Source organism: Lissotriton helveticus, assembly GCF_964261635.1.
Source record: "Lissotriton helveticus chromosome 1_1 unlocalized genomic scaffold, aLisHel1.1 SUPER_1_unloc_28, whole genome shotgun sequence".
Lineage (NCBI taxonomy): Eukaryota > Metazoa > Chordata > Amphibia > Caudata > Salamandridae > Lissotriton > Lissotriton helveticus.
In genome coordinates, this window is record NW_027611668.1 from 260,633 (window position 1) to 332,721 (window position 72,089).

The window sequence follows — 72,089 nt, forward strand, 5'->3', positions numbered from 1 at the left end:
AGAGCCCCTCTTCAGCATCTTCAGGTCAAAACCTCAGGCGGGATACAACGTGGTTGGGAATTAAAAGATAATTCCAATTTCAAATCTGTGTACCCTTGACTAAAGTACAAGCTAAGGTTTATTCTTGAAAAAAGGTTTCAAGTCTTATCCTGCGGAAATTAAAATACATGCCCAGGATCACATCATTTGAAATCAATTTAGTGGTCAAGAGCATTATGATTAGGTTGAGTAGATTATTTGAGTCACTTGTCCTACAAGTCTTCTAACAATTTTAAGATTTTTCGAGGCCTGTGTGGGACCCGACTGTACCAACCAGGATGTGAGAGGCCCCAACACGGATAATCTCAGCTGCCTGCTAATAAATTATCATAACTACTCAAAGTAACTACAGTCTGCTAACTTGGAGCGCTGCCCAGCCCGCCGCAGCACTGGGCAAACCTCAGGAGAGTGAGAAGCTGAGGAAAACAGGATGTAAATTTTTCAAAAGGCTTCAGCTTAGCTGCTAGCTCCCTAAAATAATTTAAATCAATTTTATTGTAGGCAATATGCCAGATCTGTTTATTAAGAAAAGCTATGCAAAAACATACGGTTGGATGTATTTATTGTGAAAAGCATATGTTAAAAGTGCCTAGAGATATAACATAGGGGAATTGCTATTACATGGCACGTCCCAGATCAGCCAAATTAAAATATGCTCATGTGGACACATTTGTGTCAAATACATCATTTATAGATGTGGTCAGTTAATGGGTAAAGTCCGTGGTTGCAGTGGCCCATGAGAAAGGTAAGAATGTGCAACTTGAGATTCGGCGACAGACCTGAGGACGTGTGACTGGGAGCCCCAAGGCCACGAAGAGTCTCCAACAGCCTGGTCGCAGCGCATTGAATTTATTTAGGCATTTTTCGATAGCGCATGCTTTACCCAGAGGTGTCAGAGCGCTTTACAATAGAGCGAAGTATATAAGATTAGATATTATGGTAACATATTTACAGAGTATAAATCCGAGATTTACACAATGCAAACTAAAGTTGGCGCGATTATGGTTCCAAAAAAACACATTCCACAATTTAAGCGTAAGGACAAACTAGTTCTCCAGTGAGGAACACGAAACAGTCAGAGTTATTGGTCGCCGTGTCTTTGGAAGAGAAGAGTTTGTCCGTTTGAAAGATGCAGAAAGAGGTGGCGGTGCGGAGGAGGCGAGTTCCAAACTCTGGCCGCACAGGCGGCGTGCACGAGAATCACAGGGCCGCCCTCACCCCAACAGACCCCACCCCACAGAACCCACCCCCACAGACCCCACCCCACAGAACCCACCCCCACAGGCCCCGCCCCTTGCAGTTCCCAACCTAACCTGTGGTGGGTGGTAAGAATGCCGCCAGCGAGAACGCAGCCGGACCCGCCCCCAGCAGAGGAGGAACATTCATGCGCACACTGGAAATTATCACTCGAAGCCCCCAGGCTGGGCGGGGTTTTTTATTTGACCCCGCCCCCATTCACAGACCCCCACCCCCACCAATTTCACTAACCCCACTGACCCAGACACCGCCCCCGCAGGCCCCGCCCCCACACTCACAGGCCCCGCCCCCTTGCAGTTCCCATCCTTGAATGCTCTTCGCGGCCTCGAGGCCGTGGCTTACCTTAACTCCGCTCGTGCGTTCGCGTCGTGAGAGGCGGCCCTGAGGGGGGCAGTGGAGCCCGGCGGAGGGGGCTATGGAGAAGAGCCGCGCTGGTGGTCTGGAGATGCTCCTCGGCTCCTGGGGAATGTCTTTCCTCTGCGCAGGCGCAGTGAGGCCGAGCAACATCAACCTGCGCCTGAGATTGATTCCGAAGGATTCCCCGTGTCTGTGGGTGAACAACTACGCATGCGCTGAGGACAGACACTGCCTCCTGCACCGGCGCACGAGCTAAGAAGGGCTTTGGATGACCAACTGCGCATGCGCTGAGGACAGACACTGCATCCGGCGCTCGAGCTAAGAGGTGTAAACAACACAAAGAAGGAATCTATGGATTGTAGCAGAGGGAGTCTAACTGTTTGCTCTTTGTCTTGACGGATTATTAGCATAACATTTTAGAACAGAGAATCAGGAATTTGAATTGCAATCTGCATCCTGTGATTGGATGTTATACATGTTAGTATTACACAGGATATCAAGAAGGACTGGCAACACTTACTTTAGTTTGTTAAAAGAAGGATGTATGCTTATACATCGTGTTTTTTCTTCTTAGGCATCCGTGTGTTGTTTCATATGGGAAGGTGACATTAGTGCCAACTAAACTAATATAACGTGTGTGGAAGTGACACGATTGAATTTTAGGAGAGAAAGACTAAATTACAAATGACAACTAGACATCTCATTGAATAATCTTGAGTTATTTCTGTTTATTTTCTTAAGACATACGAGTGTTCAACAATATCCTAGGACACCCGATTTTCACTTATTGGATTAAAAGAAGTTCCGTAGCAATATTTTGCTTACTTAGTTTTTTCTGTAAGTAAATAGGTGTATGGAGATTTGTTTAAAAGGGTTTACATTGGGTTAGGATTTGTCCTTACTAATTGTATGAACCCATTTGGTTCTTTCTTCTTTTCCTTCCTCTATTCTTTTTCCTTCCTTTTTTAGGTCAAGCCTGTCAATGCGCTTGCGTATTGAGCTTGCAAGAGATATTGGGGCTTAACCAGAGCTTCACCATCGGGCGATTTGATGCTGTGCACATGAAAGTAAGCCATCTGTTGCTTCCCCAGCGTGGTGCCGCCAGCAGCTTCACTTGAAAGGGATCCGCTCCGCCCCCTGCTGCATCAAAGACTTTCATTTCGCACTTTTCATGGCCGCCAGGCCGTGTCGCATTTCTCCTCCCTCCAGCAATGCCAAGAGCCTGTCTCTCTTCTAACGTACCGGCTTGTCTTTCTTTTTATCTTGACCTCTGTATCTTTCTTCTATTTTCTCCCTATATGTTTCTGCTTCTACTTTCCTTTCTTTATCCTGGTTATTGCATTTCGCGGCCGGTTTGATTTAGCGTAAAACGCACTCAGGATTATGCATTCACAATCCCAAAGGCGGGAAACCGCTACTCAAACCTGAGACACAATGCTGGTTGTAGAAAAGCAGTACTCAGAAAATGTTAGAATTATCTGCAAGAGCAGGCGAATACACTTTAAAAGAGGGGACAGGCTTGTTATGTTTACTTTAAGAATCACACTAGTTACTTTGATTGCTGTGTTCCGCTTACAGCATTGTTTTTCAAATGGATACGGCATATGTGTTTTGTTTTTTATTTGAGAAACACACCGGTTACTTTCATTGCCGCGATCCGCTGATGGTATTATTTTTTTTTCAAACACCCATCTTTTACGTTTAAAAAAATATATATATATGCGCCAATGCCAAACCCCGCCCAGTTATCACTGCCCAATGCCCAGGCATAGCAACCAGTGCAGCCCGAGCCGTAGGAGCAGCAGTGTTCTGTATGTTATGCCACATTCACTCAAACTGCTAACTTGTTCTTTGTTTACAGGCTATGCCGGGCGCTAAAGACTGCACCATGGTTCAAAAACGGATAAGACGTTTCTCCTCAGTTGTTCATTGGCTGTGATATTAGGTGCCTCGACAGGCTTCATGCCTAGCGCCTAGCTGCTGCACACCCCGGTGGTAGGCGGCCTCTTGCACTGGAGTGCCGAGATACTGACTGGACTAAACGGGCCATCTTAATAGCCTGCCATGTCTTTAAAGCCTCTTTACTTTTTCGCCCTTCTGCATCACCGTTTTCCTATGTACACAAATTACTCGATCCACGGATTCAAGATTTGCAGACAGTTACTTTTGTAGATTAAATTGGACTGCAGAGTCCACTCGTACTGTGGACTGTGTTTAAAGTTATGGCTAGGAGTACCCAAAGGACGTGCAAAAACACCCACAAACCTAAAATCTTGCTAGTAGTCTAATCTATTGGGTGCACAGTTTCACATCATGCAAAGCACACTACTCGTTCACGAAAGTGATATGCATTGTTGGGAGTGAACACCTCCCCTGTGTCATTGGGTGTAGTGGATGGGATTTTTCCATGTTGAACAATTTGTGCACATTTGCCAAAGTTTCTCATATGGATTGTCTACAAGTCTGAAAAATATGTAGCTAACCAGCAATGGGCAAGTCACGTGCACAGGCGCTCATTCCGAGGAGAATGAATGGAAAACTGCGGTCAGAGGTGCGCTGCGTTCTCTTTGGCTGTTGTTTTTTTGTGTGAATCAAAAAATACTGGAAATCTGTACAGTTCCTATTGATAAAATGTTTAGTGTTTTTTGACATTTACAAACTTTTCATAAACGGGTCCCTCTTTGCTTTCACCTTCAGTATAAACGGCAAATGCTACACTGGATTTAGGAATGTATGTGTATGTCCATGGATTTGTTAACATGCTGTTAGAGAAAATATGGCTAATCTGTGGCGGCTGCTACTTAGTTGTGAAATCTTTACTGCTTGGAATTGCCGGTTTAGTACAAATGCATATTTGCGATGTTTTCAGCCTACTATGTTAACTTCTGAAGGGAGTGTGGGGGGCTCCAAGTGCCAGAAGCCCTCTCAGCACGGCACCCAGGCCTGAGTGCTTGAGTGCGTCCGGAGGGGGCCTCCCAAAGTACTTTGCAGGGGGGGGGTCCGCCCTCAAGTTTCATGACGCCACTGCTACAACCGCTCAATAGTGCAGATCGTGACCGTGACAATTTGTACATAGGAGATTGAAACACCAGCACCACAATCAGTGCTTCAAGGGGGTCCTGCTAAAACTGCATTTCGGATTAGCATTCGTTTCTCTTTTCTACGCTTCATTTTAATGTCCGATTTGTTTTGCTTAAACAGTTTCGTTTTTTTTTTAGTTAGCCTGTGTAACATAGCACTTGAAAGGCTGCGCCCCTAACACTGACCTGTGTGGGTACTTACAGACTTACAGACCCAAGGGGACAGCGACAGCTCTGCTGCCGGTGACATCTACCTGCCTCTCTCACACAGTCTCTGCCCCTCTCTCTCTCCCTCTCTAGCTGTTCATCTCTCTTATTCACCCTGTTTTCCGCTCGTTCTCTCGCACTCCCTCTCTTTCGGTCACTCTTTCTCTCTTTCACATACTCTTGCTCCTGCGCTACATGTGTGTCTCTCTTTCTCTCATCTTTCTTCTCTTCTGCTTTCTCTATTCCCTCTTTAACTCTTGTCTACTTTCTCGTTCTCACCCCTCTCTTCATTGCTATTTCTTATCTATATATCGCCCTCACTCTATCTATCTATCGCCCTCACTATCGCCCTCACTCTATCTATCTATCACCCTCCCTCTATCTATCTATCTATCGCCCTCCCTCTATCTATCGCCCTCACTCTATCTATCTATCGCCCTCACTCGGCACCACCACAGCATCACTCAGGGGCACCACAACATCACTATGCTCTACTACAGCATCACTGAACGCCACAGCATCACTTGTCGCCACTACATCACTCAGCGCCAACAACAGCATCAATCTGTGCAACCATTCAACAACAACTGGTTCAAATATGTTCTCTAAATGTTTCAAGCTTTATTACAAATGTCACAAAAAGATGTTAATATTTCCTTGTGCTCTAATCTTTTATAAACTGGGTTATGCATAGGTTCCGCTAATCATCTGTTGGCATCTACCATGTACAGATGTATGGTGTATGAAGTTTGTGAGAGTGTGAATGTGTATGATTGAGTTGGGGGTATATGTATTTATTGCACACAGTCCAGGGATAACAATAGTGTTGATTGTGGTTTTTGTATAGATTTGTTTAATGATATTTATTTTTTGTACTAGCTAAAAAAACTTTTGTGCTTTGAGAAAATGGAAAAAAAGATAAAAACATAAAGTAATGTAAAGAAATGAAAAGAAATAGAATAATGAAGTGATAAAATAAGAAAATAAAAAGATAATGAGGAAAATAACTTTTACTGTTGTGTGATTCCATATACGAATGATGAATAAAGATTTATGTCTAATTGTAAAGTATGTATAGACTATGAGGGAGAACAGTTAGTAGCAAAGTCACTGCTCCCCCCCCCCCCGCGCAGCTCCACCGTTAGGGCACTGCACTTGGTGCCAATGACCAACCGACTTGCTCGCAACCTCCCCCGCGCCTTGAGACCCTCATGGGTGAGTAGTGCACTCTCAAAAACCCCTGATTGATTGATTTACATACGTTATAAACGGCCCAGTGCCCAATACAGAGAATACAGAGAGATTTGAAAGGGATTCTTCAGGCACCGGTAATCAGTGCAGTGTTTTTTAATGCGGACGAGGATGATGAATCTTGAGAAATCTGTGTAAATTGCAATGGTTTTTACTGAAATCTGTGCAAATTGCACTGCTGGCTGCTGCACTGCAGGAAATCTGTGCACACTGCACTGCTGGGTGCTGCACTGCAAGATATCTGTGCACACCACACTGCTGGGTGCTGCACTGCAGGAAATCTGTGCACACTGAACTGCTGGGTGCTGCACTGCAGGAAATCTGTGCACACCGCACTGCTGGGTGCTGCACTGCAAGACATCTGTGCACACTGCACTGCTGGGTGCTGCACTGCAAGAAATCTGTGCACACTGCACTGTTGGGTGCTGCACTGCAGGAAATCTGTGCACACCGCACTGCTGGGTGCTGCACTGCAAGACATCTGTGCACACTGCACTGCTTTTTACTGCACAGATCTGTGGGAACTGCACTGCTTCTAACTACAGTGAGAAAAGTGTGCATACTGTACTGCTTTTGAGTAAACTACGAAGGGTATTTACAGCTTAAAGAACAAGCATTTACAATGCAATAGGTCTCGCAGCATTAAAATTTGAGTTATTGGCATTGTGTATGACAATGTGTTGCATAACATTTTTAGCAAACTTTGAATTGGTGAGCAGTGAGGGTGTGTGCAAGAGTTTGCTGTTGCTCACAGCAGTTATTATTCACACAGCTCTGATGATGCACCTCACGAACGGGGCTGACGCAGTTATTACTCACACAGCTCTGATGATGCACCTCACGCATGGGCTCACAGCTGTTATTATTCACACAGCTCTGATGATGCAGTCCTGGGCAACATTTCAACTATGGTAACCAAAGGCTGGACCTAGAACTATATTTTGACAACAGAGGAAAAGTAGTCTTGCTACTTTCAATGCAAGCATTAACTTTCAATGCAAGCATTAACTTTGTGCGGTCTTTTCGGATGATCTTGTAGCCTTCCGGGATGGCAATGGTGATGTCTGGGGCTGAGGAGGCATTCATCCATGTTTCTGTTAGGAAGGCGACGTCCGGAGAGATGGTGTCTAGTAGATTCCAAAGTTCGATGGCGTGTCTGTGGACTGAGCGGGTGTTGAGCAGGATGCATTTAAGGTGGTTGGTGTCAGATCTCTGTTTCGTGTTCGTGGATGTGGAGTTGGTCTTGGTGCTGTCGTACTTGCAGGAGTTGCATGTGAAGGGTCCATGGGTGTGTCCGGGGGCGGCTTGGGCGCAGTTAGGGAGGCGGCTGGGATTTAGGGCTAAGAGGGTGGAGGCGTTGTATGTACTGCGGGGGGGATGGGTGGAGCAGGGGCCAGGGGGACTGGCGCTAGGCGCGGGCCAGGCGCGGACGGGCGTAGACGGGCTTACCTTTGGCGCACCTTCGGCGCGACTGGGGCGCGAAACGCTGCGCGTGAACGCTGCGCACTGATGCATTTGTCATATATGGATAGTGGAGGGGGCGGAGCGTGGGAGGGGCAGCAGGGAGGCGGGAGCGAGGTTCAGGGAGGGTCAGGGACGATCAGCAAATCAACAAAATGGCAGTCTGGTAAACAAACGTTGCGAGCGTCTCAACCAACAAAAGCCACACTGAAAATGGAGCGCTATGCAGGGCAAGACTATCTCAGGCCAGCAGAGGAAAGCGCTATATCAGGTGAAGCCAGAAAGCGCTGTGCAGGGCTAATCACTAATCACCACACTCGAAATGTTATTCTGTTAGGCAGTAAGGCACATCAGTGTCACAAAGCGCGGCGCAGCTTTAAATTCCAAAATAAAATGAAATGCGAGGCAGAATTCAGCAGCAATAGGTACGATACCAGCCAGGAGAGGAGAGGAGGAGGGGGTGCGACCGTTTCTGGTGTTAGCAGGGCGGTCACCAGAAACGGGAACACGCGCTCAAATCAGGAACAAGCGCTGCATACGGTGGGGGTAGAGATAACTGTGATGTGTGTAATGCGTAACACCAGTGGAGAGCATAAACCACCGGAAGTGCTGCTGGCATGGGGAACAATGATGCAAGACATAATGGGGCACACCACACAATCCACACATGCAAATGAGGAGCTGGCGCCTCCCACAGGGGGGCCCCGGGTCACGGTGGGCAGACGCAAAGGGGCCCAGTACAGATGATACGAAGTACAGACCTTGAGGTACCCAGACCTGGCGGGGGGAGAGGAGGAGGGTAGGGGTGGAGTGGAGGTTTGGGGGGGAGTAGGGGTGGGGGATGGTTAGTTACAGTTATGTTTTTGGAAATGTTTATAAAAATGAGAAGGAATAAGAGTCTCCTCCACTGGCTACATCGGTGGTCTAAATCTTGATTTGTACTGATATAAAACAGTGTTCCACCTCGGCTGAGGTGACAGAGATTGATGCTGATACTTGTATGTAATCCGTTGATATGAAGGAACACCTAATAAAGAAATATATATATTTTTAAACTGTGATGTGTGTAGGTAAATTGTGTGAATTGAAATCGAGGGTTCAAGTAACCCTTTGCAACATGTTGTAGCGCCCGCATGCATGACTTGAGCGGTTGCGGGAGCACAGCATTCATCTAGCCAATGCAGTCCCTGTGTGCAGCTGGTGAACGGTTAATGGTCAGCACTAAATACACCTTCCTGTTGCCCTGTTCTTCAAACAATCATTAGAGATTGGCTGAGGTTGGGTGTTCCATGCTGTGCTATTGGAAGCCAGCGTCCTACTACCCAGTTCTTTTTCTCAAAATACTGCTGAGCTATAAATGTTTTATTTCTGTCTGATCTGGGCCTGCACCCGCTCTACCTGTCATAGAGAAGAAACTGCTGAGGAATTAGCACACATGCTGCTAGGTTCAGGCTCTTTGATCACAATGCAGTAACAATCCACTATCCCGCCGCCTCACCTATCACTCGTTGACTCTGTCCCTCGCCTGGACCCGATAGGGAGCTCGGCTACTTTTTGGTTAGTTTTGTGATGTAGAAACACCACATGCATAACACCTTTTTCAAATGAAGAACACTTTGGTGCCAGCAAGCTGTGCTGCTGTATGACGCAGCTGAGCTAGTAAAGACCCTTGGGGCCTGCAGCACACTGTCGATCATTTGCTGGTGGGTTTCACGCTGTGAATTAATGTTATTTTACATTGTTGACTTGTGTCTATGGCATTTTGTGTGTATTTGAAAAGCAGTGCTAAGCAAGTGGGCCTTTGTAAAAGCTGTGTACTTGTCGGGCATGTGAGAGAGTCGCAGAAGGCCCTTTATCTTAGTGTGCTGTGCAGCGTGCACTGTTGTTGTGCATTCTCCATCTTGTGTCAACAATGAACACACTTCAGTATTGTTCCATTAAATGTGGCCCTGCTGGTTTGTACAGGTGATGTTGCAAAGCGTGAACAGGGGGAGAGACCTATGGAAAGTCATGGGAAGTACGTGGTTCGAAAATCTTGTTCACAGGCTTAAAGCTGGAAAAGGAATGTTGAAAGCAGGAATATTCTACAGAGGTGCAGAATAATAAATGTAAGAACCGGTCCTACCTTTATGGTTAAAAGCGTGGAGAGCAGCCGAGGTATAAGAGGTCTGGACAGAGCCATTTGACTAGAATGTTTTGGGTGCTGGACATGGTCCAGGAGTGAAAGGATGCTAACAGGCTTCCGGGCACCATCAATGCACTCGCTGCACAGATGCACCACAGCTTTTAACTCGTATGCAGCCAGGCTGGTGTGCTCTCTCAAGCTCTAAAGTTAGAGGTGGACCAAGTAAACAACAGACTAGCCCAGCCTCAAAACTGGCAAGCTAAAACTAGCTAAAAAACATTTGAGAAAAGTAAAACTAGAAAGCAAATAAAATCAATAAACTGCTGCTCTACAGCATAATGTGGAAGTAATTTCTTTATTTAAAGTTTTACAAAGTGCAAACATGACTCAGGACGTTATCCGAGCACTTTACAAATTATCAGGGTGACAGAAAGAGGCAAGGGCGGCAATAATAAACAATACTAACAATCACAGTAACAATACAGGAAGTAGCAATATCCAAGCGGGGGAAGAACTCCTATTAGTCCAAAATAGCGCTACATAAACGATTAGGGTGAGAGGAATCAGTGATGGCGGGGAAATGAGTGGGGCATAAAATAAATACAGAACATTAATACATGAAATACATTTTTGGAAGAAAACAACGGCTTGCGCAGGCTGGTCCTTCTAGCACCGGTCCTCTTCTTTTCCAACGTCACAACCAGTTCCCCAGCTAACTTACCTAACCAATCGAGGCACTGCTCTCTGCCTGAGAGAAGCTCCAGCATTGGAGGGAGAGGTGTGTCTTAGGGCTGCCGAGGACAGTAAAGGCATGTGCAGGCTCTCAACCCATATGTCTAAGACGGCTGAGTTGAGAGGTTTATAATGCGTATTTCAGGCTGCCCTTCGGAAGACGGTCGGCCAAAGGGACATGCGTACTATAAACTAGTGCACAGGAAGCCCACCACATCTGCCACTCACCAGGCCCGTCCCTTTCTGAGTCAGGCCGGGTTGACGTAAAATTAAATGGTAATGAATTAATTTAATTATCATTGTATTTGTCGTCTCTGGGGCTTTTCTGGGGGCATTTAATTGGGGTGACGCTCCTTCCGTCCAATGGAGGAGCCGCCCGCAGAGACCCAGGTAAGACAGGCAATAATAAACAATAATAACCATCGCAATAACAGTATCAAGAGAACTAAAGCAAGAATTTGTTCATTAGTAGCACTTTCACTTATTTTTTAAAAGATGCAGTTGAAGAGTAAAATCGGATTTCAGATGGTAGGAAATTCCAGATTATCGGGGCAATGCCAGAGAAGGCTCGATTGTAAGTTTTCTTCTTGAATTTCTGCAGTTTCAACAGTAAAGACGTGGTGCTTCTTGAGGTTCTAGAGCCACCAGGCAGCTCCAGTTTTTTTCGATGTACCTTGGGTTGTTGGAGTGTATGGCTTTGTGTGTCATGCATGCAAATTAAAAATAATTTGTGCCTCGTAATGGAGCCAGTTAAGTGATTTCAAATAAGGTGTGATGTGGTTTTTGCATTTAGATACAGTAATGAGCCTTGCAGCTGAGTTAAGGAAGACCCTAAGGGGGCCAACTTTGATCTAGGAAGGCCGAAAAGGGTTACATTTCCATAGTCCAGCCTGGAAATCACTAGGGCTTGAGCACCTGACTTTAAGTCATTGAGGGGGAGGAAGGGTTTGATTTTCCTTAAGATGCCCATGTGTAAGTAACCTCCTCTGGTATCTGAACTGACATACTCCTGCATGTTCAAGTTCTTGTACAGTATTATTCCCAGTGATTTCGTGGAATAGATGTCAGGAGGCATGCAATTGAGGGCTGTTAAATGTTTCATTCATTCATTCATTGTTTTGTGATTGTTTGGGGATGCAATTAAAGGAGTTGGGTTTTGAGAGTATTTAGCTTGTGGTGGTTGCAGAACAATGTTGAGTTTTTTCTAGAGTTGCATTGAGAGACCTAATATCTTCAAAGGCGGAGATTCTCAGGTAATCTTGGGTGTCATTGGCGTACATGTGATCATTGATGTTTAATGATTTCAAAATTTCGGTTAACGATTCCACGAACAGGTTAAAGAGAGCGGGTGCGAGCGAGGAACGCTGCGGAGCCCCTAATGAGACTGGTGTGGAGTTGGACAGCGAATGATTAATGTTCATTCTTTGAGATCTATTGTAGAGGAAGGAGGCGAAGTGTCTAGGACGGGACCAGAAAGCCCCATCCTGCTTTGCAGTAAGTCAAGGAGGCTGTCATGTTTGACCGTATCAAATGCTGATGAGAGGTCAAGGAGGATTAAAAGACAGGATTAATTTTTATCAATCATTTGTAACACAACGCCAGTGAGACAGGGCTGCTTCAGTGCTGTGTCCTTGATGGAATCTGGATTGGAATTGGTTTAAGAGTGGAATTGCTCTGTGATTGCATAGCTGGGTATGGACACATTTCTAGAGGAACATTGAAAGAGTCGGGATGCTAGAGATCGGGCGGAAGTTATGCAAATCAGTGTGGTCCGCTGTGGTTTTTTAAGAATGGAGGTTATCTGTCCAGACTCCAGACTTGAGACAGTCTGGTATAGTGCTGTGAATTAATGAATCATTTACTATTTTGGTTCAGAGTGGGAGAAGAGGGTTTTAATCTCAATGAAGAGATTTGAAGAAAGCGGATCGCTGAAGTCGTTTGAAGGTTTAAGTGTTGACAGGATTTTTAGTATGGGCGTTTCATCAAAGGATTTGAATGAAAACCACGGGGAATATTTTTGGAGGCGTGTGTAGGACGCTCAGGCCACACGGGTGGGTGGGGACTGACATGTGAAGGCTTCGGGAGGAGATCCAATGCAGTATTTAAGTTACTTTGAATCTTTTCCGCCTTTCCCAGGAAGACGGTGGCAAGTTCTTCATGGTTAGGCTGCAGATTAGACCCAGAAAGCAGGTTGGGTTTCCTATTACACTGCAATTTAACGAGTTCAAACAGTTTTTAGGTCGATTCCTGGCATTGTTTAGATGTTTCCTAAAAAAGTTTTCTTTTGAGCTATGTATGCATTTGTTGTAAATGATTCTTAGAGATCTTAGGTACTTGAGGTGTTCGAGCAAGGAGGACAATCACCATGACCATTCAGCCAATCTTAGATTGCATCTTTCAGTGTTTAGACTCCCATTGTACCAAGTCTCGGAGTCTTTGGTGGATACTCTTTTTAGTTGGAGGGGTGCCATAGAGCCTAGAATGTTTGTTATTGAATTAGTGTAATGATCAGTAAGGTCCTGGACATCTGACATGACTTCGGGAGGGGGAAGGATAGAGTTGCGGATAGATGTTAGTTCATTCAGGTTTATGTTTCAAGGGTTCCTTTTCCAGTGTCTAATTTTTTTATTTGAACCTTTTTTAGGACAGTTATGAGCAAAGTGATGCAGTGATGGTCTGTCCAATCACATGGAATGATAGATTCAAGTTGAATGGAATTAGCTTTAGAGATAATTAGATCCAAGGTCGCTCTCAGTTTGTGGGTAGGACTTTCGCATATTTGGATCAAGTTTAGATCAGCTAGGAAGGTTTTTAGGCTAATCACTGATTGGTCATCGGGTCATTCCAGTAGAGGTTGAAGTCACCAAGGAAGATTTGGGCGCAGTATACACTGGAGTTGGTTGTGATGATTCCCATAATTTGTTCAATGGATGGGAAGTTATCTCCTGGAGGGTGGGAAAACGCATGCAGTTTGTATCGAGGCCTATCTTTACTCAGGATATTGATGCCTAGATATTCACACGAGATGAGAGTAACGGTTTGTGCTTGCTTCACAGAGAGATTATTGCAGTGAGTACAGGGGTTACCTCCACCAGGTCTGTTTGGGCGATGTAATCTGATGATGTCATAGCTGGGCGGTGCTAGAATGTTGAGCGTTGGTGTGGAGGAGTCATTTAGACAAGTTTCAGTCAGGACTATGAGGTCAAGATCATAAGTAAGGATAAGGTCAGCAATATCCACCGCGTGTTTAGATGCCGATCTGCAATTGAGCAGTGTACATTTCAGGTGGGGTTTAGTGACAGCGGAGGCAGCCTGAGTGATGGGAATTTGCTTGAGGATCTCTATGTGGATTCGACTGAAGGGGGAGGGAGTTGTCCGATAGATTTTCTTTCATCCTGATGGGTTGGAAAGAGGCGCGGGGGTAGGGAATTGTCTTCCAGGTCAAATGAGGAGATGATGCGATTGCTGAGATCCCAGTGGATGTGCGGGGTGACATCAGTCTAATGTGATTGTTATTGGATCCCCTCTGTGGTGGGATTACAAACATATTTAACTCTGGTAAGAAACACTCAGCATAGATTCTACTTAACAAGGCTAAGATTTGGCACACTACATTATATAACAGCATTCTCAAATAAGGAAAAATGGCTCTATATTTGACCAAACTGCCCGTGTGAGGGAAAGACCCCCCCAGTCCACTATGCACTTCTTACTGTTTTGTACCTTTTATAAAGATTTCTAGAGAATTGTTATAAAACCGCTTTTTTAATCAATAGGCTTTATCAATATAAACACGCTTTTAACTTTTTATGTACGATGGATAATATAAAAACTGTTTATTCTGTTATTAATTTTATACAAAGGGCGATTAGGAGAGAAAGGATTTGTCACATCTGGATGCATTAATATCTGAAAAACCTGATGACTGCCTTTAGTTGTGTCAATATTCCGTTATGTTGATATCATCTATCATCCTAATCTCAAATATGTTTATGAATCATTTTTTCTTCCCCTTGTGTTATATGTTAGGATTTTGCACAAAAATGCTCATTTTGTACATATGCGATTTTTGCACTGATAATTATCAGAGTACTATATATTGACTAAAGATGTATTGCCTGTTATGAAATACTGTTTTTTTAAAAGATGTAAATATTTGAAAACTGTTTTTATTTATGTGTATATAGTACCTTCTGTCTAGTATGCTTTATGGTTGTATATTTTACACCAAATAAAGCTGGTTTGACTTGACTTGACAATTGGATTGCTAAAGGGAGTGTCTGTTCTTAACCATCGGCCTGGTGGGACACCAACAATTAGCGAGCTCGGAGGTGAGGGATATTAGGCTTTAAACCTCAACCATAAGTTGATGAAGCTCTTGAGAGAGCTTAGTGAGTTTGGTCTCATTAGTAAGGCGGAAACAGGAGGTCGTGATGGGGCCAGCAGTCCAGTTGAAACTGCTCTGGTTTATGGTGTTAGGGAGAAGCTGAGTTGGGTGAACCAGGGGAGGGGGGAATAGAGCTGGAGTCATGATTGAGGAGTGGGGGTGAGGGACTCATAAACAGATTGATGAGTCGATAGGCGCCATGTTATTGGTCATGTTAGGGGGTTCCGAGAGAGCAAGTGTAAGGGTTTGCCAGAAAGGGTGTCACAGATGCATCAGTGCTGACAGCGGTTGCTCAGCACTTTCACCCATTCTTTTTAATCTTCTCATGGTGCCTCTGGCAAACGCATTGAACTTGGCCAACATTCTTCTGTGTTATTGCATTGTTTGCATCACATTTTCCTAGAGCCTGGCCTGTGTTATTGCATTGTTTGCATCAATCCTAGTGCCTGGCCTGTGTTATTACATTGTTTGCATAAGATTCTCCTAGTACCTGGCCCATGTTATTGCATTGTTTGCATAAGATTCCTCTAGTGCCTGACCTGTGTTATTGCATTGTATGCATCAACCCTAGTGCCTGGCTCGTGTTATTGCATTGTTTGCATCACATTTTCCTAGTGCTTGGCATGCGTTATTGCATTGTTTATATCAATCCTAGTGCCTGGCCTATGTTATTGCATTGTAAGTGGGCAGTGGCAGTGTCCCTACCGCTTTTTAACCACGCTACCGGCGTATTAGTGAGTAATACTGATATGCTGTTACAGCGCCTGTGATAATTTTACTTAACTCTTTTAAAATTTACTGAGCACTGGTGTGGAGGAGAGCGGGTCGCTGTACTCGCGCTGCTTATATCGCGATATTGCTGGATTTTACCGTAGGACTGGCCGCATTTTGAACTCTGCTCTGCTGAGGCACTCGGGAAGCAGACAGGCAGCCACAACAACCAATCAGAAAGCACTGGACTCGCCCCTCCCTCCCGCCTCGTTGTGACGCCGGTGGCTAGCGCCGTTTGTGCAGAGGGCGTGGAGGGTCCGAGCCAGCTGCTTCCTGGAGTCCACCTGCAGCGCTCTAGTTGTTGGGACGCTGGGGGGGATATAAGGCACCAGAAATTGCAGTTCCTCGTGGTAAGTGGGCAGTGGCAGTGTCCCTACCGCTTTTTAACCGCGCTACCGGCGTATTAGTGAGTAATACTGATATGCTGTTACAGCGCCTGTGATAATTTTACTTAACTCTTTTAAAATTTACTGAGCACTGGTGTGGAGGAGAGCGGGTCGCTGTACTCGCGCTGCTTATATCGCGCTATTGCTGGATTTTACCGTAGGACTGGCCGCATTTCGAACTCTGCTCTGCTGAGGCACTCGGGAAGCAGACAGGCAGCCACAACAACCAATCAGAAAGCACTGGACTCGCCCCTCCCTCCCGCCTCGTTCTGACGCCGGTGGCTAGCGCCGTTTGTGCAGAGGGCGTGGAGGGTCCGAGCCAGCTGCTTCCTGGAGTCCACCTGCAGCGCTCTAGTTGTTGGGACGCTGGGGGGATATAAGGCGGATGTTCCCTCGGCAGCGCAGCGGACGAGCGCAGCGGGCGCGACGAAGGCGCGCCGAAGTTGCGCCTAAGTTAAGCCCGTCTGCGCCCGTCCGCGGCCGGGCGCGGGCCAGGGCCATACCCCCTGTCCCTTCTTCTAGGCTTCTATGCTGGAGTCGAGAGGATTTAGTTGCCTTTCGCAGTAAGCACTTGGGATCGTGCTTACACAGTATGACGGCTGAAGACACTGTAGGCTGCAGCCATTGTAAATTTGCCTTTCACCAAGGGGGTGTCGAAACTAGAGATCAAAATGTCTTGGTCTGTGGACTGCTGAATGTTCGATCTTTACGCAGACACAGCCTTGACATACATGACCTCCTCAGCGATAAGCAATGGGACCTGGTCTTCCTCACTGAAACGTGGCTAGACCAGGACTCCATGCCGGAGATTACTGAGGCTATTCCGGAGGGCTATTCCATACTGAGGCTAGATAGACCCCTAGGTAGAGGTGGGGGAATAGCCATTGTAGCCAAACAGGGTCTCCTATGTCAACTGGAACATATTAAAATTGAGGGTAGCGAAGCTGGCTCCTTTTCCATCTCGGTCAGTGGTAACTGTACCTTGAAAGGCCTTTTAATTTACCGGCCTCCCGGCTCAACAGCGAGATTCAGTGAGAGCCTAGTTGAAGGCATCACGGAGGCTGCACTGCGAGCCAATAAATACTTGGTATTAGGGGATCTCAATCTCCATATAGATGACCCAAATGATAAGACGGCCAGGGAATTCTGTCAAGTGATGACGGGCCTTCAGTTTGAGCAAAAAGTCAAGAGGCCCACACACCAACTGGGACACCTCCTGGACCCGATTTTTGCAAACTGGGACCAAGTGGAAGCCCATGACCCCGTACCTATTCCGTGGTCAGATCACCACCTTATACCCTTTACGATCCATATGCAGGGAAAGCGCCCGGCAGAACCTTCTGCAGATAAATATCCGAGGCGCAGATGGGCGGCCTTCTCTCAAGCTAAATTTAATCAGGCGCTTACAATGAAGGACAACCCAGGGGGAGAAGGAGCAGAGGAAATTAACATCAACCTGACCCAGCGGATTACGGAGACCCTGGATCTGGTGGCCCCACTTGGCATGGTAAAGGTGGGGGGCCGTGCTCAAAAAACAGCACCGTGGTATAATGAGGAGGTGCGAGCGGCCAAAGTAGCTTGCAAACGTGCAGAGAGACAATGGAGAGCAGCACTTACTGCTCACGCCAAAACAGGGTATATAGCAAACAGGCGCATCTACCACAGATTGATTAGGAAGGCCAAGACTACATACTTCGGCAAGAGGATTGAAGGAGCAGAACACTCCACTAGAGAATTATTCTCAATTTACAAGTCCCTTTCAGTAGGAAAGCCTGCAGTGGTGCCCAAGGAGCTCTGCTCGGCGGAGGGCTGTGACCGCATAGCAGAGTTTTTTGCAAACAAGGTGGCGACGATATACGCTACCTTCCCTCAGCAGGTTGGTGACAGCCCTAAGTCTGTGGATACGACTAAGATAAAAGGAGATCAGTGGTTGACCACCTTTTCTACCCCGTCAACTGAGGAACGTATCCACATTTGCGGGACCATAAAATCCGGTTCTCCAAAAGACCCCACTACACCCAGGCGGCTGATGGGGAGTTTGCAGGTATTGGAACCTTATATTCGCCATCTATTAGATGCTTCTTTTGAGACGCAGACTGTTCCCATTGCCTGGAAACAAGCAATTGTACTTCCTCTGCAAAAAAAAGCCAATGTAAGCTTTAAAAAACTAGAAAATCTCCCCCCCATCTCTCTCCTGCCTTATATGGCGAAGGTTGCGGAAAAGATTGTTAATCGCCAACTGATGAAGTTTGTGGAGGAGGCCTCCCTGTTCCACGACTCTCAGTTTGGCTTCCGCCCCCGCCACTCGACGGAGTCAGCCCTCCTCATGGCGGTAGAAGCCTTGCGACAGGGGGTGGATGAAGGCCAAACTATGGCCTTGATCCTTCTGGACCTGAGCGCTGCATTCGACACTGTAGCACATTCCATCTTGCTACAGTGTCTGAGTGAAGGAGGGGTAACAGGTGCAGCGCTTGGTTGGATTCGATCGTTCTTGTCTGACAGGTGCTTTCGGGTCCGCCTGGGCGACTGCTACTCGAAGGAGATGGGGCTTGGACAGGGTGTACCTCAGGGCTCATCCCTGAGCCCGACCCTGTTCAATCTCTATGTCTCCCCTCTAGCGACAATTGTTGAAAAATTCGGGCTGCGCCTGGTGTCCTACGCCGACGACACGCAGCTGGTCATCTCCCTCTCACGCGCGCCCGGTCTTGCGGCGGACATCTTCAGGGACTGCATGCAAGAACTGGCTACCTGGATGTCCGCCAACTGCTTGAAATTGGATGGTAACAAGACCGAGGTGCTCGTGGTGGGGGGCAGACCAGCGGCCTGGTCGTCGGCATGGTGGCCACCCTGCCTGGGAGAAATGCCTGTTCCCTGTCAGGAGGTAAGAAATCTTGGCATGTGGCTGGATGCGGATTTAGCCCTGGGCCCTCAGATTGGCCGGGTGGCAGGGGTGTGCTTCGGTGTCCTGAGAACTCTAAGGAAGGTATTAGATCTCCTCCCTATGGCAGCTCGCAGGACGCTGGTGCATGCCCTTGTAACGTCGCGCCTGGATTACGGCAATTTGCTGTATCTAGGGGCGACGGGAAAGGGCATAAACCGCCTCCAGGTGCTGCAAAATGCAGCGGCACGCCTGGTTTTGAGGATCCCCAAGAGGTCTCCCTCTAAAGCAGCGCTTCAGGCATTACACTGGCTCCCGGTTGCGAAAAGGGTAGAGTTCAAAGCTCTCTCTACTTGTCACCGCATTCTGAGCGGTAAAGCCCCGGCTCCGCTGCAGACTCTGGTGGCCTGGTATGAGCCTACGCGCAGTCTTCGCTCCTCCCGCACTGGGCTACTGAAGGTTCCAAGAATAAGGAAAGCTCGTATGGGAGGGAGGTCCTTCAGGTACCTTGCGCCTAAGCATTGGAATGCCTTGCCTCTGGATCTACGGTTGGAACCGTCCGAGACCTTGTTCAGAAAAAGGCTAAAAACCCACTTATACAGCAGGTAGATGTTTTGTGGGTGGTTGGGGCTTCTATTTCCACTTACCATAGCGCGGGGACACGCCGGTGCGCGTAACCAGGCGCTCTACAAATGTCCAAATAGGAATAGGTTTGCATCAATCCTTGTGCTGGGCCTGTGTTATTGCATTGTTTGCATCAACCCTAGTGCCTGGCCTGTGTTATTGCGTTGTTTGCATCAGATTCTCCTCGTGCCTGTCCTGTGTTATTGCATTGTTTGCATCAGATTCTCCTCGTGCCTGTCCTGTGTTATTGCATTGTTTGCATCAGATTCTCCTCGTGCCTGTCCTGTGTTATTGCATTGTTTGGATCATATTCTCCTCATGCCTGGCCTGTGTTATTGCATTGTTTGCATCAGATTCTCCTAGTGCATGGCCTGTGTTATTGCACTGTTTGCATCAGATTCTCCTCGTGCCTGGCCTTTATTATTGCATTGTTTGCATAAGATTCTCCTAGTGCCTGGCGTGTGTTATTGCATTGTTTGCATCCGTTTATTCTAGTGCTTGGCCCATTTTATTGCATTGTTTGCGTCAGATTCTCCAAGTCCCTGGCCTATGTTATTGCATTTTTGTTTCTTTAACAGTTTTATATAGCGCAAACTTGACCCAAAGGTATCGGGTATCAGAGCGCTTTACACGAACACCAGTTGCATTACATGAGGACACATTAATTTTTGTTAGGCACGGGGAGATTAAGTGATTTGCTCAGAATCACAGGATGTTGCGCGTCCTTGCCGAGACTCGAACCTGGTTCCCCAGATTTGAGGTTGACCGCGCTAGCCATTAGGCCAACTCCTTTCTCCATTGTATTGCATTGTTGCATTGCATTGTTTGCATAAAATCCTTCTAGTGCCTGACCTGTGTTATTGCATTGTTTGCGCCAGAGTGTCCTCGTGCCTGGCCGCTGACTGCAAGGACACTGCACTCTTCCTGCAGTTTGAATCTACTTCCTATTTATGTAGCAACAGACAGCACAACATGTCTGCCAGAGATATTGTAAGGTCAGAAACAGTAAATAGGTAAGTAGGTATGGTGGAAAACAAACTGTTGAGTAAGATTTTCAACGAAGAAGCTGCTTTGATAGACGGCAAAACATCCATGTGGAAACATCATCAGTAGGACAATGGTACATGGAATGATAATGGTAGATTTATTTACACTTCTGTGCAGTGTGTGCGTGTCACTTATTGTTCTTTTCTTCCACTCTCATTGGATGGTAGTAATTTTAAATATCTTTACATCCAACAGGAAACCATCCTTGAATGTATGAAATGACCATCTATAATGAAGCTAATGTTGTAAGTCTTCAATAATAGAAGAAATAATGAGCTACAGTATTCAGCAAAACATCAGTGCAGTCAGCGACAGAGGAACCTGCACACAAACAGACAGATCCCGGATGAAGCATCAAGGGAAGTTCGGTGATTGTAAGAGGCTGAGCTGTGCACCTCCACGCCACTAGACGAAGAAATTACCTCTACAAAATTAAGGCAACAACAATAACCAACAACCTCCTGTATAAACACGTGTCCAACACCAGCTTTGATCGTGGGATCAGTATGATGTGATTACGGCAGTGCTCTGTATTCTAATATAATGACAAGCCATCATTTAGTGCTCTAGGTGAATTGTAAACTCTTTCTGGGTAACTCACAACAGCCAGAGAAAAGCACAACAGAGCGGAGCCAGACAATTGACAGGTAAAGGAAAGAGGAGTTCTTGTATCTACAATACAACAGACTGTCCTAATTTGCACCAGCCAAAAGGAAGATACATCTTTACCCGCAAGCGTGCATAGCCATAATCCAATCTAAAGGCACAATCACCTACAAAGACACCTTCTACGTATTAGGAGTGTGGCAAATGTTTGGTGGCTATTGCATTTTATTGTTAAAACAGAAATCAAATGTGTAAAATACCGCACACATATAAAGTGTGTGAGAAAAACACAAGTGCTTTATCAGCCATGTTGGCCCATTAGGAAATACAGTCAAGGGATATAGACAAATATATACCCGACCCAAAGACACTAACCAAGAAAGAAGAATCATACACATGCAGCAAGAGCTTTAGTTTGTCATCACTACTCAAGCTTCATCAGCACACGTACACAGGACAAAAACCTTTCAAGTACAGTGAATGTGTAAAGAGCTTTAGTCACTTATCAAACCTCCAAATTCATCAGCGAACACACACAGGGGAAAAACCATTCAAGTGCACTGAATGTGCAAAGTACTTTAGTAAATTATCAGAACTACAAAGACACCAGCGAACACACACAGGGGAAAAGCCATTCAAGTGCAGTGAATGTGTGAAGAGCTTTAGTCAGTTATTAAACCTCCAAATTCACCAGCGAACACACACAGGGGAAAAGCCATTTAAATGCAGTGAATGTTTAAAGAGCTTTAGTCGATTATCAGTGCTTCAAAGCCATCAGCGAACACACACGGGGGAAAAACCATTCAAGTGCACTGAATGTGCAAAGTTCTTTAGTGAGTTATCAAGCCTTCGAAGACATCAGCGAACACACACGGGGGAAAAGCCATTCAAGTGCAGTGAATGTTTAAAGAGCTTTAGTCGATTATCAGTGCTTCAAAGTCATCAGCGAACACACACAGGGGAAAAACCCTATCATTGTAGTGAATGTGACAGTAGTTTTCGAGACTCTTCAGCATTAAGGAATCATCAGCAAACTCACACAGGAGAAAAACGATTCAAGTGCAGTGAATGTGGAAAGAGCTTTAGGCGATTATCAGTGCTTCAAAGTCATCTGCGAACACACATGGGGGAAAAACCATTCAAGTGCACTGAATGTGCAAAGTACTTTAGTAAATTATCAGAACTACAAAGACACCAGCGAACACACACAGGGGAAAAGCCATTCAAGTGCAGTGAATGTGTGAAGAGCTTTACTCAGTTATTAAACCACCAAATTCATCAGCGAACACACACAGGGGAAAAGCCATTTAAATGCAGTGAATGTTTAAAGAGCTTTAGTCGATTATCAGTGCTTCAAAGCCATCAGCGAACACACACGGGGGAAAAACCATTCAAGTGCACTGAATGTGCAAAGTGCTTTAGTGAGTTATCAAGCCTTCGAAGACATCAGCGAACACACACGGGGGAAAAGCCATTCAAGTGCAGTGAATGTTTAAAGAGCTTTAGTCGATTATCAGTGCTTCAAAGTCATCAGCGAACACACACAGGGGAAAAACCCTATCATTGTAGTGAATGTGACAGTAGTTTTCGAGTCTCTTCAGCATTAAGGAATCATCAGCAAACTCACACAGGAGAAAAACGATTCAAGTGCAATGAATGTGGGAAGAGCTTTATTCGATTATCACACCTACAATGTCATCAGCAAACACACACAGGGGAAAAGCCATTCAAGTGCAGTGAATGTGTAAAGAGCTTTAGTCGGTTATCACAACTTCAGTGTCATCAGCGAACACACACAGGGGAAAAGCCATTTAAATGCAGTGAATGTTTAAAGCGCTTTAGTCGATTATCAGTGCTTCAAAGCCATCAGCGAACACACACGGGGGAAAAACCATTCAAGTGCACTGAATGTGCAAAGTGCTTTAGTCGATTATCAGTGCTTCAAAGTCATCAGCGAACACACACAGGGGAAAAACCCTATCATTGTAGTGAATGTGACAATAGTTTTCGAGACTCTTCAGCATTAAGGAATCATCAGCAAACTCACACAGGAGAAAAACGATTCAAGTGCAATGAATGTGGGAAGAGCTTTATTCGATTATCAGACCTACAATGTCATCAGCAAACACACACAGGGGAAAAGCCATTCAAGTGCAGTGAATGTGTAAAGAGCTTTAGTCGGTTATCACAACTTCAGTGTCATCAGCGAACACACACAGGGGAAAAGCCATTTAAATGCAGTGAATGTTTAAAGAGCTTTAGTCGATTATCAGTGCTTCAAAGCCATCAGCGAACACACACGGGGGAAAAACCATTCAAGTGCACTGAATGTGCAAAGTGCTTTAGTGAGTTATCATGCCTTCGAAGACATCAGCGAACACACACGGGGGAAAAGCCATTCAAGTGCAGTGAATGTTTAAAGAGCTTTAGTCGATTATCAGTGCTTCAAAGTCATCAGCGAACACACACAGGGGAAAAACCCTATCATTGTAGTGAATGTGACAGTATTTTCCACTTCTCTTCAGCATTAAGGAATCATCAGCAAACTCACACAGGAGAAAAACCATTCAAGTGCAGTGAATGTGTAAAGAGCTTTAGTCGGTTATCACAACTTCAGTGTCATCTGCGAACACACACAGGGGAAAAGCCATTTAAATGCAGTGAATGTTTAAAGAGCTTTAGTCGATTATCAGTGCTTCAAAGCCATCAGCGAACACACACGGGGGGAAAAACCATTCAAGTGCAGTGAATGTGTGAAGAGCTTTAGTCGATTATCAGACCTACAAAGACATCAGTGAACACACACAGTTGAAAAGCCATACCATTGCAATGAATGTTTGAAGAGCTTTAGTCTGTTATCAAGCCTTCAAAGACACCAGCGTAGACACACACAGGGGAAAAACCATTCAAGTGTAGTGAATATGCAAAGTGCTTTAGTCAGTTATCAAGCCTTCGAAGACATAATCGAACACACACAGGGGAAAATCAAGTTCAAGTGCACTGAATGTGCAAAGTGCTTTAGTCATTTATCAAGCCTACAAAGTGATCAGCGAGCACACACGGGGGAAAAACCATTCAAGTGCAGTGAATGTGTGAAGAGCTTTAGACAGTTATCAGACCTACAATGTCATCAGCAAATACACACGGGTAATAAACCCTATCATTGCAGCGAATGTGACTGTAGTTTTCGCAGCTCTTTAGCATGAAGGTGCCATCAGCGAACTCACACAGGAGAAAAACCATTCAAATGCAGTGAATGTGCAAAGTGCTTTAGTTGGTTATCACAACTTCAGAGTCATCAGCGAGCACACACGGGGAAAAACCCTTTTTTTTTGTTGTGAATGTGACAGTATTTTCCGCTTCTCTTCAGCATTAAGGTATCCTCAGCGAACTCACACAGGAGAAAAACCATTCAAGTGCAATGAATGTGGGAAGAGCTTTAATTGATTATCAGAGCTACAAAGTCATCAGCGAACACACAGGGAGAAAACATAGAAGGGCGCTGAAAGTGTGAAGGACTTTTGATAGACTAGCAGTAAAGAAGAAAAACAGATAACAGTATTTGCAGAGTTATAAAACTGTTTGTTTCCAGAGACTGTTCATATCACTACACAAAGCAAAGCAACATGATGCACCAGGATACACAGTTGGAGGCGAGCACAATGTGGATTAAAAGAAAAGAAACATTCTTGTTTTTTATTTGGTGAAGAAGAGATACAAAGAAAAAAATTAAATCGCACCTGATCACACTTCCTGTAAAAGCAACACTGAACAATACTGGGACTAACAATGGTATTTTCAGCTAACTCGTGGGATTAGTGTCCGCAGAGAGTAGAACGGGATGCAGCTCTATCTGTAGAGAGTAGAGTGGGATGCAGCTCTATCTGCAGAAAGTAGAGTGGTACACAGCTCGGTCCGCAGAGAGTAGAGTGGGACACAGCTCCGTCGGCAGAGAGTATTTTAAAAAAAAATGTTTTTATTGTTGTATCAATATTCCAATCATATACATACAACCAGTTTCCAATTTCGTTACAATGTTATCATCTTATGTTGTAAAGTAGAAACAATAAAGGAGTGCAATTTTCCATTTTCTCCCTGTCTCTTTCGTCTACAAAGAACGTTCATAAACTCTTCCCCCTCCCCCACAGCACTTACTGAACACACAATTCTCAATATATCTGGTAATGCCTCATGAGTGTATAACTTTATCACTGTTGTAACTGTCGACCCCCTGCCCTTGTACTGCATATGATTCGTATCATTAGATCAGGTTCCGCAACCTGGTCTGCGGGTGAACCATGAACGTGTACGGCTTGTCCAGTAACTAGGTATCCGGTGATACGGGGTGTAGACATAAAACCTTGATTCGCCGGTTCATCGCTAAAGCCTACTCAAAGTGCACCGTAGCGCGTGTGTCGAACTCTAGTAGTAGTGTGTTCCAGTCTAGTGAGATGTGTGTTTTCCTAAGACCTCTGCGTTCCTCTCTCTGCAGTTCTACCCCTTCCGCCTTCCCCCATCTCATTACCTCTCCATGCCAGCTCTCAATGTCCGGTGGCTTAGGTGATTTCCACCTCATCGCTATTGCACGTTTAGCCAACAACAGTGCCAGGTCCACAAATCTAGTAGCAACACTTCTTTTCTTTTCTTTGTATCCCAGACCCAGGACGCCGAAGAGCAGAGACGTGTAAGGTCTGTTCGGGGCCACAGCTTTTAAAATCTCATGTATTGTTACCCAATAATGCCCGAGCTTGGGACAGTCCCAGAACATATGCAGAAGGCCCGCGTCTTCCGCGGTACATCTGGGGCATGTATTCGCTGACTCCGGGAACATTGCATGCAGCCTATGTGGAGTCAGGTATGCTCTGTGGACTACCATTAACTGAATGAACTTGAACTTCGGGTTGCGTGCTCTTTACTTGGGATATTTCAGTACCGTTTCCCATTCTTTGTCCCCGAGGGCACTGCCGGCGTCCACTTCCCAGCGGGTCCGGAGGGGCTGCAGTGATATCGCTCTGCCCAAACGAATGCCGTTGGTCAGCCACTTCGTTACGTGACTACCCGCCCCCATAAGGTATTGCATTGTAAGTAGTGTGTTCGTATCTGGTTCCTGTCCGTCACTTGCCCAATGCGTGGTTATGTAATGTGAAATTTGCGCGTGAGTGAGAAACAGTGCCCCTGGAGTCTGGAGTAACCCGGTGAAATCTGCGTGTGATAATAGACTGCCATCCAAGAAAAAATCCTCGACAGTTAACACTCCCGCGTCATGCCATAATTTCAGCCTGCGTTCCGTTAGTGTACCAGTTCCCAGGGGGATCCCCAGCAGCGGTATTGTGGGGGTGTATGTAGAGTGTTTGTTAGCGTATCTGACTGCTGCCTTCCAGTGTTGGAGTGCCAGCCTGAGCAAAGGTGGGCCAGAGTTCATTACCTTGGCATGCGGTAGTAGCAACCGGTGTATCTCTCCTCTTGCCCTATCAGCATCAGATATATTCAGCTCATGAAGGTTGCGGCCCGCTAGCCAGTAGGCCAGCCACTGCAGCTGGCACGCGTAGCTATAAGCAATTAGGTCCGGTACTCCCATACCTCCCCTGTCTGTCGGCAGTTGCAAATTTACCAGGCTGATTCGTCTCCTGCCGGATCCCCACACCAACTCTGTTATGACCGTGTTTAGTGCTTTAAAAAAGGACATGGGTATTAGTATTGGTATGTTTGTTAAATAGTAGAGCATTCTGGGCAGTACCACCATTTTTGAGATAGTGACCCTACCCGCCACCGAGAGCGGCAACGTGGTCCAAAAGTGGACCTGTGTCTTCAGGGTAGTAAGGGCTTTACCTAGGTTACCATCTAGCATATCCTGTGCCCGCCTATAAATCTGTATACCCAAATATTTGAAAGTCTCAGGCGCAATCCAGAAACTTTGCGGTGTAAACTGCAGGTGTGTGTCCTCAAGAGACCCATGAAAGCTGAAAGCATACGATTTAATTTCATTTATCGTGAGACCCGACAGTCCCCTGAAATCTCTAAATATCTCTGGCAATGGTGTTAGCGGGCTCGACAGGTCTCTAAGAAACAATAAGATATCATCCGCGTAACCGGAGATAATATGATGAGTGTTTAGACTTGTCATCCCCTTGTCGACCTCCACAGTCCTTACCTTTAGCAGTAAGGGTTCTAAGGCGATAATGAAGAGCAAGGGCGACAGTGGGCAGCCCTGCCTAGTCCCTTTTGCTATTTCAAATTGTTCTGAGATACACTTGTTGGAACGGACATGTGCTGTGGGGCCCTTGTATAGTAATTTCACCCATGTAATGTATTCAGGTGGTATGCTGAATCTTGCCAGGACTGCGAACATGTAATCCCATCTCAGGGAGTCAAAGTCCTGTCTAAGGTCCAGGGAAATACATCCTTCCGTGTCTCCCACCCCATCACCCTGTGACATCAACTGACTGAGTCTTTGCAAATTCAGCGCGGTGCTCCTACCCGGTACAAAACCACACTGGTCTGGGTGTATTATGTCTGCGACACAGTGTGAGAGGCGGTTCGCTAGCAGCTTACTAAGGATTTTATAATCTGTGTTTAATAAGGATAGTGGTCGATCACTATCAGAGACACTATCAGTGCTTGTGATGTCGTGTCTGGCAGTGCGTTACCTTCTAGGGCTCCCTTGTACAACGTGTGTAATCTTGGGGCTAGGATATCAATGTATGTCAGGTAAAATTCAGCCGGCAAGCCATCGGACCCCGGGGTTTTGTTCCTTGGCATCCCTTTAATGGCCTATCTGATTTCCGCTAGCGATATGGGTTTCGACAACCTAGTTCTTTGTGTAGGTGTCAGTTGTGGGATGTATAAGTCTGAAAGGAAGCATTCCAGCTCATGTTCCGACAGTGTGGCATGTGGACCATATAGGTCAGCGTAATAATGTTTAAATGCGTTGTTAATTTCTAATTGGGGTCGTATTATTGATCCGTCTTGGTCTTTCACCTCCGTTATAGGAGCACCTTCTGGAGCGTTGCGTGTTAAGCACGCCAGCAGGGGCCCTGCCCTGTCTGCTTGCGTGTGTTGTCTGTTGGTATATTCCCTGTAATCTATTACTCGTAGTTCCTCTAATAACTCCGCATGTTGAATATGCGCCTCTGGAAGTTGAGTGAGGTTGTCAGCCGTACCCACAGTTTCGGTCCCAAGCAATGCCAGGCTACCTTCAACAGCCCGTAATTTGTCTAATACCAGGTGCTTGACCACAACCTTCATGCCCATCGCTACCCCACGTATGGTTGCCTTAAACGCGTCCCATTCAATTTGTCTGGTACTGGCTGTGTTCTCATTTTTTGCAAAGTATGCGGTGCTGGCATCTAGTAAAGTGGATCGGAGAACCGAGTCCTCCAATAAGCCTGGCGATAAGCGCCAAGTTGGTACAGGGGTGGGGAGCCTCCCCCACTGTAATGTTAGTTCCACCGGATTGTGATCTGATAGTGTTTTGACCATATGGGTCACCGACAGTATGGACCCGGACAGTGTGCGTGAACAAAATATACGGTCTATTCTAGTATGTAATTTATGAGGCGGAGAGTAAAATGTGTACTCCCTATGTGTCGTATTCAATGTCCTCCACGCATCAACAAGTTCCCAACCGTCAGCCCAAGACGCTAGTGCCGCAGCTTGCCATCTACTATCAGTGGCATGTAGTGGGGGTGTGATCTATCAAGTGCAATATCTAAGACTGCATTGCAGTCTCCTCCCACCACCCAGTCATGTGCCACCCACCCAGACATTACTCCACTAATATCCTGTAAGAATTTCGATTGCTCCGAGTTGGGCACATATATACAGCCCAGGACTATGCATAAACCATCCAGTATCCCCCTTATGAACACATATCTCCCTTCCTTGTCCACCTTATGCTCCAAGACCCTGAAAGGGACAGTATTCCTGATCCAGAAGGCCGTACCTCGGGAGAACGCTGAATATTCTGTGGCATATAACTGGCCTCTCCATTTCCGTAGTAGCTTAACACCCTCCTCTCTATTCAAATGAGTTTCCTGTATATACGCTATGGATATTTGGCGCCTGTTCAGTTGCGATAGAACTCTATGCCTCTTATGGACTGAGCCTAGGCCCCTCACATCCAGGTGCAGATTTTGTATTTATTAGGGGTCGACATGGCAAAAAACATTACTCTTACAAGACATTACTCTGAGGTTCAACTTGAACATCATGCTGGTATACAGTGTAAGTGTTACCTTTGTGCTGAACTCCCCAACTAAAAGGCCCCTCCTCTTAAACTGTGAAGGGCCAAACCAAAGTACCCAACTGGGGTAGTAACAAATCACCATTGTGCCTACGCATGGGGGGTGTGCCCAGACGTCCCCTACTATCAGTTGTCCACCAAAAGTCACACCTCCGTATCACCCCATTACCAATGTGTTGCTCGGTACCTTTTCCCCCCCTTTAAGTAATCAGGCTGACGCACGGCTACTTTACCAAGCTGCATCTGTCACACCAGTGTTCATAAATCTTCCGCCATCTGAGCCGTGATGCGTGGGAACAATTGCACGCTAGTGTCCGTATCTGATGCAGCTGTGTGAGAGCTGGCTTGACTGACGTTTGGCACACTCGTTGAGTCGCCTTGAGTCTGCGGCGGCATCAGGGTCACCTCCATCCATTCAGAGGCGTCCTCCGGGGTGTCGAAGAAGAAGGTCCTGCGGTCATGAATAATTTTGAGTCTCGCTGGGAAGAAGAGTGAGTACTTCATGTTACGCTCCTGCAATGTCCGTTTCACTTCCCAAAAGGACGCCCGGGCTTTCTGCACAGCTTGCGTAAAATCCGGGTAAATGGAAATCGTTTTGTTCTCAAACTTTAGTGGGGTTTTCTCTCGTGCACTTTTCAGTACTGCATCCCAGTCTTTGAAGTGTAGGAGTCGTGCTATTAGTGGACATGGGGGGGGGCTCCTGGTTTCGGCGGCCTTGGGGGCACTCTGTGGGCCTTTTCTACACTGTACATCGGAGTGAGGTCCCCGGGGTCCATAATGGACTGCAGCCAATCTTTCACAAATTTCGTCGGGTTTGTCCCTTCACTGCGTTCCGGCACGCCTAGAATTCGCACATTGTTACGGCAAGAGCGCCCTTCAGCATCGTCCACCTTCTCCCGCAAACCTTTAAGTTTATGTTCCAAGACCTCTAGTCATGTAGAATGTTCAGTCTGCTGGGGAATCAGATCATCCAGCGCAAGCGTTTGTTCAGCCACTTTTTCGGACAGTTTTTTGTGGTCATCTTTGAGCAGCGAAAGGCCCGCTGACATCGTATCCATCCGCAGTTCGAGTGCTTCTCTGGAAGCTCGGATTTCAGCAAGGATAAGGTCTAGTTTGGCTTCCTGTGACCCCAATCCTGTCATTTGAGGAGGCCAGTGGATCTTCCGAACCAGAGGAGTGCACCACCGTCCGTGAAACTGGGTCAGGTTTGGGGGCGTTATTCCGCACCATCGTTCCACTACTCTCGACGTGCAGGCTTCTCGGTATCCGGAAGGCGCCCCCACCGCAATCACTCGTGTGTTCGATCCAGCGGCGGTCCGACTCACCACTCACCCCTGCAACCAGCCTCCTTGTCGGTCTGTGTGCCTAGGCCCACCTGTGGCGTAATGTTCTTTGGAGCGCCCAGCTTTGAAAACTTAGCAGTGCCTCAAAGGAAGCTTCCAGGGTCTTCACGGTGTTCTCTACTTTCTCAGCGTTCCATTCTTGGTCTTGCACCTGTACAAATCCTCACCCCCTTCGCTGTCTGAAGTCTTACACTCTCCATGTACTTAGCAGTTAGATCCTTGCAAGTGAGTCCAACAGTGGACCGCGTGTGACGCACCCCCTCCTTTAGCCCCTTCGGAGCACAGTGTTATTGCAGTGCGTGGGGTCCCAGCCTGAGCTCGGAGGCGACTGTCGACGTCAGCCACGGAAAATGGAGGAGGATGTCGTAGGCGAAGGGGGGAGGGAAGGGAAGGCGATAAGGGGTGCGTCTGCACCAGTCCCACGGGCATCCCCCATCCAGCAGTACAGTGAGTGCAGGGCGAAACAGGTGTGGGGGGGTCAGCAGGAACAACAACCGCTCTTCGGGCCACCCCGCCGTTCACTCGAATCGCTGGAGGCGGTCAGATCTCACCTCAGATGCAGGGCAATGGCCGCCATCCTCTTTTGTGGGCGTGTCCCGGTAGAATAATCCACCGCGTCTCTCTTATTCCGGGCCCTGAGTCATCCCGCGGGCAAGGCAGCGCACCCCCCTCTCCCCGGCAAGAGTTCGGAGGGTCACCCCCTTAGGCAATAGTCTGTGCATTGCTTTGCAATAGTCTCTGTGCATTGCTTTGCAATAGTCTCTGTGCATTGCTTTGCAATAGTCTCTGTGCATTGCTTTGCAATAGTCTGTGCATTGCTTTGCAATAGTCTCTGTGCATTGCTTTGCAATAGTCTCTGTGCATTGCTTTGCAATAGTCTGTGCATTGCTTTGCAATAGTCTCTGTGCATTGCTTTACAATAGTCTCTGTGCATTGCTTTGCAATAGCCTTTGCACATTGCTTTGCAATAGCCTCTGTGCATTGCTTTGTAATAGTCTCTGCGCATTGCTTTGCAATAGTCTCTGTGCATTGCTTTGCAATAGTCTCTGCACATTTCTTTTCAATAGTCTCTGCGCATTGCTTTGCAATAGTCTCTGCGCATTGCTTTGCAATAGTCTCTGCGCATTGCTTTGCAATAATCTCTGCGCATTGCTTTGCAATAGTCTCTGTGCATTAATTTGCAATAGCCTCTGTGCATTGCTTTGCAATAGTCTCTGTGCATTGCTTTGCAATAGTCTGTGCATTGCTTTGCAATAGTCTCTGTGCATTGCTTTGCAATAGTCTCTGTGCATTGCTTTGCAATAGCCTCTGTGCATTGCTTTGCAATAGTCTCTGTGCATTGCTTTGCAATAGTCGGTGCATTGCTTTGCAATAGTCTCTGTGCATTGCTTTGCCATAGTCTGTGCATTGCAATGCAATAGTCTCTGTGCATTGCTTTGCAATAGCCTCTGTGCATTGCTTTGCAATAGTCTGTGCATTGCTTTGCAATAGTATATGTGCATTGCTATGCAATAGTCTCTGTGCATTGCTTTGCAATAGTCTGTGTGCATTGCTTTGCAATAGTCTCTGTGCATTGCTTTGCAATAGTCTGTGCAGTGCTATGCAATATTCTCTGTGTATTGCTTTGCAATAGTCTCTGTGCATTGCTTTGCAAAAGTCTCTGTGCATTGCTTTGCAATAGTCTGTGCATTGCTTTGCAATAGTCTCTGTGCATTGCTTTGCAATAGTCTCTGTGCATTGCTTTGCAATAGTCTGTGCATTGCTTTGCAATAGTCTCTGTGCATTGCTTTACAATAGTCTCTGTGCATTGCTTTGCAATAGCCTTTGCGCATTGCTTTGCAATAGCCTCTGTGCATTGCTTTGTAATAGTCTCTGTGCATTGCTTTGCAATAGTCTCTGTGCATTGCTTTGCAATAGTCTCTGCGCAGCATTGCTTTTCAATAGTCTCTGAGCATTGCTTTGCAATAGTCTCTGCGCATTGCTTTGCAATAGTCTCTGCGCATTGCAATAGTCTCTGTGCATTGCTTTGCAATAGTCTCTGTGCATTAATTTGCAATAGCCTCTGTGCATTGCTTTGCAATAATCTCTGTGCATTGCTTTGCAATAGTCTGTGCATTCCTTTGCAATAGTCTCTGTGCATTGCTTTGCAATAGTCTCTGTGCATTGCTTTGCAATAGCCTCTGTGCATTGCTTTGCAATAGTCTCTGTGCATTGCTTTGCAATAGTCGGTGCGTTGCTTTGCAATAGTCTCTGTGCATTGCTTTGCCATAGTCTGTGCATTGCCATGCAATATTCTCTGTGCATTGCTTTGCAATAGCCTCTGTGCATTGCTTTGCAATAGCCTCTGTGCCTTGCTTTGCAATAGTTTGTGCATTGCTTTGCAATAGTCTATGTGCATTGCTATGCAATAGTCTCTGTGCATTGCTTTGCAATAGTCTCTGTGCATTGCTTTGCAATAGTCTCTGTGCATTGCTTTGCAATAGTCTGTGCAGTGCTATGCAATATTCTCTGTGTATTGCTTTGCAATAGTCTCTGTGCTTTGCTTTGCAATAGTCTGTGCATTGCTTTGCAATAGTCTCTGTGCATTGCTTTGCAATAGTCTGTGCATTGCTTTGCAATAGTCTCTATGCATTTCTTTGCAATAGCCTCTGTGCATTGCTTTGCAACAGTCTGTGCATTGCTTTGCAATAGTCTCTGTGCATTGCTTTGCAATAGTCTGTGCATTGCTTTGCAATAGTCTCTGTGCATTGCTTTGCAATAGTCTCTGTGCATTGCTTTGGAATAGTCTGTGAATTGCTTTGCAATAGCCTCTGCGCATTGCTTTGCAATATTCTCTGTGCATTGCTTTGCAATAGTCTCTGTGCATTGCTTGGCAATAGTCTATGTGCATTGCTTTGCAATAGTATCTGTGCAGTGCTTTGCAATAGTCTCTGTGCAGTGCTTTGCAATAGTCTCTGTGCATTGCTTTGCAAGAGTCTGTGCATTGCTTTGCAATAGGCTGTGCATTGCTTTGCAATAGCCTCTTCGCATTGCTTTGCAATCGTCTCTGTGCACTGCTTTGCAATAGTCTCTGTGCATTGCTTTGCAGTAGTCTCTGTGCATTGCTTTGCAATAGTCTCTATGCATTGCTTTGCAATAGTCTGTGCATTGCTTTGCAATAGCCTCTGTGCATTGCTTTGCAATAGTCTCTGTGCATTGCTTTGCAATCGTCTCTGCGCATTGCTTTGCAATAGTCTCCTTGCGCATTGCTTTGCAATAGTCTGTGCATTGCTTTGCAATAGTCTCTGCGCATTGCTTTGCAATAGTCTGTGCATTGCTTTGCAATAGTCTGTGCATTGCTTTGCAAAAGTCTCTGTGCATTGCTTTGCAATAGTCTCTGTGCATTGCTTTGCAATCGTCTCTGCGCATTGTTTTGCAATAGTCTCCTTGCGCATTGCTTTGCAATAGCCTGTGCATTGCTTTGCAATAGTCTCTGCGCATTGCTTTGCAATAGTCTGTGCATTGCTTTGCAATAGTCTGTGCATTGCTTTGCAAAAGTCTCTGTGCATTGATTTGCAATAGTCTCTGTGGATTGCTTTGCAACAGTCTCTGTGCATTGCTTTGCAATAGTCTTTGTGTATTGCTTTGCAATAGTCTCTGTGCATTGCTTTGCAATAGTCTGTGCATTGCTTTGCAATAGTCTATGCATTGCTTTGCAATAGTCTCTATGCATTAAATGTGGCTCCATGCCTGTACACTGATTTGTTCTGTGACACCATAATGCTGTACGACTGTGTGTGCTTTGCCAATTCATGCTGATTGACTCTTGCACTGTACCCTGAACCAAGTTCTATAAAATGCTAATAAAATAGATTTGACAAAAAAAATAGTCTCTATGCATTGCTTTGCAATAGTCTCTGTGCATTGATTTGCAATAGTCTGTGCATTGCTTTGCAATAGCCTCTGTGCATTGCTTTGCAATAGTGTATGTGCATTACTTTGCAATAGTCTCTGTGCATTGCTTTGCAATAGTCTGTGCATTGCTTTGCAATAGTCTCTGTGCATAGATATGCAATAGTCTCTGTGCATTATTTTGCAATAGTCTGTGCATTGCTTTGCAATAGTCTGTGCATTGCTGTGCAATAGTCTCTGTGCATTGATTTGCAATAGTCTCTGTGCATTGCTATGCAATAGTCTCTGTGCATTGATTTGCAATAGTCTCTATGCATTAAATGTGGCTCCATGCCTGTACACTGATTTGTTCTGTGACACCATAATGCTGTACGATTGTGTGTGCTTTGCCAATTCATGCTGATTGACTCTTGCACTGTACCCTGAACCAAGTTCTATAAAATGCTAATGACATAGATTTGACAAAAAAAATAGTCTCAATGCATTGCTATGCAATAGTCTCTGTGCACTGCTTTGCAATAGTCTCTGTGCATTGCTTTGCAATAGTCTGTGCATTGCTTTGCAATAGTCTGTGCATTGCTTTGCAATAGTCTCTGTGCATAGCTATGCAATAGTCTCTGTGCATTGTTTTGCAATAGTCTGTGCATTGCTTTGCAATAGTCTCTGTGCATTGCTATGCAATAGTCTCTGTGCATTGCTTTCCAATAGTCTCTGTGCATTGCCTTTGCAATAGTCTTTATGCATTGCTTTGCAATAGTCTGTGCATTGCTTTGCAATAGTCTCTGTGCATTGCTTTGCAATAGTCTCTGTGCATTGCTATGCAATAGTCTCTGTGCATTGCTTTGCAATAGTCTATGTGCATTGCTTTGCAATAGTCTCTGTGCATTGCGTTGCAGTAGTCTCTGTGCATTGCTTTGAAATAGTCTGTGCATTGCTTTGCAATAGTCTCTGTGCATTGCTATGCAATAGTCTCTGTGCATTGCTTTGCAATAGTCTGTGCATTGCTTTGCAATAGTCTCTGTGCATTGCTTTGCAGTAGTCTGTGCATTGCTTTGCATTAGTCTCTGTGCATTGCTTTGCAATAGCCTCTGTGCATTGCTTTGCAATAGTCTGTGCATTGCTTTGCAATAGTCTCTGTGCATTGCTTTGCAATAGTCTGTGCATTGCTGTGCAATAGTCTCTGTGCATTGCTTTGCAATCGTCTCTGTGCATTGCTTTGCAATAGTCTGTGCATTGCTTTGCAATAGTCTCTGTGCTTTGCTATGCAATAGTCTCTGTGCATTGCTTTGCAATAGTCTCTGTGCATTGCTTTGCAATAGTATCTGTGCATTGCTTTGCAATAGTCTGTGCATTGCTTTGCAATAGTCTCTGTGCATTGCTATGCAATAGTCTCTGTGCATTGCTTTGCAATAGTCTGTGCATTGCTTTGCAATAGTCTCTGTGCATTGCTTTGCAATAGTCTCTGTGCATTGCTTTGCAATAGTCTCTGTGCATTGCTTTGCAATAGTCTGTGCATTGCTTTGCAATAGTCTCTGTGCATTGCTTTGCAGTAGTCTGTGCATTGCTTTGCAATAGTCTGTGCATTGCTTTGCAATAGTCTCTGTGCATTGCTTTGCAATAGTCTCTGCACTGCTTTGCAATAGTCTCTGTGCATTGCTATGCAATAGTCTCTGTGCATTGCTTTGCAATAGTCTGTGCATTGCTTTGCAATAGTCTCTGTGCATTGCTTTGCAGTAGTCTGTGCATTGCTGTGCAATAGTCTCTGTGCATTGCTTTGCAATCGTCTCTGTGCATTGCTTTGCAATAGTCTGTGCATTGCTTTGCAATAGTCTCTGTGCTTTGCTATGCAATAGTCTCTGTGCATTGCTTTGCAATAGTCTCTGTGCATTGCTTTGCAATAGTATCTGTGCATTGCTTTGCAATAGTCTGTGCATTGCTTTGCAATAGTCTCTGTGCATTGCTATGCAATAGTCTCTGTGCATTGCTTTGCAATAGTCTGTGCATTGCTTTGCAATAGTCTCTGTGCATTGCTTTGCAATAGTCTCTGTGCATTGCTTTGCAATAGTCTGTGCATTGCTTTGCAATAGTCTGTGCACTGCTTTGCAATAGTCTCTGTGCATTGCTTTGCAATAGTCTGTGCATTGCTTTGCAATAGTCTCTGTGCATTGCTTTGCAATAGTCTGTGCATTGCTATGCAATAGTCTCTGTGCATTGCTTTGCAATAGTCTCTGTGCATTGCTTTGCAATAGTCTCTGTGCATTGCTTTGCAATAGTCTCTGTGCATTGCTTTGCAATAGTCTGTGCATTGCTTTGCAATAGTCTCTGTGCATTGCTATGCAATAGTCTCTGTGCATTGCTTTGCAATAGTCTGTGCATTGCTTTGCAATAGTCTCTGTGCAATGCTTTGCAATAGTCTCTGTGCATTGCTTTGCAATAGTCTCTGTGCATTGCTATGCAATAGTCTATGTGCATAGCTTTGCAATAATCTCTGTGCATTGCTTTGCAATAGTCTCTGTGCATTGCTTTGCAATAGTCTGTGCATTGCTTTGCAATAGTCTGTGCATTGCTTTGCAATAGTCTCTGTGCATTGCTTTGCAATAATATGTGCACTGCTTTGCAATAGTCTGTGCATTGCTTTGCAATAGTCTGTGCACTGCTTTGCAATAGTCTCTGTGCATTGCTTTGCAATAGTCTGTGCATTGCTTTGCAATAGTCCCTGTGCATTGCTTTGCAATAGTCTCTGTGCATTGCTTTGCAATAGTCTCTGTGCATTGCTTTGCAATAGTCTCTATGCATTGCTTTGCAATAGTCTGTGCATTGCTTTGCAATAGTCTCTGTGCATTGCTTTGCAATAGCCTCTGCGCATTGCTTTGCAATAGTCTCTGTGCATTGCTTTGCAATAGTCTCTGTGCATTGCTTGGCAATAGTCTATGTGCATTGCTTTGCAATAGTCTCTGTGCAGTGCTTTGCAATAGTCTCTGTGCATTGCTTTGCAATAGTCTGTGCATTGCTTTGCAATAGTCTCTGTGCATTGCTTTGCAATAGTCTGTGCACTGCTTTGCAATAGTCTGTGCATTGCTTTGCAATAGTCTGTGCATTGCTTTGCAATAGCCTCTTCGCATTGCTTTGCAATCGTCTCTGTGCACTGCTTTGCAATAGTCTCTGTGCATTGCTATGCAATAGTCTCTGTGCATTGCTGTGCAATAGTCTCTGTGCATTGCTTTGCAATAGTCTCTGTGCATTGCTTTGCAATAGTCTCTGTGCATTGCTTTGCAATAGTCTTTATGCATTGCTTTGCAATAGTCTGTGCATTGCTTTGCAATAGCCTCTGTGCATTGCTTTGCAATAGTCTCTGCCTGTGCAATAGGCCTGACCCTAGGCTTCCGGAGTTCTTGATCACCAAAGGCTCCAGTGATCTAAGCCCGACCAGGGCTATGTCCGACCAGGGCTGTAGGCCGCGTTGGGAGCGCGTTAGGGACGTGTAAAGGGGCGCAGGGCGCAGAACTCTGCCCGTTTCACCCCAGCATTTAGGGGAGGACACAGAATCTGGGAAAGCCAGAGGGAAGGATTTTCCAGGAGGAGAGTTCAGTGAGATAATCTGAAACACAATAGTGCTGGTGATCTGGCTGGTGCATTCTGTGAACCACTTTTGTCGGGAGCAGCCTGCCATCATGCCCTGATAAACACAACTCTAGTCCCAAGCCAGTGACCTCAGCAAATGCAAAGACATTCATAGTTATAGTCTCCTGCATCTGATTCTTGCCATCTTCATGTGAAACGTTGGCGTTATCATGTCTGCTGCGCACACTTTGTTCATATGTGTACAATTTAAGTGTGTGCACCTGATCACTGTCTTGGACAGGGCTCTACCTGTGAACACCCCATGAGAAGCATTGGTGGTTCAGTGGTAGAATTCTCGCCTGCCACGCGGGAGGCCCGGGTTCGATTCCCGGCCAATGCAAGACTGCATTGTTTTGACTTTGTTTTCAAAAGGAAATATATGAACTCAGTGGGGAATAAAATGGTAAGCAGTGACCCCGACGTGATTGGAACACGCAACCTTCTGATCTGGAGTCAGACGCGCTACTGTTGCGCCACGAGGTCCGTACACTTACAGCCTTCGAGCCAGATCAGCAAATGCTGTGGGCCTTTTGACTTATTTTCCCCTCCTCATATGCCTACAGTTGTATTACAGGGCTAGGCCTTTTGTTTTCTATCCTAATTATGAAATTGACTGCAGGTGCAGAGAGAACGCAGAGGATTGAAATGTTCAGGTAAAGGGTCTTAAGCAGGAGAGAGCAGAGGTACGCATCTGTGTTTCATTCAAGTGTTTCATGCAGGCAAAAGGGTACTTCCCTGGGTGGGCTTGAACCACTAACCTTTCTGTTAACAACCGAACGAGCTAACCGATTGCACCACAGAGATTAATAACTGTAGCAATGTTCCTGAGACTCAATATATATCTTGATATGCGTGTGCCTGCCTGGAGCTTGTGTTATATAAGGCGTCTTTATGCCATACAACATTTCTCATTTGCTTAGTGTCTTGTTACTGTCGGACGTTATGATGAATAGACTACTGTCTAATGGTGTTAGAGCCAGTATTACTACCGGTCCCAGTGTATGAGACACATACATGACTTTTCTGTTGCCTGCTTAGCATAGCTCCCTGCTCCTCTGTAGGTGTGCTACCAGCCAGTAAGGCGTGTGTCTTGCCCATCAGATGTGTTATGTTAGACTTGACTTCTCTGCGAGCAAAGTCTCCCTCCCATAGCAGGTGCTTCCTCTGAACTCTTGACTTGTAAGACTTCTGGGAAAGGCCCTCCCTAGCCCCTCACTCTGATAGATACATTTACCTTCAGAGCTCAGCTTTGGAGAAAGAGATTGGGCAGAGAGCACATAGGGGAAGGCCCACGGTGCACACTTTATTTTACATAAATGCTCGGGCTTGTGGGAGGACAGGGACATGAGGATTCTCAGGGAAACAAATCCCAGGGGTATTGATGGATAGGCCCTGAAACACAACAATCCCGTAATGGCCAGGCACAAGATGCCTGTGCAATAGGCCTGACCCTAGGCTTCCGGAGTTCTTGATCTCCAAAGGCTCCAATGATCTAAGCCCGACCAGGGCTGTGCCCGACCAGGGCTGTAGGCCGCGTTGGGAGCACGTTAGGGATGCGTAAAGGGGCGCAGGGGCGCAGAACTCTGCCCGTTTCACCCCAGCATTTAGGGGAGGACACAGAACGTGGGAAAGCCAGTGGGAAGGATTTTCCAGGAGGAGAGTTCAGTGACATAATCTGAAACACAATAGTGCTGGTGATCTGGCGGGTGCATTCTGAGAACCACTTTTGTCGGGAGCAGCCTGCCATCATGCCCTGTTAACCACAACTATAGTCCAAAGCCAGTGACCTCAGAAAAAGCAAAGACATTCATACTTATAGTCTCCTGCATCTGATTCTTGCCATCTTCATGTGTAACGTTGACTTTATCATTCCTGCTGCGCACACTTTGTTCATATGTGTACAATTTAAGTGGTGCACCTGATCACTGTCTTGGACAGAGCTCTGCCTGCGTACACACCATGTGAAGCATTGGTGGTTCAGTGGTAGAATTCTCGCCTGCCACACGGGAGGCCTGGGTTCGATTCCCGGCCAATGCACGGCTGCATTGTTTTGACTTTGTTTTCGAAAGGAAATATATGAACTCTGTGGGGAATAAAATGGTAAACAGTGACCCCAACGTGAATTGAACACGCAACCTTCTGATCTGGAGTCAGACGCGCTACCGTTGCACCACAAGGTCCTTACACTTGCAGCCTTCGAGCCAGATCAACAAATGCTGTGGGCCTTTTTACTTATTTTCCCCTACTCATATGCCTAGAGTTGTATTACAGGGCTTGGCCTTTTGTTTTCTATCCTAATTATGAAATTGAATGCAGGTGCAGAGAGAACGCAGAGGATTGAAATATTCAGGGAAAGGGTCTCAAGCAGAAGAGAGCAAAGGTATGTATCTGTGTTTCAATAAAGTGCTTCATGCAGGCAAAATGATTCGTCCCTGGGTGGGTTTGAACCACCAACCTTTTGATAAACAGCCGAACACGCTAAACGTTTGCGCCACAGAGACTAGTGACTGTAGCACTTTTCCTTAGACTCAATATATATCTTGATATGTGTGCGCCTGCCTGGAGCTTGTCTTATATAAGCCATCATCATGTGAAACGTTGGCGTTATCATGTCTGCTGCGCACACTTTGTTCATATGTGTACAATTTAAGTGTGTGCACCTGATCACTGTCTTGGACAGAGCTCTGCCTGTGAACAACCCATGTGAAGCATTGGTGGATCAGTGGTAGAATTTTCGCCTGCCATGCGGGAGGCCCGGGTTTGATTCCCGGCCAATGCAAGGCTGCATTCTTTTGACTTTGTTTTCGAAAGGAAATATATGAACTCAGTGGGTAATAAAATGGTAAGCAGTGACCCCGACGTGATTTGAACACGCAACCTTCTGATCTGGAGTCAGACGCGCTACAGTTGCGCCACTAGGTCCTTACACTTGCTGCTTTCGGAGCCAGATGAACACATGCTGTGGGTCTTTTAACTTTTTTTCCCCTTCATATATGCCTCCGGTTGTATTACAAGGCTTGGCCTATTGTTTACTATCCTTTTTATGAAATTGACTGCAGGTGCAGAGAGAACGCAGAGGATTTAAATGTTCAGGTAAAGGGTCTTAAGCAGGAGAGAGCAGAGGTACGTATCTGTGTTTCATTAAAGTGTTTCATGCAGGCAAAAGGATACTTCCCCGGATGGGCTTGAGCCATCAACCTTTCGGTTAACAACCAAAAGCGCTAACCGATTGCGCCACAGAGACTAATAACTGTAGCACCTTTCCTGAGACTCAATATATATCTTGATATGTGTGTGCCTGCCTGGAGCTTGTGTTATATAAGGCGTCTTTATGCCATACAGCATTTCTCATTTGCTTAGTGTCTTGTTACTGTCGGACGTTATGATGAATAGACTACTGTCATTACTACCGGTCCCAGTGTATGAGACACATACATGACTTTTCTGTTGCCTGCTTAGCATAGCTCCCTACTCCTCTGTTGGTGTGCTACCAGCCAGTAAGGCTTGTGTCTAGCCCATCCCATCTTCACTGTGTTATGCTAGGCTTGACATCTCTGCAAGCAAAGTCTCCCTCCCATAGCAGGTGCTTCCTCTGAACTCTTGACTTGTAAGACTTCTGGGAAAGGCCCTCCCTAGCCCCTCACTCAGATAGATACATTTACCTTCAAAGCTCAGCTTTGGAGAAAGAGATCGGAAATCACAACAACTTCCTGGCAACGGAAATCTCGCTGACCACTCCGGCTAAAGGCACTTCCAAAAAGACGAAAACATCACGGGAGAAAAAAAAAAAAACACCCGCCCACAGCCGCATGACGTGCGAAAAGGGGCAGGATGAGAAAAAGATCGCCGGAACGCCCACGAATCGCCTCGGACCGTGATGGACAGATCTCACTTCCAATGGCTAGCCTCCATTTATGGAGCTAGCCAATGGAAGTGAGAGGCCGTGACCAAGCCACATAGTCTTCTCAAACGTTTTTCGCCTGCGTGAAAGCTGCTGCGCAGCGGACGCCTGGCGAAACCTAAAAACGGAAAGGTAAACACAGCACTTGGCAGAGGGCGTGGGGGCAGAGCAGCTTCAGCAGGGAGATTGCAAGGAAGTGACCGAGCCCAGCAAGGTTTGGAGGGCGGAACCGGGCGGTATGGGGAAGGCCGATCTTGTTAAAAGTAAAAGAGCTCTGCAAATAAAAACAAGCACTGTAAAAACAATCAAGCACTGTTCGTTTAATGCTAAACTCCAGCAACAACATTGAATGTTTGGAGGGCGGGACCGGGCGGTATGGAGAAGGCCGCTAATGTTAAAAGTGAAAGTGTGCTGCAACTAAAAACAAGTCTGTGGCTGAACAGGCTGGAGGGGAGCAGCTGTTGGATCAGATATCCGTCCTGTGCAGCCTTCAGAAACTAGAATGGTAAAGACAAGTCCAAGAGGCTTTTAGCAGGATTCAATAGCTAGTAAGAGGTGCATTTATTAAAAAATAAAGGGCATCACACAAATGCACTATTGATATAATTTCACTCACCAGTTGATGAAAGGCGAGCTGAGGAGAGCTCGGGTGCGGTGCGAAGTGCTCGAGCCTTGCATAGAATTCCTAAAGGCGCGCTAGAGTAGAGTTTTCACAGTACTACTATTAAAAAATATGAATGGATTGCATGTCCCGTATCGAATGCAAGCCCGCTGCCGTGTCTGCTTCTGTCAGTGCCCGTACCATGCACTGGATAGGGTAATATCTATAAATGACATGATGGGAAATATGTGAGGGACCCTGCAAGCAAGAGAGGGCATGTCACCGAAGGGTCTAATTAATGCAAGAGGGGAGCAGTGTGGCAGATGAAGACAAGGTGTTGGTATTCGTTCCTGAATCAGCAGCTCCTTTTTTTGTTCCTAGACGGTCAAAAGTACTATTTAACCTGGGGATTTTGTACACATTCATCCAAGGTGGCATTTGGGATGCCTGGGGAGTGAAGGTGCCTTGTGTGGAAAGAACTGGTAGCTGTGAGGTCAGGCAGAGCAGCGCCCCTAGATCCTCCTCCATCCTCTGCAGGCACAGACAGTTTGTGAAGTTTGGCGCCCTACAGATGGAGGAGCGCACGCTGCAGCCATCGGCTCAGCAGTCCCATGGGCCGAAGAAGAAGCATAGGTGGCAAGTCTCGCCTAGAAGGCATGCTGCTGATTAGTGAAACTGAGAAGGGCAAATAAAGGCAGGCGTTTGCCATTGCCTGGTACTCCGATGGTAACAGTCCTCAGAGGAATAGCCTCCGGGTACCGAGTGGCGCGGTCCACTAACACCAAGATGAACCGGTGTCCCGCAGAGGTCGGAGGGTCCAACGGCCCAACGATGTCGATACCGACCCGCTCAAAAGGGGTCCTGACCACCGGGAGGGGTTCCAAAGGGGCCTTCACTTTGGTCCCCGTCTTGCCACTGGCCTGGCAAGTCTTGCAGGTCTTGCAGTAGGTGTCAGAGGCAACTCTCATCCTGGGCCAATAAAAATGTGGGACTAGCCTCACAAAGGTCTTGTCTTGGCCCAGGTGTCCAGCCAAGGGTATCTCATGTGCCAATTCCAACAAAAAGGCCCGGTAGGATTGGGGTACCACTAAGGCCCTCGAGGATCCATGCACCGGAACCTTTGGCTCACTGTAAAGGAGGCCATACTCCCAGTACACATGAAAACTGCCGGTCTCCTGCTCAGTCACTTGGGCTTTGGTCTGTTGCCGCATACCTTCAAGCATGGGGCACTCCTTCTGCGCCCGACAGAACTCCTCCCGGGTAGGCCCTCCTTCCACATGCCACTCGGCAAGGGTCGGCAAGTCCCCCATGGGAACGACATCCACCTCCACAGACTCCGGGGGTACCTCCACGGGCTCCCCATCCATCACACGGGGTGTGTCCTCCACAACACTCTCCTCTTCACGACCAGCATTGGGTTGGGCCATAGTCTCAGGCTCCAACCCGGGTTGAGCTTCCTGCCGGGCAGCCATGGACCGTGTGACTACGCAAGTCCACCCTGGTAACCCCAGCATCTCAGTGTGGGCCTTAAACTCCACTTCCTTCCAGGAGGTGTGTTCCAGGTCATTACCTAGCAGACAGTCCACAGGCAAGGCAGGGCTTATCGCAACTCTCAACGGGCCTCAAACTCCTTCCCACTCAAAGGGAACCTGAGCCACAGGATAGTAGCTCATACTGCCGTCAGCCAACATGGCTGGATGGAACACATCAGGTACTACTTGCTCAGGGGACACCAACCGCCTCACTACAGTGGTCATGTTGGCACCTGTGTCCCTCAGAGCGTCCACCTCCTCCCCATTGACCTTTACCCTCTGCTGGTACTTAGCAGTATTCGATGGTAATGGCGTCACTGGGACCATCTCTCTATCCCCAAGTGAAACCAGGGTCAGGCCTGTCCACTCCCCTTCCCTATCTAGGGGCAGCTCCATCCCAAGCGCTACACTAGCCACCCCGGGACTCTTGCCACCAGTGGGGGCTGGGAGTCGTTTGCGACACTGGGCATCTCCCTTGTAGCGTCCGACCTCTCCGCACTCAAAGCACCGGACCACTTTTGGCTGCTGACTCTTGTCAGGGTAAGTGGGTTTTGGGGAACGGGACTGAGATGGGGTACCTACTCCTCTCCCATACTGTCTAGTTTGTGGGCCTCGTGAGAACTCCGTCTTTTTATCTCCACCCTCTTTCTTCTGGGGGGCGCCCTGTCCGCCTTTCGGGCCATCTCCCCCGGGGCCCTTGTGCGACACCCGGGTGCTGACCCAGGTATCCACCTCCTCCGCAAGCTCACGGGGATCAGTAAGCTTGCGATCCACCAGATGTTGGCGCAGCTCCGGAAAACACTTATCCAAGAGGTGCTCTCTCAAAAAAAGATTGTACAGGCCCTCATAATCATGCACCTCGCTGCCACGCACCCAACCATCCAGAGCCTTATGGGCATAATCAAAAAAATTCACCCAATTCTGCGTGGATATATTATGGCTGCCACGGAACTTCTGGCGATACCTTTCGGGGTTGAGGCCAAACTTTTTAATGAGCGCATCCTTCATGGGGGAATACCTGAACTGGTCTGCCGTATCCAAGTACAGGAGGGTGTCCCTGACGTCGGGAGGTATATAACGGTACAGGCCACCTCCCCAATGGGCGGTCAAGGCCACTCCATACGCCTCCAACCACCTAGTAATGTCATCCCCCTTGGTGTAGCTCGCTATCACCTCCTTAGGTAACCAAAATCTGGGCTCCTGCTGAGCCACTGGTCCACTGCCACCATTAGGACTTCCTGGCGCACCCAACTGCAATGCTCTCAGCTCCATTTCCTTGAGCTGAAGCTCGTGCTCCAATTTCCTTTCCTCCATAGCTAATCTTTCTCTCTCCAAAGCAAGCTTCTTATCTTCCCTTTCTCTCTCCCTCTCATGCTCTAGCTTGGCAAGCTCCCACTTCAATCGCCTCTCCTCCCTCCTGTCCTCATAATCCTGCGACGATGCACTCCCCCTAGATACACTACTCCCTGCCCGGAACGTCTTCCTGGCAACACATTGTCGGACATATCAATGTTGAGCAGGTCTGGGTCTTCTGGAGTGCCCGCCTCCCCTTGTGTGATCTGTCCCTCCTGTTCCCCATCCTCTCTCTCCCCTGGGTGGGCCCTTACCCATGCCCTCAAGGCAGTGCGGAGTTCTTCCTTTGCTGCTCACCGCCGAACCGGCACCCCCATCCCCTGGCGAAATTCCCTTAACTGCACTACCGTGTACTCATCAAGGTCAGCCAGCTGGAACTCCATTTTGTCAGGTGGGGACCCAGATAACTTGAAGTAAAGATACTAGGACGCAGGTAACAGGACTAGGTCAACAACAGGTTCCTATGCACTCAGGTTTAGACAGTGGGTGGTCAATTGATTAAGTTTGCACTCACAATAGGTGTCTGGTCTAATTGCAGCGCACTCTGTCCCACTGGAGCGTGCTGGATAGCTACAGGTCCTGAATCCCACCGCTCGCCCACAATGTAAGAACTGGGGCCTCCAGTTCCCCAGGGGGGTAGCTTGGCTCGAGCAGGTAGGCAACCAGGGGCTTACGTGTAAAGTAGCTACACAACACACTCATCCACTGAGTCAAGTACGCGCAATAATGGAGACCACACCAGTACTTTTGATTAAAATCAATAGCTTTTATATAGGATTAGGATCAGGGCAATCAATACATCAGCATTTCCTAGAGTATTTCACTAAAGCATTTTCATCATGGGAGCAAGGGTAGCAATTCAGTAAATAACATAGCCTGTCGCAATAATCTTTTCATCAAGTAAAGTGGATACTTGCATTAATCATGAACCAGCATTTCAAGCCATAAGAATGAGCATTTGATCCTATAAGAATAAACAGTTCATTAAATGTAAATCATTTCATTGAGGCTGACAACACCCTTGTGCAGGGCTAAACCACTTCGGGGTAATTCAACAGGTCAACAGGCATAAACAGTTAATCAGGTGTGACTATGTCACCGGCCATAAACAGTTAATCAGGTGTGGCTATGTCTTCAGGCATACACAGTTAATCAGGCCCGAACAACCTGGTTATCAATCAGGGCCTCACAGTAGTCGGTAATGTACCCCTTCTCCTCTCAACCGGGGGTTAACCGGTATGGCCTGCAGTCACTAGAAGCTAATTGGGGGCCAACGGGGCCCTGTAACAGTTTTCCGGGGGGAGGGGCGAACTCGGGGCCTTCTCCGGCCTTCCGCCCCCCTCCCCTGGGGGTTACCTTTTGTCTTTGGCCCTCCGGGGCCCTTGCTATGGCTTTTGGCGGAGGAAAGGTCTCCGGCCCTCCTGTAGGCCTCACTCGGCCCAGCGCTGCAATGGGGGCAGTTGCGGGGCACCAGCGCCAGTGGAGAGGCAGGCCATGTGGGTGTAAAAGATCGGAGGGTGCTCTCACGCCTCCCGGCCCCCCTCCGCGATGTGTCTCCGGCCAAGCCGGGGCTTCTCCTGGTGTCGGGTCTGGCAGGAGCCTGGATGCAGGGTGGGGGCGTGGCCAATGACGAGGCGCCCCCGTCACGGGGTCTGAGATCACGGCCTCGGGCCTAGCGCGGCCTTGCAGACTCGGTGCGGCGGCCCTCTCCTGGCTCCGAGGGCCGCCGAGGGGGGCAATGATGTCAGCTCGGGCTGCGGTGTCAGCAACGGCAGCGGCCTACCCCAGGCTCCGGGTGCCGCCTGGGGCACACACAGAGCTTCGCCGACCACAGCAGGTGAGCGCTTGAGGGGACAGTACGGCGCAGTCCGGAACAGCGCTTTGGGGGAGACAGTCTCTCACAGTCCGGCGCTGGGGGGGGGATACAGCGCTTTTAAGGGCAACGCAGTCCTGGAGATGACAGCGCTTCTGCAGGGGGACACAGCGCCTTGCGCTTGAGCTTTAGTCAGCACAATCAGCTCAGGGAAAGCACTTGGTAAAACACGATGTGGGGGCACACCCAGTAGTTCGGACAGGGCAGGCAGTCTACATCATAGTGCTTGTCAGGGGAGCAGATTACAGCGCTCCTCAGGCGATTCAGCAGGGGGTGAGCATGACAGAAATTCAGGCAGTTCAGTCAGGTGGAGGCAGGGGGTGTGCAGGGGCAGCACAGTCCAGTACCTGGTCGATCCCCCAGTAGTCCTCTGTAGGACGAGCAAGTAGTCTTCTTGGCACTTGGTTGGTTCTGCGCCCTTATGAGGTGGTTTCTTGAAGTGTGGGGGTCGTGAGTTGGAGGCTTGGCAAGTTTCCTCAGGTCACTGAATGTGGTCCCTGGGTTCCCCTCCCACCGGGCCAGATCAGTGGGCTAGCCTAGGATACCTCACTCTACTTGGGAGGCAGCAACTCAGCCCTGTCACTCCCTGAGGCATAGGCCCTACCGCCTAAATCTCCTGCGTGGGTACCCCAGGTCAGTGATGCCCCAACTGACTAAAAAAAGTTCCCTCCCTTACTTATATATGCCCAGGTCAGGTGACCACTCTCTAAGGCGGCAAAAATAGGCTCCGCCTTTCTTCTGGAAGGTTCCAGGAGCTTCCCCAATGTACCTATGGGCAGGCGATGGCAGGCTGGCATTGCAACAATGTATGGGGTCCCTGCCAGCTCCTGGAAACTAGGGTGCTACTAGAAAAAGACCACGCTGCAGTAGCAGGGGCCAGTGGCAGCCATGTTTGGAGTAGAGAGCACCTGCACCCTAACATGGATTGGCCATGGAAAGGTGCCCGGAGACCTAAGGGCCAACAAAAAGAAGGTGGGAAAAATGAGGCAAGGGCGAAAAAAATAGGGAAAGACCACCCTAGGGCTGACAGGTCTAACTATGACTTTGCTCGTTGTGGCTGCACCTCATCCGGGAAGGACTCGAAGCTCCAAATTTGTTTCATTAGAAGGAACTGTGTTGTTAATGTACCAATGGTTGAATTATGTAGCACACTGTCATGGATATAGGCCCATAAAATTGATTTTAGTATTTTCTTGGAACCCATAGGCAATTGTGCAGGCTCATCCCAGAAATGCTTTAACCCTAGTTTAGTAAACCAGCAGAAAAGATGCTTAAGCCACGGCAAACCTATTCCGTGATTGAGCTTTAAAATTTCCTCCAGCCCTTCTTTATAGTGCACAAACTCTTCTGTGGCTCCCAGTTGCACCCAGAACAATAATGGTCTTAAAATTGCCTGGTGATCCATAGGGCGTACATTAAGATCCATTACAATAGGTATTAGTGGTGTGCGCATTGGAAGGCGTAGAATGTTCCTAAAGAACGTATTTTCTCCCACTATAAAAGTATTGTTACTTGAGGGTCCCCATAGCTTTGCCCCATATAGAGAAGACGACTGAGCCCTATACTTATATACCTCCAGGGCTGGGGATACCACTTTGGACATACTACTCCCATGTTTATTTACTATAGGTAGATACATTTGGAGTAAAATGCTCTTGCTTTTCTCTAATTGCGTTTTCCAAGACATTTTGGCATCCAAGGTTATACCTAGATAGTTAAAATTGTGCACATATTCTATCTTCTGTCCCTTAACAGTTAACTTCTTTTTAAAAGACTTGTGCGGATTAACTGCCATATATTTCGTTTTGCTAGAATTTATTTCCAGGCCCTTAGTCTCGCAATATCCACCAAAGGTATCTATTAAGCATAGTAAACCTTTGGGAGTTTGGGATATTAGAATGGTGTCATCTGCGAATAGAAGGGCGGGCACTGGCACCCCACCTAACTAGGGAGAATCGTATTCGCAGCCCAATAAATATTCTGGGACGTCGTTTACATACAATGAAAATAAGGTAGGTGCCAGTACACATCCCTGCCTTACACCCCTGTTCTCTTTAATTTGCTCAGTAAGCTCACCGCTCGCAGCCCATCTAACCTTTGCAAAGTTATCCTCATGCAATCTTATGATTTGCATGGGTATTCCCCCCTGGTACCCTTTGATTTCTTAAGGATTTCCAGAGGAATTTTCTAGGGATCAGGTCGAAGGCAGCCTTCAAGTCGACAAAGGCGATGTACAGATGACCATCCTTAAAAACTGTGTATTTTCAACTCATGCAAAGGAATCTAAAAACCTAGTCAATTGTGCTTGTTTTAGCTCAAAGACCAGCTTGATATATTGATAAAATACTATTCTCCTCAATCCAAACATTTAATTTTGTTAAAATTTATCGAGCATATATTTTTTGTAAAAAATCTATTAAATTAATTGGTCAATAATTTGAAGGATTTTGGCGATTCACTTTTTAAAAAATGGTTGTAATTTCAGCCCCTTTCCATGATTCCGGTATTGCTGCACCTGCGGCAACTGAATTACATAAAAAGTTAATATAGGGGCCCCAAATCTATTTATCGTGCCTCAGTAAGTCTGGTATTTTGTCTGGACCTGGAGCTTGTCTCGGTTTTACCGCATCCATTGCTGACAGAGTGTCTTCCAAACTAAAATGTAAAGGGGCTGTGCAGGGGCGTAGCTAGAGGTTGTGGCGCCCGGGGCTATCCCTCAGATTGCCGCCCCTTGGGGGGGGGGGGGGGTTGCTGGCGAAAAAGGACGGTGGGCACTTGAAATAAATCCCACCGCACAGCCCAATAGCCCGTTAACTGTCAAAAGCAAAACCTTTTATTCACATCTTTTTTGTAGAATCAATCAAATGATTTGCATCAGCTTTTAGCTTGTTTACTGCTGCAACAAGTTCGCAAATAAATCTCATAATCACCCCCACCTGTCTAAGCTGCTTAATAGCCCTTCTTCAGCCTCTGTGGTGGTATTTCTACCTCAGAATGTATTCATTTTTGCAGTTTTCTCAACGTTGCCTTTAGACAGTGGCATCATTTCTAACTGACAATCGATTAATTAGATAATTATGATGAATGGGAAAACTTAATAAATGCATGTAAGTTTATTGATATGCATACAAGCTTATAGCTATATAGCTTGCTTAATCTCCACAACGGCCCCTCGCGGTGGGATGCCTGGCTTTCACCTTGCGGATACCCTGCCGGGGTTATCTCACAGGGGAATACCAAGACGGGTTCCCTACGCAAGCGCTTAGAAACCGCTCAGTGATTTGCGCTATATAAATTCCTGTACATTTACATTTACATACACTGGTGAGTCTTAGCTTCCTTGGATCACTTGTCTAGGATTATGGAGCAGGTCAGGCCTCAAGCACTAGTATGCCACAGTTGTCGACAGTTGTCGACAGTCAATAGAACACAGTTATGAAAAAAGTCAGTGAACAAGATTGTACAGCCAGAGACATTCTTTGTAAAGGAAATAGCTTTTTAAATGAGTGTCAAGCCTAAAATGCGCGGGCAATAAATGGATTGAAGAAAACGCAGCATTTCAAGCTCTGAATGCATCACCTGAAACAGGTGGAATAAAGCTGGTGACCCTGCAATACAGGAAATAATGAGAATGGTGTCATTCTCTGTGTGCAATGCTCTCCAATGGCAGTTTCGCAGAGGGAACAGTGAATGGGGTGTTCTGATTGTTACAGCGCTGGGCAGGACAGCACCAAGGTGTGCACTGACAATATGCATTCTTAGAGAAAGCAACTTTGGTAATTGAGACTGCAACCGGGAGCTCCCTAAACAGCGCAGAGAAGACCTTGAAGCACTTTAAGGCAACCCCACACAGCTGTGGGCTGCACATGGACAGCATCGAGAACTCCTGCACACTGTTTCCAGCACCCTGCAATAACAGCATAACAACATCACCTGGGGGCGAACATACAGGGGCCTCACAACCCTTGAGTGGGGTCCCTATTCAACCCCAGGCCAATGAACGAATATCTGTGAGCTACTGGAGAATATGGGCCCCTCCTGACATTCTGCATTGGGTGATCAGCTGCGTCACACCGCCGCTCCTATTTTTAATTTATGTATGCATTTTTATATAGCGTGGACTTTACCCGAAGGCGTCAGAGCGCTTCACAATAGGAACAGTAATGATACATGAGGAGAAAATTACAAGTGAACAAATTACAAAAGCAGACGTTAAGTTACATGAGGCAAAAGTGACAATTGTGAGCAAACAAAATACAAAAGGTAGAAAACGGTGCATTACAGGAGGAAAAAGTGACAAGTGTGCAGGCTACAAGAGAAAACAAAGTACAATTAGAGGTATAATACTGCAATATATGGCAGACACTCAGGCACAAGAACAAAGGTTACGTAGGCAATGGTGGCACTTGTGCAAGTATCAAAAACCAACAAAATGTGAGAGGAGCAAACAGTGTGTTACAAGAGAAAAGTGGCGTGTGCATGTTACAAAAGAGTCTTTTCAAGCAGGTATAATGACACTAATAGGAACTGAGAAAATCTACCAAGCTCCAGTTCCCTCACTGCCCACATTGTATTCCACTGTCCTGCCACTCACAGCTTTTTTAATGCTAGGCAGACATTGTCCAAAGTAGGAGGCCCTCTCAAGGCTAGGCCCCGCTCCACATCTCTTGCCCACCAGTATCAGGATGTACAGTCCTTGCTCCCCCATCACTTAGTCATATCTGCCCTCCTCAAGACGTCTTTGCCAGGGTGCCCAATGAAGACTGAAGGAAAAATGGCACATTCCCTGTTTACTCCTGTTGAGACTGGACAAGGGAGCTAGTCATTCTACATAATATGTTTTATTCCAAAATGGTATAGTGCCTCGGATGTTATGAGTGCTTTACCAGATACTTCAATCATGCTATATGAGGGCTCCTATTCAAAGTCTCGACAAGCCACAGTATGTACCATGCTATTTATTTTTGAGTGTGCTGCCTGTTCTAAGCTAACAACCTGCTCATTTGCTACACACTCCGATAACCTACCTACAATACCACTACTTGGTATTACATAATGCTTTCAAAATTATGTTATTACCAATATTATTCATTCTCCAGATAAACCTTGAATACCTAACACTGAAGACCTATTTGAACATTTTCTCCATCCACTGGCGCATGATCTCCCTCTACCTCGCTTATTCTCTACTTTAAATTGCCTCTTGTACATTCGACACAATTCTCTCCTCTTCTGCAACCTGCACCTCACATAGTTCTATCCACTCCCCATCTCTTCAAACAGAAATCCTGGTGTACTTTATAAACCCTTTGATGCACGTGGAATGATTTATTACTTTAAGCACAACAGCAGTACGCTACCACGTAATGAACACTAGAAAAATGCACTCATGTCTCCTAATTATATTGCACTAAAGCAATAATTCAGTGGTACTTAATAAAATGCGCTAATGAAACAGCCTGATTTTGAGCCACCCCGGCATCTCTTCTACCCACAGAACAATGTGTTTAACGTTGCTACTAGACACTTGTTTAACTTGTCTAGACATACTACCCCCCCTTTTCTCCCATGGTTGTTCTTTTTAAACTTTATTTCTCATTTTATAGGTGTATTATACGTAGGCAATGGTGGCTGTTAGAAGGGGCGATCTCAGAGGGCCAGGTTGTGCTCACCCAACCACCCCAGGACCCACCTCTCCCACAGATCTTGCCGAGTCTTATCGTGAGGTCCTCGCCGGGGAGGACTTCGGGTCTAGGATCGTACACTGAGCTCACACCACACTTACGAACGGACACCACACCGTTGGATTTCAGTAACAAGTTCTTTATAAGCAGTAAAAAGAAAGAAGCACTCTTATGTACACAATGATCGAGGGATCACAAAGTCTTTGAGGATTCGGGAAGGGGGAAGCGGGACAGTCTTTAGCCCTTGGGCCAGTACGAGGCGTACCCTGCGCACAGCTCTCAATCCTCGAGCCGGGAGGATACGGAAGATGATGGTGTACAGGCTGCTTCACCCACGTCGGGTCGGCTCAGGTTGTGATGATGATCTCGATGGTCCAGCCGGACCAGAGTACTCCTCGAGCCGCGACGAGGTCAGCAGGGCTCGATCTGGAGAAGTTCTTGGGGAGCCGCGACAGCGTCAGCAGGGCTCCGAGGTCTTAGAGAGGACGAGCCGCGACAGCGTCAGCAGGGCTCCGATGGTTACGAGTTCAAGCTCGAGCCGCGACAGCGTCAGCAGGGCTCCGAGGTCTTAGAGAGGTCGAGCCGCGACAGCGTCAGCAGGGTTCCGATGGTTACGAGTTAAAGCTCGAGCCACGACAGCGTCAGCAGGGCTCCGAGGTCTTAGAGAGGTCGAGCCGCGACAGCGTCAGCAGGGCTCCGATGGTTACGAGTTCAGCTCGAGCCGCGACAGCGTCAGCAGGGCTCAGGTGGTTCTGTTCCTTGTTGCGAAGAGGGAGCTGCGACAGCGGCAGCAGGGCTCAGCGATTCGAAGGTTGAGTCTTCTCAGGGTCAGCCGCGATCAGATCAGCAGGGCTTCAGGTCCAAGATACAACTGCCCGCTAGTTGTCGAGCCGGCCCAGATATAGTCCATTGGCCCTTTGATGTCCGGACCCTCGCAGGCGGAGGTCTCATGCCCTGGGGGCTGGTCGTTGGCGAGGTCCGGCGGTTGGCTCTTTGATCCTTTGAGAAGATGAGTCCGGGAATTCCCAGACGCGGGTCTGGAGCCAGCCCTCGGGGAGGCCAGAGGTGCAATCGAAACTGGCCCCCAGGGGGAGGCCAAAGGTGTGACAGATACCAGTCTCTCAGGGGAGGCCGGAGGTGCCATTGAAACTCCCTGGCTTATCTCACTCGGAGAGTGCTTTACCCCCCAGCCGGGACTGGCGCGCCTTTGGAGTCTGGGTTTCGCTGGGGCCGGGGTCACGCTAGGCCCAGGGAGACAGGGATCTCAGGAAGGGAAAATGGCTGCCGGGCCTTGTGGGGCATGCAAGGTTAGGCGCTCGGAGCCGGGAGCGGGACAGGACATGCGGGCCTGGTCGTCAGTTACGGGGTCTGGGCGTACGGGGAGCAGGACGACCAGGGTTCGGGTTGCAGGCTACACTGACGGGGATGCTGCGCAGGGAACTCAGGGTGAAGGACTACGCTCACAGGGGCCAGAGGAACAGCGGCGAACCACGCCACGAGGCCGGGTCCAACAGTGGCACTTGTGCAAGTATCAAAAGCCAACAAAATGTGAAAGGTAGCAAAAAGTGTGTTACAAGAGAAAAGTGACGTGTGCATGTTACAAAAGAGTAACAAATACAGGTACAAGGATAATACTGCAATAAATAAATGGCAAACACTCCAACCACAAGAATACACGGGGAAGGCATTTCCATAGTCATGAAGTCCGACGAAGGTTGCCACATACTTGTTTGGGCGTCGTCAAGCGGCCCCTGGCAGCGCCCACTGGGGGCTCCGGACTTACAATTCAGCCTCACCTTGTACTGGATGTCCGGTATAACCCCTGCAGCCGAGAACTGAATGATTGACGCCCCTCTGGTCTGGAGGACTCTGAGCGAGGCTAGGCGGGAGGGAGGGGAGAGGGGCAACAACCACAACGGTCGGAGCCGGAGGACTGACGAGGAGGACGTCACTAACGCGGCGCGGGACTTAGGCCGCGCCCGCGCTTCAGCCTGCACACCCCTGACCTGCTTGAAATTTATTTTTTAACACTGCAGCAGTCACAGTGCAAATGCGGGCGGCGGCCGCGGCACCGGAGGCCCGTTGCGGCCGCGGCCGCCTTAATAATTTATGAGGGACACTGTGCGCCTTGTCGTTCCCCCAAGAATCCCAAATAAATTATAAAGGCCGCCGCAGCCGCAACGGGCCTCCAGTTCCGCGCGACCGCGGCCGCCTCAGAAATGGTGCCGCCTGGGGCGGACCGCCCCTCTCGCCCCCCCCAGCTACGCGGGTGGGGCTGTGATTGGGAATGTTACATAGTCTTGCATTTCAAATTCTATGTCACTCGTAGATATTGAAGAAAGGCAGGAGAAATGACTAATCCATGTTTTCACATCTAAAAAAAGGTCCTTACTACATCTCCCCGCCTTGTTTCCTTTGGATATCAGTCGCCAAAAGCTAGAGTGGTCCGCTTTGGCTGCACTGATCAATTCAGTCCATATACTCTCGTCCCAATTTTTCTTAGTTTGTGCTAATAATTTCTTGTACCTATTCCCTTTCTCTCATAAGGCCGCTATATTTTTTGTTTTTGTTGCCAAAAAAAGTTCCTTTTTTGCCTCAAGGCATTCTTTGTTATACCAGAGATGTTCTAGGTTAATTATATCCGTTTTTTCCTTTTTACTTTCTTTAGGAATCCTACTTAAGATAGGTGTCAGAGCGTCTACCAATGCGTGATGAATATTCTTAATTCGGAAAACTGCAACAGGGAGATCTACATACAGTGAAATAATATCTACAAAGCTTCATAGCTTTGTCATTTCCCCCTTTAGAAGGCCATATCTGATAGAGACTACTAGCCACAGATTCCTTCACGTAGAATTATCCCCTGGCGTGAGACTGGATCCAGAAAATCTTTTGCCACAGCATCCCCGCGTGCCGGGGGGCAGCAACACGCGACTCCACCGCTGCGTCATCTGCGCACGTGACATCAGCGAGGTCACATAAGTCCCACCCCGGCGCACCAACGTCAGTTTTTTCCTTTTTCGCGTGCAACGCGGATCCGGATCATGCTCTGGGCCTGTTTAGGCCTTTCCCTTTACGCTATTGCGTGTGTGTGGGGACAGTGTGTGAATGCTCATCTTGTGCATCTTGTCGGCGACAGATCATCACCCCATCTGCATGTGGTATTTGGAGGAACACCACGACTCCACTGATTGTGAGGCGTGCTAGCAGATGAAACCGAAGTCCCGGTGGGGGCGCCGGATAAAACTTCTTTCGCCCCGCATGTCCAGGTCGATGTCATCACCCCGCCCAGCCCCTGCGGAGGGACCTCGAACCCGCTTCTTCCCTCATCGACATCGTCCCTCTCTGAGGCCACGGGAGCGTCACTCACCTATCTGTAAGTGTTGCAGTTTGTCCCCGGGGTCGGTTCCCACCCTGTTGGGGGTGCGGGCTCTCCACGGGTGGTGCGGCCCTGCGTGTCGTCCCCTATCCGCCGTTTCCTGGTGTGGGGGCGACTAGAGCCCAGATGGAGACATATGTGATGGCTTTGCAGGCCTCGTTGGCTTCTCCTCCTCCTTCCCCTCCTGGGACATCAGCGGATACCTTGCAGTGTGTGGGTCCTCCGTGGCATCGCCAGCCACTCCGGCCACGGTGCTGACTGGCTCGGATCCAGATTCGGAGGATGTGGTGCCGCTGGGGTGTGGCCCTTCGGGGGTCCCACCTTCGGACCACGGCACCTCTGCTCTGCCACAAACTCCTGCGGGAGTCAATGTGGTGTCGTGAGAGGTCGCCGGGGCTTGGGACGCACCCCTGAGCCCCTCTCGGTCCTCTGGACAGGCGGCGATCTTGTCTGAGGCCGAGGTGACGCAGCTTCGGCGCCGGCGGCTGCTGGCCTTGGCGGCATCACAGGGGTCGGCAGAGGGCCCCTCTCGTCCCTTAAAGGGTTGAGGCTAGCGGGGGACTCCTTGTCCCTCCCCGGGTCCCTCTCGTCCCTCCACACAGGTGGCTCCCTCATCGGAGGTAAGGTCGATGCTGCTCCTTCGCCGCCCCGGCGACCGGCCCCACCCCGGTCTCCTGCGCCGAGCGCTGTGGCGGAGGTCATCCCAGCATGCCCCCTGGCTTCAGACGACAAAGTCCTGCCTCAGATTGCGGACTCTACTGTGCCAGGACTGCGTTGGGTCATTGACTCGTCCTCTGACGCTTCTTCTCCAGAGGTTTGACGCTTGTTGGGGTCATCCTCCCCGGAGACGCTCCTTCCAGTAGGCCTTGCACTCAATTCTACCTCTCTTCCCTGTGGGATGAGATGGTCCCTGAGTTCTTGTTCCCTTTCGGTGCAGTCTGTCCCTACGGGGCGCTGGACGGTTCTTCCTGGGTGACCTTGAGCTGCCCTTTTCGGCTTCCGCCTGCTTATTGTGGTCGGCGCCGATCTGTCTGGTCTTTGCTTTCTGGCTGTGTTAGGCTCTGCTGCCCTCTTCGCTGGGTGTGTTTCCGGTGGAGGGAGGCTTGCCTTTGCTCTGCCTCTCCTACTTCGAGTCTCTAGGTAGCTCTTCTCCTTCTGTGCTCCACTTGCTTTGGCCTTTTGCGGACGTTTTGTCGTCCTGTATGGGCGTGGGGTGCTTTGGCCTCCTTTTCGCCCTGCCTTGTTTCCTCTGCTGAGCGAGGACGGGTTACCTCTTCTCTGCTCCTTTCCCGCATCCCCTTCGGGGTTGGTGGTCTTCTGCTTGCGGGGGTTCTCCTTGCCTGAGGGACGAGGCTCCTCGTCCTGTCTTTGAGACTCGGCCCCTGTGGGACCCTCTGTTTTGACCTGGCTGGTGGGGTCCTCTTGCAGACCCTCCTTCCCCGTGGGTATGGCTAGGGTATCTATTCTACTTGAAGGAATCTGCGGCTAGTAGTCTCTATCATATGTACGAGTTACTTACCTTCAGTAACGATGTATCTGGTAGAGACGATTCTAGCCGCAGATTCCTTCACAGCCCGCCCGTCCTCCCCGTTCTATGAAGACCCTTTGACTTGGTCTTCTGCATTCGACTCCTTGTGGGTGGCTATGTCTTCAGTGCATGCATTCTGTTGCTATTTTCTGGCAGGATGTTCGTCCTGTTTATTTGTCCCTTCCTCCCCTTTTGGCACTTTGAAGGATCGGTTTGTAGGTACTTCTGTGCCTTTGTGTTCTAGTTCCCCCAGGTTGGGACCTAACCCCCTCCCACCTTCTCTTGCCCCTTTCATTGCTAGGGGTCCTGGCCCCTCTGCAATCCTCCAGGTTGGGGTCTTTTGGTTGGGCCTCTGCCATTGTTCCTTAGAGGGGTTGTCACATTCTGTGTTGGGGCTGTCTGGAAATCTTGTCATGCCTTGTTTGTCCCAAACTGGTTCCCCTTCATTGTAATTGGTTGGGGTTGTGGGCCTGTTAGATGTTTTCATGACACTTCATATGTTCTTGACTCCAGGGGGAACTATCTTTGTGCTGGCTCGGTTGCTGTTCAGGGCTATGCTCTGTCCTTTATTCTTTCCCTGCTTGGGGTACTGCAGTGTTTGACACTGCTCGTTATGGTTTTGTTACCCACCATTCCTTTTTTCTTTCTCACCCAGTACCTATACTCTCGCTGTTTTGTCTGATGGCTCCGCGTGGTGGCACAGAAAAGTTCTCCGAAGAAAACTGACGTAGGCGGGGTGGGACTTATGTGACCTCACTGACGTCACGTGCGTGGATGACGCAGAGGCGTAGTCGCATGGTGCCGCCACCTCCCCCGGCGACCGGGGATGCTGTGGCAAAAGATTTTCCAGATCCAGTCTCATGCCTGGGGATAATTCTACATGAAGTAATCTGCGGCAAGAATCGTCTCTACCAGTTACATCGTTACCGAACGTAAGTAACTCATACTTTAAGGCGCTACGATTATTACTTAATAGTGGTTCGGTGACACTAGAGTTAATATCTCCATTGTTCAAGGGAGTTTAGTGAAAGAAATGGGATGTTAGTGTCAAACATAGGGGGTAATGATCACTGTCAGATCTATCCTCAACTACCAGATCATGTAAAATTGCCAAAGGCCAATGGATACCAGTGTATAATCAATACAACTCTTGCAGTTATTCCTGCTAAATGTAGCTGTGCTCGGGCTATCAGATGGCAGTCGACCATTACAGGCTGGGAGTCCATGTACTGACACTAATCTGATTAATTGTGCAACGGCAACTGAGCAGGGTACTATCAGGCTACTTTCCAATGGGGGAATATTATTTGCCATATTCTTCTTCTTTGAAGATGTTTTCAAAACCAGCAACAGTTTCAAATTTTCAGTTAAAATCACCCCTCACAATTAGCTTTGCCCTTGGATCAATTGAACATAAAAGTTAGTCTAATTTTTCTATTACCGGTGATTCTTTGCTAGCTAATCTAGGTCTGTTATAAATATTTACTAGATATATTTCAGTTTGGTTTTGTCCTGCTTTCAGATCTTCACTCCAACTATATCCTGTGATGGAAGATCCAACCAAATTATATCAATACATAGGGTAATTTTTATCCATATAACAAGACCTCCGGATGGCCTCCCTCTAACCGAAGGAATAGCATTAACGCTATATATTTTGAATCCTACTTTATGGGGGATTTCCAAGGCCCAGGTTTCTTGCAAAAGTATTATTTCGCTTAGCCCGATGTACTCCTGCCACTCTACAGCCACTTGTTTTCTTGTCAGTCCTGCTATATTCCAGGATGTTAATCGTATATCTGATTGCCCTTTGTTCCTTATTTGCTGATTGGGTACTACTTCCATCTTGTTCCTGGATCCTAAACTTTCATCACCCTTACTCTCAACGTGGCAATTATAATTAATGGAATCCATTCCATTAAGTTGTAGCCGCTGGTTAACCTCAACAGTATCCACACTGTCGCCAGACAAACGCACTGGTATTACATCCAATATACCATGAGGCCTAACCGCTTCTTGTTTGTTTGTCAAACCTATCCAGTCTTGATCCCTATCTTAAACTAGTTGCCTATCTTGAATATTGGTTAAGGAAGCAAGTGTTAGAGCCTGAGACCTATCGAATAAATGTCATTCGCGTTGCGGTACAAATAATTGTCAGTCTTGGGCATTTAAATCTGACAGGGCCTGAAACCTGTTGGACAGCGAGAGTGAGAGTGAAATCTGGTTATTTGCAAGGGAGTCAAGTTGAGGTTTGTAAAAATATCCCAGGGGAAGAGCACAAATACTATTACTCTGGATGTGTAGTGTCTTGCGAAGGTTTAGTACGTAGCGAACCATCTGTGGCCGGCGAAAGTTAACCACAATGCTGTCACCATTGATACACTTGGAGAATAGACCTAGCCTCCCAACCCTGCAAAACATTAAGATCTCTCTTGTAGCAGACGGATGGAATTTTTTGTGTTTTGTTAACCAGACCACAGTTTTATTGCGTAAATCAACCCAACTCTCGCTTTGGCCCTCCCTAAGGACAGGTACACCAGCTAAAACTAAAACATATGGGCAAGTGGCTGGTGTAAACTCAACACATCAATATTAGGTTTCAGGCAAGTGTTGGTTGAGTCATCTACTGAATTATTAGACACAGTACTTGGTACGGTGCCTGAATCTAAACTTTACACAGTGGTGAAGGAAGTGGGCGGGGCCTGAAGTGACATCTGTCCCCCACCAATCCTGAGGGCCCATGAGGGCAAACTAGCCCACCAGGTACCTCCAGTAAGCGCCAGAGGCCTGCATTGCAGAGAAGTGGTCCAGGCCGTGCCCCTTTTTACACCTCTCTGTAAAGCAGATCTTTGGCTCTTACTGGAGGTACCTGGTCGGCTAGTTGGACCCCAGGGACCATCAGGATTCAAGGGAACTTAATCTCCCAACTTAAAATGGCCACAGGGCATGTTTGCACACATGTTCAGCTCAGGCCTTCCCCTCCCTTCACCACTGTGCAGACACGCCCCGTAGCTCATTTTAAGAGGTAGTTTTAATCCCCCTGCCCTATTATGTACCTGGGCCTTACAGAGGAAGTCATGCTAATCACAAGGTTACCCCAACGGATAGTGTTCCCTAAAGTATTATGTGTTTTCACTGTATTCTAAGAGGCATATTTACGAGTTCTGGCGCATCTCTGCATATCAGCAGAGATGCGCCAGAACAAATGCGTCATGCAAAACTACCCTTGCGTCACGGCAGATACGCCGCATTTACAATGCGGCGCGCCTTGGCGCAAGGGTAGGCAGATGCGTGATGCATCTCATGACGTAAGGGTGGCGCATCGCTGAAGTCGCGTCGCAAGCGCGACGCAACTCCAGCAATGCTCACGGCCGCCCAATACATAACATGATGCGTCAATACTTACGCCTGCTTCAAGCAGGTGTAAGGAATTGACGTAGCTGCGTCGCAGAAGTGCCTGCGTGAAATCTTGTAGATTTCACGCAGGCACTTTTGCGAGGCCCATAGGGCCGGATCGCCCACCCTGCGTGGGAACGCCCCAATTGTGGCGCTGGGCTTTATAACGTGACGCATCTCGCTAGATGCGTCACGTTGTAAATGCCTCGCAGGGATGTGCCACGTTTACGCCGCTGTTGCGTCACGCAAGGCAGCGTAAACATGGCGCAAGGGGCTTGTAAATCTGCCCCTAAGTGTCTTTTAGTATAGCACTGGCTCTGGGCCTGGTTAGTCAGAGTCAGTTACCACCAGTACCCGTCTGAAAAAAGTAGTGAGCACAGGATGATTTTGCAACAAGGCCTCTTTCTGCTCCTCTGTTGGTTCTTTCTGCACATGTCTTGCTTCTTCCTGCACTTTCCTTCATTTTGTGGACTTCTGTTGCTTCTTTCTGGATTTCTTTTGCTTCCTTCTGTGCGTTTTTTTCTTTGTTCTTCACATGTCCTACCTCTGTAGGCATAGTTAGAAACTAGCATTTGAAAAACCTTTGAAATTCACTGAAAAAAACATAGGCTTCAGGCATGTTATAGTTAGAAATTAGCATTTAAAAAACCTTAAAAATTCACTGAAGCATAGGTTTCAGGGGAGTTATAGTTAGTTGGACATTTCACTCGTACAAAACCATAGAAATTCTCCAGTTATAGTTAGTTCAGCTAACTATAACTCGCGCCCCTGCAATGCACTGCTGATGATGTCACATATTACATCACTCATGACATGGTCAGTGACATCACTGATGACATCACTGATGACATCTCAAATGACATCACTGATGACATCATCCATGTGATAATTTCATGCATCTTCTCACGCCCTTATATGACTTTAGATACACAGGGTGGTGTCCTATGAAGCTATAGCTTCAATCCATAGCGACCACAACCCGGTCTTGTTAATTATGCATGGGGGAGCCCACATGGAAGATAAGTCCCGTACTGTGGCTACTGGTCACATCTTACGACCCACGGATCAAGGGAGAAGGGTTAAATGGGCAAATGTAGTCCCCGGAGACTTTATGGATAAATTATTGCCTACAATTGAGGGGTATATGGCAATTTGCCAGGACCAACAGGCTACTGCCCACGAGGTCATGGGGGCCTTCGAATCTATATGCTCCCATGTTGCTGGAGCTTTAACGGTTAAAGCTTTACATGGGAGGAGCAAGCAGCATCGCTGGTTCGATGCCAAGTGCTCCAAAGCCCACAAGGCGTTAATGACAGCTTTAAAAACCACCCCGAGAGACAGGGCATTGGTGGCCTATTTAAGAAAGGAGTACAAGGCCATCGTCAATGGGAGGCAAAATGATATAAAAAATAAGGCTTGGGAAGATCTACTTTCTTGTGAGGTCTTGCGTGATAGTTCACAGTTTTGGGCCAGAGTTAACCAACCATTTTTTGCAGAGGGGGACAACACAGTCATGGAATGTGTTACCCCAGATGACAAATGGCTGAGGCATTTTGGGGAGGTATATGGCAACCAAGAAACTGAAGCTCCCGAGAATTTGTGGGTGATGGATGAGTGCGCCCCCTTGTCCTTTTCCCCCGATGAGGTGGAGAGAGCAATTGAGGAGACTTCCAAGAAGAAGGCCCCAGGGCCAGATGGCGTCCCCGCTGACTTTTATAGACATTCTCCAAAACTCTGGGCGGGGGTTCTAACATATGTCTTTTTAGCTGCAAATGGTAAAGTCTTCCCTAATACTTGGTCCACCTCTATCATCATGCCAATCTTCAAAAAAGGTCAGCGGGATGACCCAGGGTGTTACAGGCCCATCTCTCTCTTAGACTCTGCAATTAAGATCTTAGGCAGAGTCTTATTATATAAACTTAGAGGTAACATTGAAAGGTGCGGGGCCCTAACAAGCATTCAATATGGCTTTAAAGAGAAGAGGGGCACATTGGACCAGTGTTCCAATCTACACTTGATAATATCTAAGTACACAGTGGCCAAGGAGGGGTCCTTGTTTCTGGCCTTCATGGACCTCTCCTCGGCTTTCGACCTAGTGAACAGGTCAAAATTGTGGGAAGTTCTAGTGCAGATTGGTGTGGACAAACCACTTGTGTATCTTCTGGCATCCTTACATCAGGAACTGTTCAGTGAGGGTCACGAAGGAGGGAAGGTGTACAAGTCACTTCAAATCCTTGAGAGGAGTGTGTCAGGGTTGCATCCTAGCCCCCTTCCTCTTTACCATCTACATAAATGGCCTTAGAAAACATCTAGAGGCTGTGGAAGGGGACGTTCCGCGTGTAGGAGAAGTAAAGATCCCGGCTCTCCTATACGCGGACGATGCTGTCCTGATAGCACGCACAGGGGTGGGCCTCCAGCGTTTGCTAGATTCTTTTGGTGTCTTTATGGACCAGTTGGACCTAAAGATCAATCCGAACAAGTCCCATACTACGGTGGTGGGCAGACACAGAAACAAGAGAAAAATTGTACCCTTTTTCTGTAAGGGAGAGGCAGTGTCTAGGGTGGCTGTCTTTCCCTATTTGGGAGTCATTTTTGATGAGACGGGCACGTAGGGACCACAAACAAAGGGTAAGAGTTTATCAATGGTGAGAGCGACCTCAGCTTTGCTAGGTTTTTCAAAGAGGTAGGGGGCCAGGCCAATGGAGGCTCTTTTAAAGATTTATGATTCTAAATGTATTTCCATGGCCATGTATGGTTCCTCATTATGGGGGTACGTGCCACAAGATCTAATTAAAAAAGCAGAAAATAAGTTCCTGAGACTTTTGCTGTCCATCCCCCAGTCCACACCAACATTTTCGATCCATGGGGAGGTGGGCCTTGATTATGGAACAGATAGAATCAGAATGGCCCCTATATTATTCTGGTTAAAGACATGGCTCAATGCTGAGTTAACACTTAACCACTCCATCTTGAAAGATGTTATGTCATTAGACCATGCAATGAAAATACCTTGGTTGGAATATATAAGACATACCTTTGCACAGCTAGGACGCCCAGATTTATATAATGTTCCATCTAGCTTCAAGCGAGAGGATGTCATCTGGACCAAAAAGCATTTATGGTTGGGGCGAGATTGGCTCGGGAGGAGCAGGAACTGTTGAAACCAACTGTCAGACTACAATACTTGTTATTAACCTCGCCTTCACTCGAGCCCTACCTCAGAATTGTAACTAAGCCCTTTCATAGATATCTGTTAACTAAAATTAGATTTAATTTAATTCACTACTCCCAAGGCAGTTATCAATCATGGTGCAAGCCAGAAAGCGGCCCACCGTGTAGCTGTGATGAATTCTCTCTGCAGGATTCTATGCATTTTATTATGTTTTGTAGTTTGTACTCGGTCCCTAGGAAGAAATACCTGGCACCTTTACTAACAGAGGCAGGCTTCATCCAGGTTAGGCCTGCCTTAGTCTACTTACAGACCCTGTGTAGCATTCGTGTTATATTTTGTGTGGCCACTTTCTTAGTGGCGGCTTATAGAATTAAATCAAAAAAAGGGCCACTGAGGGGTCTTGTACAGTCTTAGTCTGCAGATATAAAGAAATTGCATATAAAGTGATCAGGATTGCATTTGTCTAATGTATACGCTCACAATGAATTTGCTATGACTGTGTATATGTATGAATTAAGTAACCTTTTAATTGTATATACATGTTTTTTTCCTTTATGATTTTTAACAAATCGAATAAAGTGTATATGACTGACTGACTGACTTTAGATACACCCACTCTAAATTACAGACTGCCATTCTCAAAACCATAGACACACCAACACCAATAACTACATACCCATTCACTGATTCTTGGGTCTACACACACATTCACTCACTCACCCGTACAGTCACTCATACTTATGGTCACTCAGTACAGGACTATCATTTCTCCAGTATTAGGGTGTCTTTCATAGATTCAAATGCTTGAATATCCCCCGTCGTCAGAATAAAATAGCAATAATATACTATATATTTATATATATATATATATATATATATATATATATAACAACATAAAACCCGAAATATGTAATAGAAAAAAGGCATAACAAGCCTACACATATTTCTACATAGGAATGCATGGAAAAGGAAAAAAAACATTTGCAGCCTATCATTGTCATTATGTTAGTCCAAACCACAGCCAATCAGGCGCCAGCAACCTCTAGAACCTTCTCCTCAGAGCTCAGCACCTCAGATTTTCTACCGCACGTCGTGTGAAGGGAGTCTCCCTGAGCTCTGCTCAGTTTTCTTCAATTTTCTTCAATTTATTCTTCTTAATATCACAGTTGTGTAATGTCTTCTTACATGAAGTCTACATTCAGACCCTGTGTCACTTGTAGGAAGCTGTGACCTTTTCCTGTGAACCATCATGAAGAGTATATGGAAACACTCTGCTTGTCTCTGACATGGTAAGAGGAGAAGGGGTTGTTCTTGTGCTTAGACTGTACCCCCCTTCTGATGTGGGAGGAATTTTTTTGTTTGTCCTGCACATTAAGGTTTTAAGTGATGCTTCTCCTCTACTTCACCAGCTGAAGTAACATCACAATTAAGGGGTCTCTGGCCTTCTTTGAGTCTGCCTCCCACATCTACACCCACGAGATTTACTCTCGGGCGTCTAGACTCACTGCGCACTTTTCTACGTGAAAATGTGCCAGCTTGTCGGCGATACGGTCTATGTACCCTCTGACGACAATCTTTGCCGTCACTGTTGCTCTGCAACGACAACGCCTCTAGGCATGCGTCGACGACAGTGAGGACGGTGCCCTCTTGTCGACTACAGGCTCGTAGCAGTTGGCCTCGTCGACGTTAGGCTCGTTGACGATAGGCCCGTCGACGGTAGGCTCGTCGACAGTAGGCTCGTCGACGGTGGCCTCGTCGACGGTGGCCTCGTCGATGGTAGGCTCGTCGACGGTAGGCTCGTCAACTGTAGGCTCGTCGACAGTGAGCCCTGTAGACGGTAGGCTCATCGACGGTGAGCCCCGTAGACGGTAGGCTCGTCGACGGTGAGCCCCATAGACGGTGAGCTCCGTAGACGCTGAGCTCCGTAGACGCTAAGCTCCGTAGACGCTGAGCTCCGTAGATGCTGAGCTCCGTAGACGGTGAGCTCTGTAGACAGTAAGCTCTGTAGACGGTGAGCTCTGTGGATGGTGAGCTCTGTGGACGGTGAGCTCTGTAGACGGTGAGCTCTGTAGACGGTGAGCTCTGTAGACGATGAGCTCTGTAGACGATGAGCTCCGTAGACGGTGAGCTCTGTAGACGGTCAGCTCTGTAGACGGTGAGCTCTGTAGACGGTGAGTTCTGTAGACGTTGAGCTCCGTAGACGGTGAGCTCCGTGGATGGTGAGTTCCGTGGACGGTGAGCTTCGTCAACATTCAGCTTCGACACCAGTTGGCTTCGTTTACGGATGACCCTGTCAACTGTTGGATTCGTCGACGGTTGAGCCCGTCGACAGTTGGCTTCACACACTGTTGACTTTTATGCACAATGTGTTTTGGTAGACGATTTATCTCGTCGACTGCAGCTTTCTGCTACATCCACGTGATGGAGTGATGGCTTTTTACTCCTGCCTTTATATCTTCTTCTAAAAACTGGAGCTCTATTGCATTCACCTCGGGTGAATATTGGAGGTTTTCCCCTCCTTATGAAGAGAGCGGCAAATCGTTTTTCCCTTTTCCCCTCGTTCTGGGGAAACCACAGAAACAAGTTAGTTCAGTACCGATCATAGACTTTATTTAGCAAGAAGGTGTTAGACTCATGCAGAGGCCAAACCCTGTGCCGGCGGTTTGTTTTCCACGCCTCGACAAGAAATGTGAAGCTCCCCACTATTCAGCCTACCCTGACTCAGTCATTACTCAGGCGGCACAGCGATTATCTTGCAAGCCAATTGGGCAGGTATGCCGCCAGATGTGCTCTGACATGTTGGCGCCAGTAGCACTTATTCCAGAATCCTCCAAGCCTCGCGCTTTGAAGATCCTGCAGGAGTGAGAGAGAGAGAGAGAAGGGCATCAGAAATGATACACTGTTAAGCGAACATTGCATGTACAGGTTTTCCACAGCTCGCTATAGTGGCAGTCTGGGAAAGACAATTTTGCTTCAATGCTACGTCTTTCGCAAGGAGGTTCAGACTTCAATACTTCACTGTCCCGCTGAAGTACTGGGTTTTTCGGAACCCAGCGGTGTCAGGGTACACCCTAAGACTTCGGGTACTTCCAGCCTAGACCACAGAAACTCAGAGTCTTCTAGGTGAAGTCAGAGATCGAATTTATTGGCTGCAACCAAGTAACAGGCGTCCTAGAAGTACAACAACACGGTGTATATTCTCAGGAGACTGCTCAATCTTACAAAGCCAGCCTTCTCTCTTTATACGAAATATTGCGCTTTAGGCAAACATTCTTTACATTTCGGTAGATCATTCACATGTTTTCACTACAAAGAAATAGCAGAGTCATGATGACAAGCCCACATTTCAATTCGTCCAGCCCACAACAAATTACCCGGCAAGGCCCAACATTTTCATCAGATATCGGTGGACCCCCAATAAAAACGGGCACCTCCTCCTCGTAAAGCAAGTCGTAGAGAAAGAAACAGGGACAGGTGTGAGCAAGATTAGGCAGGGTGTGTGTGCGATGAAAAGGTTTATGTTATGTTATGTTATGTTATATATTTATTTCTAGAGCGCACGGCTACTCCAAAGGAGGCTGGTAGGCTGTGCCTTGATGCTATCTTGCTCGGCCACTGGGAAAGGAACTGGCCGGGCAGGTTCGGCCTGGGGCGATGGTTCCAGCTTGCCCAGGTCGCAGAGAAGTCAATTAAGGTGTACGTGTCTTTTGGAATCGAATTTGGCTGTAGTTATAAGCCTATGTGAGGGCAACTCACAAAATGGCTGCCGTACACAAAATGGAAGCCAAGGGTTCAGGACGAAAATGACGATTTCGAGGTAAATTCATCACTCGAAAGTGACGAAAATACTCGTTCATGGTGTACTTGTCATTCTCGGTCTTCTAATACCAAAATCGTCATGCTACGACAAAGTTTATTACACGAGTCCAGAATTTTCAGAACCACAAACCCTCCTTTTGCCCTTACATAGGCAAAGAACCTATCCTCATGCTAATCTGAGTCCAGGTCTATATTCCTAATGTCATTGAGATGTTGCTGTAACATCATCCTAGTACTTAGCTCGTCCCTTGATACAGGTTTCCTTACACATGATGTAGCACAGAGGCCACATATTGCAGGAGCACACTGCACGCACAGACAGAACAGGAAAAGAAGGGCTAAGACCATCCCAATGCCCATCAGAATTTTCCATCCCCAGGCGGAGATCAGTTCCCAGAACCATCCCATCAACGACCAATCTCCTTTATCTACATGAATAGATTCGAAAATCTTATGTAGTTTGGAAATGGCCTGGTACACTGTTGGAGTGTTATCTGGAATGAAAACACAGCAACTCGATTGGATCAATTTACATACCCCACCTCGGTCTGCAAGTATGACATCTAACGCGACCCTGTTCTGAAGGGTCATGAGACGATCCGACTAGAGCTCAGCAGTCAAGTTACTAAGGGCACCGGCAGTTTCAACCACGGTGGATTCAACCACCCTTGTCAATTGCCTTATGTTCCTGCTGTTAACCATTGGTCCCCAGAACGGCAGAAAACCCTTTACGAAGTTCCCAAATTCTTGTCCTGCAGTGTCTTCTTTACCGAAGACACCACTAACTAGCCTTGTCTTGTGGTAATCTGCCGCTGCTGTGTAGGTGGGAGGCAACAGGAACGAAACAAAGCATGTGCCCGAAAAGTTAGGGGGCAACCATGTATAGGCTCTATCATGGCAGATGAAATAGGTACCCTTAACTGCTAAAAATTAAGGGGAAGTCTAAGACGCAAAAACATACGTTTCAGTACAGATACTCTTCCCTAACTGAGCTCTGGGGTTCTTGCCAGTACCTTGCAGACACAGGTGACCCTGATGGGGTACAATCCAAATCGGGGAAGATCTCTTAGCTTGCTGTTTCTCACTCAGAGTGGCCCCATATCCGGTCACGTTCCATCCTATGTATACTAGTGTCTCATCTCTCGGGATAGTCTCGTAAGAAATATCTTCCTTAATCATATCTACTATACCCTTAACTAGAGCACTATTCTTAGGATTGTCTGTTACAGAACGTAGGGGGTAGACTTCATGTGCGTAGATGAACATTGTTCTGTATGCCCACACAGAACCATTGTGGCTGAAAGGCAGGACCAGATAAGGGATACCTTTATCCGTTGTGTGAGGCATAAGACCACACACCCAACAGTTAGTCGTGTTCATTACTAGTTGGTGTTGGTGCAAAAGCTGAACGAAAGAGTTATTAATAAACTCTAATCTCCTAGCTGATTCATGTTCAGGAAGGGGCTAAAAAGAATGAGAGGAAACAGTAGAAGGAGGAGGTATAGGCGATGTAGTGGGTGCAAATGTTACTCGAAAAGAGAATAAAACATATCCTATTAAAAATATCATTACACTGAAGAACATGAAGATGCACAATATCAAAAAGCTTTTCTTGGTCATCATTTTACATATTCTGCTTTTAAAGTTCATTGTTTTGGCAGGTCTCTCCATCTCGAAAAACTCCATCCTCTATAATATGCTGCTCGCGATGGTTGGGAGTTCTATGCTAAGGAATGCTTCTGTCAGTCCAGGGCAACTCCCTTAGACCAACCAGAACTGTTGACCTAACGTCTTCAGCTGCACCCCGATGACTTTGGGCAACCGCGACCCTACAGCGGAACCCGGATGGTGGTTCGAAAAACAAAAATAAAAAAAGTTTCTCAGATGAGAGAGCTGCACTTTCAAAAATAGCAACTAAAAAGGCAATTTTAATAGTTCATAATTCTCGGCCTCAGATTATATCGTTGTTTTCCCGGTATTGTCTGGTTTCGGAAAAGGAGTTCAGGTTCTGTAGTGTCCAATCGAATTGACGGCGGTACAGCTGCTTGGAAGAGATTGTCACTTTCTTTCTCAGTAATTGTTCCTTTTATACGTCCATCACTGAAAGGCAGAAAACGAGGCACAGTTTCAGTCTCTGAGTCGGCGACACCCTCCTGTACCCACCGGTAGTACGGCAGAGGCAAAGGCACCCTCTTACAATGTACACCGTGGATCCAGTGCTTCTTTCCTTCTACACGAACAGCTGATCTTGTTGAAAGAAGGGCGAGGTGTGGGCCGGTCCACCGGGGCTGGTCGTTCTTTGTTCGTTGAAAATTTTTCACCAGCACCCAGGATCCAGGATCGATGTGATGACCTGGAGCTTCAGAGGCCTGAGGCAGAGTATCGTGAACCTGTTGGTGTATAACACGCAATTTAGCCGTCAATTCGTACAGATAGTCAAGCACTATAGGATATTCGATTTCACTGAATTTTGTAGGCCTTGGCACTCCCCATATGTTGGCCGGACGGCCAAACACTATTTCATAAGGACTAAGTCCCACTCGCGAATGCACAGTCATTCTGGTGGATAGGAGTGCTAAGGGCAGAGTGTCAGGCCATTTAAGACCAGAGCTCGCTTGAATTTTTGCCAGTTTTAACTTTAGCGTGCCATTGTAGCATTCTACTAGTCCAGCTGATTGGGGGTGATTTGCAGCGTGAAATTTCTGATGGATGCCTAGCCCTTCACATACTTTCTTCATCACTCGACCCACAAATTCACTCCCATTGTCACTCCGGACCATTCTCGGCATTCCAAATCTAGGGAAGAACTCTTTCACAAGGGCTTTAGCTGTGGACAAGGCAGTATTGTCTTTCAGTGGATAGGCTTCCACCCATCTTGAAAAGGCACAAACAACAACGAGTACGTATTTTAAATTGTTGCACCTTTCCACGTGGATGAAATCTAGCTGCAAAACCTCGAATGGATACGTAGGAGGCGCAAAATGACCAGCTGGAGTTGGGGTTCCCCTACCAGGATTGTATTTCAGACACACCATGCAATTCTTGACCACATTTTCTGCACACTTGGGAATTCCAGCATTTTGCCATACCGGAGCCAAAATCTTGCAAATCCCTTACACTCTGATATGAGCCATTCCATGGGCCATTGTAACCACTGCAAGCACATACGCATCGGGTAACAACCATCTCTGATGCTCTGACAATTCAACCCAACAACCATTGGCATCCATTTTACCCGTACTTTCTGTCCACACACTCAATTCTTTCTCTGTAGCTTCAGCTTGAATAGATTTCACACTTTCTATCGTGTCTTCACACATTCCAACATCACCAACCCATCTTGCAGGGCCTGCAACATACATTTGGCTCATTACATTCCTTGCTGTTTCTTTTGCGACTTCATCAGCAAATGCATTTCCACGACCAACATCATCAGTCACCTTCTTATGTGCACTGCATTTCACAATCTCAACCTGTAGCGGTAAGGTCTGTGACTCAAGAAGCTCATTCACCAACTGACCATGCTGTATCATAGCTCCATGCGAA

At 47.2% G+C, this 72,089-nt stretch overlaps 1 protein-coding gene and 2 non-coding genes across 3 annotated transcripts; 2 read left to right on the forward strand and 1 right to left on the reverse strand.

Annotated features, from left to right (window-relative positions):
- Positions 1–16,645: 16,645 nt before the first annotated feature.
- On the forward strand, positions 16,646–25,280 carry LOC144805821 (uncharacterized). The gene is made up of 2 exons (XM_078672301.1): positions 16,646–18,385; positions 21,531–25,280. The coding sequence occupies exons 1-2, from the start codon at positions 16,646–16,648 to the stop codon at positions 23,955–23,957; spliced, it is 4,167 nt and encodes a 1,388-aa protein (XP_078528427.1). The 3' UTR covers positions 23,958–25,280.
- Positions 25,281–38,574: 13,294 nt separating this feature from the next.
- Positions 38,575–38,645, forward strand: TRNAG-GCC (transfer RNA glycine (anticodon GCC)). Its single transcript has one exon. It is a non-coding gene; the product is annotated as a tRNA-Gly (tRNA).
- A 1,768-nt stretch (positions 38,646–40,413) lies between these two features.
- TRNAW-CCA (transfer RNA tryptophan (anticodon CCA)) lies at positions 40,414–40,485 on the reverse strand. The gene has a single exon. It is a non-coding gene; the product is annotated as a tRNA-Trp (tRNA).
- Between the last annotated feature and the right edge of the window lie 31,604 nt (positions 40,486–72,089).

Coding starts and splice junctions, on each gene's coding strand:
- LOC144805821 (XM_078672301.1), top strand. CDS start 16,646: ATGACGGCTGAAGACACTGTAGGCTGCAGCCATTGTAAATTTGCCTTT. Junction 18,386..21,530: donor AGTCAGCCCTCCTCATGGCG/GTAGAAGCCTTG, acceptor TTGGCCCATTAG/GAAATACAGTCAAGGGATAT.